Here is a 72,089-nt window from a genome sequence, read left to right as displayed (position 1 = left end):
GAGAGAGAGAAGCAGACTTCCCACTGAGCAGGGAGCACAATTCGGGGCTCAATCCCAGCACCCGGAGACCCTGACCTGAGCTGAAGGCAGACACTTAACCAACTGCGCCATCCAGGCACCCTGATTTTATTTATTTTAGAGAGCATGCAAGCAGGGGAGGAGCAGAGGGAGAGGGAGATAATCTCCAGCAGACTCCATGCTAAGCATGGAGCCCAACACTGGGCTCAATCTCAGGTTCCTGAGATGATGATAACCTAAAACCAAGAGTCAGATGCTTATCTGACTGAGATACCCAGGCACCCAAATCAGGCTTCTTTCCTGTAGTTACTCTTTCCCTTTTTCCATACGGCATTATTAGGGAGAATGTTACTAAGGGAAGATAACGCTTAGGGAGTGGGAGTTAGACTTCTACTTCTCAAGGATAGAGTATTCCATTATTTGGAATTCTTCAGCATAGGATATTTATCTTTTCTCCATTTATTTAATCACTTATCTATATCAGTGAGTAGTGATAAATCCTTTTGGAAAGATTAAAACTTATCAATTCCGTGGAAATGAAGGGTTCTTAGACTATTCTGGATAGAACACCATTTATGTAATGATACTTGTGTAAGGAAGGATGGGGGATAAAGAAATAACAGGGAAAACAGTTTAAGCAACATATTCCAAACACATTATAGATTAAATCCCGAAGTTTAATCCCACTTTCAACATCTCATTTTGAGGTCTCCAGAAGTCATAGCATATGCATGCCAGAATCTCTCTCCCAACATACTAATATACACAAAACTGAACATTAGAATGAAGTTCTAGCTGGTTGCTTTTCAATCTATGATCCTTTATTACACTTCAGATCTTCAAATTAGATTTTTTTTTGCCTTAGGTAAACCTAAAATGAAACATTAAATTGATGCATAACATGTCATTAATTTAAAAAATGATTTGGGGGGGCGCCTGGGTGGCTCAGTGGGTTAAGCCGCTGCCTTCGGCTCAGGTCATGATCTCAGGGTCCTGGGATCGAGTCCCGCATCGGGCTCTCTGCTCAGCAAGGAGCCTGCTTCCCTCTCTCTCTCTCTCTCTGTTCCTGCCTCTCTGTCTACTTGTGATCTCTCTCTGTCAAATAAATAAATAAAAATCTTTAAAAAAAAAAAAAAAAAATGATTTGGGTTGGGTTTTTTTTTTTTAAGAAAACCATGTAATTAACATCATATCTTACAGAAAACTGAGAGCTGTAAGTATATTACTAGCAAAGACTTTAGAAAAGTTATTATATGAGTTTACATATGATAAATGTCTCTATTGAACATCTGCTGAAACCTTAGAATTGAGTAGATTTGAGGATAGATATGGAGGTAAAGACCTAGAGGAATGACAAAGTGGGAAAATTCCCCTATAGAGATGTAGTTATTTCAAGCCCCAAACCGTGTATCACAACACAGTCTACATACTCTGACTTCTTCAGGGATTTTCATTTTTTTTTTTAAGATTTTTATTTATTTATTTGACAGACAGAGACCACAAGTAGACAGAAAGAGAGGAGGAAGCAGGCTCCCCACTGAGTAGAGAGCCCAATGTGGGGCTCGATCCCAGGACTCTGAGATCATGACCTGAGCCGAAGGCAGAGGCTTTAACCCACTGAGCCACCCAGGCGCTCCTCTTCAGGGATTTTCAGTTGAAGAATCAATACAAAGAGAAGAATGAAAATAAAGCAAAAATATAACATTAATGGCAGTCAACCTGGAGAAACACAGTATTGCATCATAAAAGATTAAAAAATGTGGGGCACCTGGATGGCTCAGTTGTTAAACATTTGCCTTTGGCTCAGGTCATGATCCCAGGGACCTGGGATTGAGCCTGGCATCAAGCTCTCTGCTCAGCAGGAAGTCTGCTTCTCCCTCTCCCACTCCCACTGCTTGTGTTCCCTCTCTCTCTGTCAAATAACTAAATAAAATCTTCAAAAAAAAAAAAAAGATTAGAAAATATTACCTAAAGACATAATTTACTGAATGTGAAAGATGGACAAAATTTGTTAAGTGTGTTTTCTTGCATTCCTCTTTAGAATATTTAGAGTAAGTAGCACATAAAATGTTTGCAGTACAGTGTAGTGTATACATAGAATATAGGTTTTATACTTCTAGTACAGATTTGTCATTTTACGGTAGTAAATTATATGTAATATATAGTACAATGTATTACAAGTAAAGATAGATGGTTAGATAGTACTGCTTTTTCCTTGTGATAGGACTTATTGCTTAGACAAACACTGAAGCTGATATGTGTATTCTTGCCATTTGGTATTGTTTCAAAGATTCATGGCCTTAAGTTAACTGTTGAGACATATGCTAAGAAAATAGGCACTGAATAAGATGTTACATTGCATCTCAAATGAGGAATACATTTAGGGAGTAAAACTTGAACGCATTTTTAAAATTGGCATTGTATACTACTGTTTCTTTTTCTCCTCTGAGGAAGTCATTAATCATGCTGTTTCCTCCTAGTAAACTTACGTTGACATTAACCATTCTGTTTTAGGCACATGTTCTGTGGATGCAGAGGAAGATTTAGGATGTGTACTAGTCAAGCAGCTCAGAAATTACTCTCTCACAGATGACTGAGCACCAATACAGATAGCTTAGTGATCAGCCTTACATTTCTATCGTAGTAGTTTGCCAAGGAGACAGTCCAGCATACTATTTTCTCTGTATATAGAAAAAAACAAGTATTCGTTTTTCTTAACTGGATTCAGTCTTCTTGCAATGACTGAAATTAAAAAAAAAAATCTCCACAGAAGCCAGTTATTACAGTTATAAATATATTGGTTCACAATGGGAAAATAAGATTCCATTTCAAATGCCCCACTCCCCAATACAAAGCATATTTCGATTCAAATTTGTTGAACTTAGATTTGGTTTACTTTAAGCGCAATGTGTATATGGATGTGTAAGTGTAATATGACACATGTATTCATCCATTCATTAAACTCACTGTTCGCATTGTTCAGGTATATAAAAGAATCAGAAAAGTAATCTCCTTGAAGGATAATTTTGTTTTATAAGAAGATGTTTGAGCTACAACTGGAAAATGTCGTGTCCCCAATGCAGCAATCAGAAAACACATTTGTAGACAGGACAGTAAAGAGTTGGATAGTGGAGTGACTGAGTAGAAATTAATGAGAAAACCACTGAAACATAATATCTATTTCTAGAAGAAAATAAAGAACATGGGAAGGATGAATGGATGGAAAGCTTGAGGAAAGCCCTGTGAACCAAAGAATGGGGAAGAATGACCTCCTTTACTATGTAGTAGACATTGAGAAATCAGATATCTATAGTTAATATCTATATTATATAGTTATATAAATATATAACTATATTATACAGTTAATATCTATATAGTTAATATCTATAGTTAATCCTTTACAAAAATTATATAGGCACAACTATGTTAAAACAGTATGCCTAATCTAACAAGACTAGTGTGATAGTTACATAGGAGTTGGGCATTTACAGTAAGATCAGTAGAACTATATTTAACAAATAAGTTACTATAAAGGGAGTAAAAATAGTGCTTATGAAGGAGTTTGTATAAATTATTTTATATTTAATTCCCTTTAGTGTGCATAATTTAGACTTCATGCCTCACTTTTAAGTTTTTTAAATGGATTTGACTATGTTGCATTTATAACACACTTTTGAATTATAAGTTATTACTGTCCTTATTTGAAAGTCAAGAGAGCTGAAATGTCAAGAGAACTGACCTAGTAACATGTTAACAGATTCCAACCAAAATCTGTCTTTTGGATTTTTAGGAGCATCTTGTTTCAGCTTAGAGTAGCAGCTGGAAAGAGTGTTGCTCCCATCTTTGTAGTTTATTCAGATTGTTTTTCTTTTTTATAAATTAATGACACTTCCAGGGGCACCTGGGTGGTTCAGTGGGTTAAGCCTCTGCCTTCGGCTCAGGTCATGGTCTCAGGGTCCTGGGATTGAGCCCAGCATCGGGCTCTCTGCTCGGCGGGGAACCTGCTTCCTCCTGCCTCTCTGCCTAGTTGTGATATCTGTCTATCAAATAAATAAAATCTTTAAAAAAAAATTAATGACACTTCCAAATAATTTTTTTCCATTTTTCTTTAAGATTACATTTAGGCTTTTTAGTTTGCGGGGTGTGTGTGTGTGTTATGCGGTGTGTATGTGTGCGCGCATGTGTCCTTTCAGAACTTAACAGAATTTATTTCAAGTTCTGTTATTGAAGATGCTTTTCTAGGTCATATTTAATGTAATAATTTTCCTAATCTTGATTTTGTAAAATATATTGAAACATTTGTGTATTGATTAGAAATGAATTTTCTTTCATGTTTTTCATAATCCTGGTTATGTAGTATATGCATATTAAATAACAGTAGATTTTTAAAAATTAATTATAATACACAAATATGTTTGACCACTCAAATGTTTATCATTGTACAGTGAGCTAATTGAATAGCTTTTTGTTTTGATGTTTTTAAAAGGATGTATTCATAAAATGTGAACCAAATATTTGGTTTTGCATTGAAGAGAGAAATAATAAGAATGTCAAGTTATTTTAGTTAGCATGACAGTATATAAATGAAATGTGAAGGATGATGGTAATAAGTAGATTTTCCACACAGCAAAACCACAGGCCTACAGCCTAACAAAGCTTTGTTTCTACTAGGCATCAGCATCTGAGTGTAGAAGAGGAGGAGGGACTGGGACAAAGCAGCACTGATCCTACCCATCCTGGGATGATATCAGCTCCTCTGCAGAGCCATCTGAATGTTTAGTATATATTGTTTCATCAGAAAGAACACACTATCACATTTAATTACGAGTACCAAGGCAAAAGTTAAGCATTGAACAGATTTTTCTTTCCATTTGTTAAACGATGTGGAATTTTATTTTACTAGTATATTGGAAATACATTTGTCATCTTTAGCTCTTTAATTTTCCATCGAGGCAAAGGTGCATTTGTCTATTACAGCTGACATCCAGATCAGTAAATCTTATCCCATCAAACCCATTACTTCTTATACAATATGTTCCCATTACTATCCTGAAGTGCAATTCATAAATGTCTCCTCCACACATAATTAAAATATGTATAATAACTTAATTGTAATATCTAAATATGTAATATAAAATAATTTAATTGCAATATCAAGTGGAAATAAAAGGAAAGTAATTTATAATTATTTGCATTTCAGTATCTAAATGCTTGGTCATAATCACACCAGAAGGCATAAAGAAGTAGGCTGACACATGTGTGGATGTATGTTTGTGATCACTACATATAGACGGCAGTAACGCAAACTCTTGTGACTTCGGAACATGGGAGCATTTCCACCAATGGTAAGAACTTTCCCACCCAAATGGTGGATCATGCTTAGTAAAGCTCCAAACAAAACAGTGTGCAATCTTTTGATTTACATTTTAGTTGCATGGTTGGACATTTCAATGACATGTTTAGTGAATATTCTCTTGACAGTCTTCTAGGCCTAAAGAATAAGCTCAAAATTGTTTCATTTAATTGAAGCTAACGTAGAAGCCTTTAGGATAAAAAAAAGTTTTAAGTGTTCCTTTAGAAGTTTAGTAGACATCTGGTAAGAAAGGTAACTTTTTTGCTTTTTAAAAATTTTTTTTATTTTATTCATTTATTTGTCAGAGAGAGAGAACACACAAGCAGGGAGAGCAGCAGGCAGAGGGAGAAGCAGGCTCCCCACTGAGCAGGGAGCCCAATGTGGGACTCAGTCCCAGGACCCTGAGATCATGATTTAAGCCAAAGGCAGACACTTAACCGACTGAGCCACCCAAGCTTTTTTGCTTTTTGAATTCACTCCCAAGGGCTAGCTTTTCAAGATAATGCTCTGAAAAGAAAATTAGAAAATTTCCATGTTTAGTTTAGTAAGCCCATTTTAAAGATATATATTTTTAAAAAATAAATAAAAAATAAAAAAATATATATTTAAAGGAAAAATTAACAAGGAAAATTAGAATTAAAGTACAAATATACTTTAAGTTCCTCTTTTGCCTTTTTATGTCATTCTGTTTCTGCCACGGGTAGGTTTTGTTCAACAAAATAATGTCTTATAGGAAAAGTATCTTCTCCGCATTTTGACACTCTATTTAGTGGCTGAGAGCTGACTCTACAGCCAGGATACTTGAATTTGCATCCCAGCACCTCCACTTGGCTGCCCTTGAGCAAGTCACTTACCTCTGTTTTTCTCCTATACAGCGGGTAACAATAATACCTACCTCTCTAGATTGCTTGAGACTTGAAGACCAAGTGAATTCATACACATGTAAAACACTGAGAACAGTTAAGTACTACTGTTACCTCATTTTAGTCAATTTTGAAAGCTCCTCTGATAGAAGTGGCACTTAAAAAAATAATGTATTTTTAGTTATGGGATAAAGCACTCTTAACTGTTCTCAATAAAAATTTTATAAGAAAAAGTTAATTTAACACAGGTTACTTGTTGCACCATGAGCTTTTGCAAAGAATTATTAGTGAGGCCTTTAATGACTTGCCTGTCACATTTTTTTCTAGTCATGGGGTCAACATGATTTCCAGATTTCATATTAAGAAATATTGAGCTCTCACTTTAATTTTAGGTTTTCCATCTTAGCAGAAATATTTTACTGGCTGTTGCAGATAAGTATATGGGGGTACATTTTTTGACCATTTGATTTTGTGGGAAACCCACATACCTTAGAAAATTTATCTTTTTTTAAGCTCTCAGTTTTCATCTTCATAGCTTTTCAGAGCAGCAGCAGGTTTTACAATCAGCCTGCTGCTTTCTCTTGTCTCTCTGCACTCAATAAAGCTGAGTCAGTGATCGAAGCAGAAGCTGCTTTTCCTAAGGGGGCTGCAAGCAAGCTTTCCCTGAGTGAATGTAACTGTGGTACAGAATAGTAGAAAGACTGCAATTTAGAAGTCACTCAGCCTGACTTGGAATCTTGACTGTATCGTTTACTACCTGTGTGACCCAGCACCAAGTTCTTAACTTCTCTGTCCCTATCTCCTCAACTAAAATGGGAACAACAATATTATTTACCTCGTAGAGTTGCTATGAAGAATAAATGAATTAATACATGTTAACTACCTGGAACAGTGCCTGAAACATAGAAAGCACTCAATAACTATAAGCCATTATTATAGATCAGTATTGCCCCTGCTGATCTCTGCCTTCAAGAATGGCCTTGAGAGGGGCGCCTGGGTGGCTCAGCGGGTTAAAGCCTCTGCCTTCGGCTCGGGTCATGATCCCAGGGTTCTGGGATGGAGCCCCGCATCGGGCTCTCTGCTCAGCGGGGAGCCTGCTTCCTCCTCTCTCTCTGCCTGCTTCTCTGCCTGCTTGTGATCTCTGTCTGTCAAATAAATAAATAAATTCTTAAAAAAAAAAAAAAAGAATGGCCTTGAGAAAAGGTGTTTTGTTTTCAGCGATGATTTTTGTAGGAATTGGGACATTTGTGTATACCCACAACCTGTGCACAACTGCCAACATGAGTTTTTAGGAGAATGGTTTTCAACTTTTTAAAAACCACCCAACATATCTGAAAAGCACATTCCCATCAGCAACAATGGGCTCTCCCACAGTTGTTTTCAAAGAAGTGTGTGTGTGTGTGTGTGTGTGTGTGTGTATAAATTAGACAGGGAAGAGAGTTAGAAAAAAACCTCCCAGATGAAAATCTCAGTTAAAAGCTTTTGGAACTATTTCAGTGCAGATGAAATGTTCTACAGCATTTGCATTTTATCCTAGCTTTTATTTTTTATTTTATTTTTATTTTATTTTTTTTTTGACAGATGAGAAGCAGGCAGAGAGAGAGGAGGAAGCAGGCTCCCTGCTGATCAGAGAGCCCAATGCGGGATCCTGGGATCATGGACCCTGGGATCATGACCTGAGCGGAAGGCAGAGGCTTTAACCCACTGAGCCACCCAGGCGCCCCTTATCCTAGCTTTTAAGAAGCTACCTACTAACTAAATTTATTAGGACTTATATAAGAAGTCCAACTAGATTATTTGTACCAAAATTGTGTGTAATAAAATAATCAGAATTCTTGCCAGACCACCTTGGGGGGGAACTTTATAAATCCAAAAAATCATAGTATAGAACAAGCTTTGTGTGATTGGAGTAATACAATTGTCATCTAACTCTTTAGTGGTGATTTTTAGACCTTCCTTGTAAATAACTTCTGCTAAACTAACTCCTGCTCTTTTTCTACCTTTATAGAAATTATATATTTATAAAAGAAATTTGGGGGCGCCTGGGCGGATCACTTGGTTAAGCGTCTGCCTTTGGCTCAGGTCATGATCCCAGGGTCCTGGGGATCATGGTCCTCATGTGGCTCACTGCTCAGCGGGGAGTCTGCATCTCCCTCCCTCTGCCTGCCACTACCCCTGCCTGTGTGTGCCATGCTCTGTCTCTCTCTCTCTGAAAAATAGATAAAATCTTTAAAAACATTAGTGTTCACTGCTTGCCTCCTATATATGAGGCTTTGCCTTAATGGTAGAAAGAATTTGAAAACAAGTAGGTTTCCTATCTTCAGAGACTGCAGGATCTGTTAGGGAATAGTAACTAGATTCACAACAGATTTTTAAAGTGTAATGTAATGAACCTTCTAAGAGACAAACCACATTCATTTGCAGCATATACAGTATATGATTACAAGGACCATCTCTTGTGTGGATTATGAAAACCCACTTATACACTATTTAACAATATGTGGTATGTATGTGCACCATAGCATTTCTGGGGAGAGAAATGCTATGTGTCCCCTTGAAGTAAGTTGTTCACGTCGCTTCCACTTCCTTGCCTACCTACCTTGCCTTGAGTTCCATCTCTCTTCAGTTACATACTCTCATTATTTGTCTGCTTGTAACCTTCTATGTAGGGCAGGGGGAGAAGGGGGCCTGCTCACTGACAAAAAAGCCTCCTAAGGAAGAAAATAACATTTAAAGTAATTTCTTTTCTTGAAGGGTGTAGGTCTGTGCTATCCAATAATGGGGCCACTAGCCACGTGTAGCTATTTAAATTTTAATTTTAATTAACTAAAATTTAAAATTCAGTCCCTTAGTCACATTAGCCACATTACAGGGGCTCAATAGTCACATGCGGAGAGTGGCTTCCATACTGGTCATCCTAGAATCCATTTCCATCGTGGAAGAAAGTTCTGTTGGACAGTGCTGGTATAGATCATCTGTTTTTTAAGGGCTATTCTACCAGAATTTGGGAATCATGGAGGCCTCAGTTATAGCAAATTTAAGTGACCTTCCACCTTCCTTTTAAAGATTATCTTTGGAAACTGGAATGTTGAACATGAGCCTTATTTTACTAATTAAGTCTTATCCTTGACAAAGAGACTTACACACTTTTAACTGGTCAATTCACTACACTTAGGGGAAAAAATTAACCTAAATAAAAAGATCCGAAATTATATTGAAACACTTCTGTTTAAAAAAAGGATTGTTGACAAAGCTTCCTGTACTTTACATTTTGTAAGAATTTCTTATATTGTTAAAATGACTTAATATTTGATACTGTCAATGTACGTAGCTTTTGTATCCTGGATAGATTTATAGTAGTGGTTCTCAACCAGGTAATGGTTTTGCGCTGCAGGGGACATTGGGCAATGTCTGGAAACATTTGTGGTTGTCACAGCTCATCGGACTGCTGGGATCTATTGGGTAGGGGCCATGGTTGCTGCTGTACTTCTTCCAGTGCACATGACAGCCCCCCACAATAAAGAATTATCAAGTCAAATATGTCAGTAGCATTGAGGTTGAGAAACCCTGATTAACAGTAATTCATTTACATTTTAATAATGTTTTTGAGAAGTTAGAATTCCCTGTTAGAAACTTGCTGAAATATGGTCAGTAATGATAATAAAACTTACGTAACACTTATTAGGTACCAAATTATCCTCTAAGAGCTTTACATGTATTAACTCATTTAATCTTAACAAAACCCCCTTTCTGTTATCAACTCCTTTTACAGCTGAAGAGACAGAGGCAGTTTCTGAGTAACCTGCTGCTAGGGACTGAATTGTGTCGCCTTCCCCAAATTCGTATGTTGAAGCCCTTAACTTCACTGTGATTGTATTTGGAGATAAGGCTTTAGGAGGTAATTAAGGTTAAATGGAAATAAGGGTGGCGCCCTAATGCAATAGGATCAGTAGCTTATAAGAAATGGGAGAAACTCCCCTGCCCCCACGCAGGCATTGAGAAAAGGCCGTGTGAGAACTCAACATGAAAGTGGTCATCTGCAGTCCAATGGGACCCCTCAGCAGTCACTGACCTTGCTGACTTCTTGATTGCAGACCTTCCAGTTCCCAGAACTGTGAGAAAATAAATTTCTGTTGTTGTTTTTTGTTTTTAAGATTTATTTATTTATTTTAGACAAAGAGAGTGAGAGAGCAGGGGAGGGGCAGAGGGTGAGGGAGAGAGTGAATCTCCAGTAGACTCCTTGCTGAGCCTGGAGCCTGAAGAGGGGAATGATCCCGACCCTGACATCATGACCTGAGCTGAAATCAAGAGTGGTGGCTTAACCAACTTGGTCACCCAGGCACCCCTAAATTTCTGTTGTTTAAGCCACCCAATTGATAGCATTTTGTTATGGCATCCTGAGCTAAGGCATCTGCCTAAGGTTATAAAACTAGGAAATAAGGTTATAAAACTAGGATTCTAGGAAACTAGAATCCATGTTCTTCACCACTGGTTTATACTGTATTAATAGAATACCTATTTGAACATATTTTCTTCCAAGATTACTTTTCTGAAGTTTGTCCACATATATGTTTATAGTTCTATAAGGCTACACTCAGACCTCTTCATTTATACTTGTATTTTAGAGCTGTATATTTTATGTTTTCAGCTATTGGCCAAGCCATTGCATTGTGTCCTATACCATTTCATTGTGTTCTAGCATACTACTATCATATATGACCTAAATTCAAACATTCATACACTGAAAGGGGAGTTTATCTTTGTTTTCAAAGAATAGACACATATGAAGAGATCATTGATAAAAAAATTAAAATGTCTGGTATATGTTTTCATAAATGCTAAAATAATATTGGAACAGGTTATTACTAGATTTATCTATTTTTTTAAATTTGGTTCCTAGAGTAGATAATATGGTAAAAAGTGTTAAGCCCCTTCTGCCTAAATAAAAGTATAGCTATGTTTCAATACTTGGAGTTCTAAGGAAAACCAATTACATCCTTAAAAAAGCTGGGCTCAAAAGGAAGATGTTAGTGCACAATACAAAGGGGTAATTCCATGTTTGGTATGATACCTTCTTTTAAACACTAGTGGATCAGCTGGCAGTTACATTTTTCTGCCAGTATCAGAAGACCAGGCTATACTGGCTTAATCAGATAGCGGTTTATTGTCTCATACAAGAAGTCTAGGGATAGGAAGATTAAGGTTAATACAGTGATAAGTAATGCCCTCGGGAGCCATGCTGTCTTCTTTCTGGTCTCAACATTTTCAGCATGAAGATTTGTTCTCATACCCTCTCTCTCACCGTCCCGAAATGGCTACTGTATTTTCGAGTCTCATATTCACCTTCTTGGGGAAAAGTGAGGGGCTTAAGGATTTTTTTTTTCTTTAGTGAGACTGACTTTTACTTGGGAAAGAGTGCCCTCGCTGGTGTCTTTAGTTTATACTTCATCAGCCAGAATTATGTTCCAGAGCCACTTCTAGATGCAAAAGAAATAAGAGGTGAATTATTTGGCTTTCCAGCTTTTATTTTATTTTTTAATTTTTTTGAAGGTGGGGGGAGAGGGAGAGAGAGAGAATCTTAAACAGGCTCCACACCCAGCACAGAGCTCGATCTCACAACCCTGAGACCTTGACCTGAGCCAAAAAATCAAGAGTTGGACATTTAACCAACTGAGCCACCCCAGCGCCCCTGGCTTTCCAGCCTTACACTAAGGGAAGAAAAGTGGAATAGTGATTGGGAATATGTGTTAAATTAGTCAATGTATATTATTGTTTACCATTAATATTAATGACTTGCTCAGCAATTAATATGTGGCGAGTTGCTGCTGTATGTACTTCCTTGTCATAAACTCTTAGAATTGGAAACGATCTTACAGATCATTTTATCTCCGAAACAACATCTTTGTGTCATTTTCTTTTCTTTTTTTTTTTTTTTCAAAGATTTTATTTATTTGACAGAGAGATAGCACAAGTAGGCAGAGCAGCAGGCAGAGAGAGAGGGAGAAGCAGACTACCCGCTGAGCAGGGAGCCTGATGCAGGGTTCCATCCCAGGCCCCCCTCGGATCTTGACCTGAACCTAAGGCAGCCGCTCAACCGACTGAGCCACCCAGGTGCCCTGTGTCTTCATTTTTTAATATGCTAACTTGTAAAGCAAAACTTTTCAATGAGCTTTTAGCATATGTTCATTGTGACACAAATTTGGATAGTCCTTGAATAAAATTATGTTTTAAGATATAACTCTATATGGAAAAAATACGATGTTATATAGACTGTGACACTACCTTTAGATATTTCCCCTAACCCTAATTTTACGCTGAAGTGAGTAATTGTTCTTGGTGTTCTGAAACAGAACTGAAATAGCACATGGAGGTTTTTACAGATAAAATGGTTGCTTCTACAATTGTCCTGGGAAATTTAAACTGTTTAGAAAGATCCAGATCTCATGCTTTTAGCCAGCTTATCTGATTTCTGCCATTGCTGCGTCAGTGTCTGCACAGCGTATAGCTTCTCTCCTAAAGAATGTGAGCCATCAACAGATAACTGCCGGATGAGGCCATATTCTCAACAAAAGCTTCAAAAGAGCTGGATAATGGGCAAAAGAATTGAAAAGATACTTCGCAAAAGAAGACCTACAAATAGGCAGTTAGAACATGAGAAGGAGCCTAGCCTAAAGTTTCTCATCAGAAAGGCAAGTTAAAATTACAACAAAATACCTCTACACACCCCCTAGAATAGCTCAAGTTAAAAAGACTTAACATCAAGTCTGGGTGAGGATGTGGAGGACCTGGAACTCTCATGCATTGCTGGTGGGAGTGAAAACTGGAACAGCCAAACAGTAAGGCAGTACCATAAAAAGCTAACTGTACTTCTACCCTATGACTCAGCAATTTTGTTTCTGCCCAAGATCAATGAAAATTTATATCCACAGAAAGATGTAGATGAGGGGCGCCTGGGTGGCTCAGTGGGTTAAGCCTCTGCCTTTGGCTAGGGTCATGGTCTCAGGGTCCTGGGATCAAGCCTCGCATCAGGCTCTCTGCTCAGTGGGAAGCCTGCTTCCCCTCCTCTCTCTGCCTGCCTCTCTGCCTACTTATGATCTCCATCTGTCAAATAAACAAATAAAATCTTTAAAAAAAAAGATGTAGATGAATATTCAAAGCTGCATTTTTTTAATGTATAATAACACAAACTGGAAATAACCCAAATGTCCATCAACCAGAAGAACATAGAATGGAATGCTACTCAGCAGTAAAAAACAAAACAAAACAAAACAAAAAAACTACTGATACATGCAACAACATGAATGAGTCTCAAAACATTATGTGGAACGAAAGAATCCAGACACAAAAGAGTACTTAGCTGTACAATTCCGTTTATATGAAGTTCAAGAATAGGTAAAATTAATCTACAGAAATCAGAGTGGTGACACCTGGGTGGCTCAGTTGGTTAAGCAGATGCCTTAGGCTTAGGTCATGATCCCAGCATCCTGAGATGGAGTCCTCCATCAGGCTCCTTGCTCAGCAGGGATCCTGCTTCTCTCTCTGCCTCTGCCTGCTGCTCTACCTACTTGTGCTCTCACGCTCTCTCTCTCTCTGACAAATAAAATAAGTAAATAAAATCTTAAAAAAAAAAAAAAGAAATCAGAGTGATTGCGTCTCACTGGGGATATTGACTGGAAAGGAGCACAAGAAAGCTTTCAGTGGCCATGGAAATGTTGCATATATTGATTTGGGTGATGGTTACATGAGTGCATACATTTGTCAAAGCTCATCGATCTGTATATTTTATTCATATAATTAATTTCATTCAGTAATTAAAATAAATTAAACTCATTCAATAATACATATTAAAATAAACCTGTATATATTTTTAAAAGACAGGTGGATATTATTATTTGAGACCACAACGAACACCCTTTCATATTTGCCACTAAATGGAAAATACAAGAAAATGCATTAATGGTTGTTCCATTTGTCTTACTGTTCAACTCCTCAAGAAAGCACTCAAATCAAAATAATTGTGTTTCTGATCTTGTTCTGGTCCCCTGTGGAGGTAATCTGAGAAAGCTCCTTGGAGTTCATTAGAAGTGTTTCATTTTCAAGAAGTTTATCAAAATGCAGAAGAAATCAGTAATGGAAGAGGTAATTTTTAAAAAGGAAAAATGTCTTATTCATCCCAGCTCTTTTCTAAAATATTTTTCAGGGTTTTACATGTACAAAGTCTTAGCGCTGCCATGAGTCATAAGATGGAGATTTTAGTGTACCCTGCAATTCCTCACTGAACTCTAAACACCTCACTGAACAACACCAACTCGGAATTTTTCTAACAATAGGCTTAGAACTTAAGGATAAAAGATATGGACTAGGATCATTTCCATACCTTCTGCTTTCAAAACCGCTTGACAGCCCTGAGCTGTAGTGCTAGGTTTCTGTCGGACAGATGGCCTGGAACTGAGGTCTTGTGAGTGGGTACACACAGACCTCTTGATAAAGCTTAGGGAGTGCTGGAGCCCTCCCACCACCACTGCAGCCCTGCTGTTAGGTCCTGGGTGGATGCAAAGTAAAAGGAATTGCCCTTGAAATCCTGGTGCAACCTCAAACCTGCATCTAACCACAAAAGTGCTCCAGATCCTTACAGCTCAGCTCAGACCTCCCCTCTGCAAGCTCCATGCACATGGACCAGGTGCGAGGGTGCCCAAGTACTCCCCATAAGACCTCCCACAACTCAGTGGTCAGGAAGGTCTAGTAGGCTCAGCTCCAGCATCCAGGCCAGCACCACTCCCTGCCTCAACTCTCAGGGCCTGGCCACCACTGTCGAGTTGCTGAACCATCAATCTCATCTGGCCCTTCATTCCTTGCTAAGTCTGAAAACACAAGAAACCCATACTTTCCAGGTCACTTCACATTCTCTCAAATCTAACCCCAAGTAGTTCTTTATGTCTCGTTTTATTCACTCCTCTCTGACTCCTCCCAAATTCTGAACTTCCTCTGTGCCTTCTGGTAGTTACCCCAACAAAATTTCCTCCATCCTCATCTTTGAAAGTTCCCTTCACTTTTTTTTTTTCAATTGAAGTTGACACACAATATGACATTAGTGTCAGGTGTACAACCTAGTTATTTGACAAGTCTCTACATTATGCTGTGCTCACAAGTGTAGCTAACATCTGTTGATAAGGAAAAACTACTCTAAGATGGCTGACCAAACCAGCAAGGGAATTCCAGTCCCTGTCCCAAAGCCCTTCCAGGTTCTTCTTTCCTACCCTCTTTCCTGCGCACGCCAAAAGTACCAAGTATGTGGAAGTAGATGGGTATAAATTCCCCTCCCTGCTTGTGCTCAGGGCTCAGACCTTTGGAGAATAATCTTGTCTGAGCCCACTGTTGTTAAATAAACCTCCGATCCTCCCACAGTCTCTGAGTGTCGCTTGGTTCTTCTGCCAGGATCCAGTCCAGGTTCCATAACATTGTCACCAAACAATGATATCATGGACTATATTCCCTATTTCATACCTTTTATCCCCATGATTTATTGATTTGATAATTGGAAGCCTGTATCTGCCACACCCCTTCACCCATTTTACCAATGCTCTACCCAGTCCCCTCCGGCCACCACTTGTTTGTTCTTTATATTTATAAGAGTTTGTTTCAGCCTTTTGTTTCTCTGTTTATTCATTCATTCTATTTTTTAAATTTCACATACAAGTGAAATCACATAGTATTTGTCCTTCTCTGTGTGACTTATTTCACTTAAGGTAATACTCTCTAGGTCTACCCATGTTGTCACAAATGGCAAGATCTCATTCCTTTCCGTGGTGAGGAATATTCTACTGTATATAAATACCACATCTTTATCCGTTTGTCTATTGGTGGACACTAGTTGTTTCCCTCTCTTGGCTATTATAAGTAATGCTGCAATAAACATTGGGGTACATGTATCTTTTTGAGTTAGTGTTTTCATTTTCCTTGGGTAAATACCCTGTTGTGGAATTATTGTCATAAGGTAATTCTGTTTTTAATTTTTTTGAGGACAGAAGGCTTGGAACTGAGGTCTTATGAGTGAGTATAGACAGACCCCTTGTTAAGTCAAGGGTCTATGTCATCCCAGTAGTTCATTTTTGCTTTTGCTTCCCTTGCTGAGAAGAGACATCTAGAAAATGTTGCTATGACTGATGTCAAAGAAATTACTGCCTGTGTTTTTTTCTAGGAGTTTTATGATTTCAGGTCTCACATTTAGGTCTGTAATCCATCTTCAGTTCATTTTTGAGGATGATGTAAGAAAGTGCTTCAGTTTCATTCTTTGGCATGTAGCTGTTCAGTTTTCCCAGTACCATTTATTGAAGAGACTGTCTTTTCCTAATTATATATTCCTAAAAAAATTTTTTTTATATATTTATTTGAGACAGAGAGCATGAGCAGGAAAGGGACAACTAGACTCACTGCTGAGCAAGGAGCCCAATGTGGGGCTCAATCTCAGGACCCCAAGATCATGACCTGAGCTGAAGTCAGACACTCAACCCACTGAACCACCCAGATACCCCCCTAATTGTATTTTCTTGCCTCCTTTGTCAAAGATTAATTGACCATATGATCATGGGGTCATTTCTGGGCTCTCTATTCCATTTCATTAATCCGTGTGTCTATTTTTGTGCCAACACCATACTGTTTTAATTATTGCAGCTTTGTAGAATACCTTGAAATCCAGCATTGTGATATCTCCAAGCTTTGTTCTTTCTCAAGATTGCTTTAGCTATTCATGGTCTTTTGTGTTTCCATACAAATTTTGCTATTATTTGTTCTAGTTTGTGAAGAATGCTTTTGGAAAAAAAATGCTTTTGATATTTTGATAGGGATTGCACTGAATCTGTGGGTTGCTTTGGGTAGTTATAGGCATTTTAGCAATATTAATTCTTCCAACCTATGAGCATGGTACATATTTCCATTCATTTGTGTTGTCTTCAATTTCTTTTACCAAAGGTTTATAGTTTTCAGAAAACCAGTCTTTCACCTCCTTGGTTAAGTTTATTCCTCGGTATTTCATCCTTTTTGGTGCAATTGTTAATTGAAGTATTTTCTTAATTTCTCTTTCTGCTACTTCACTATTAGTGTGTAGAAGCACAACTGATCTCTGTGTATTACTCTTGTGACCTGCTACTTTGCTGAATTCGTTTATGAGTTCTCATAGTTGCTTTGTGGCATCTTGAGGGTTTTCTATGTATATTATCATGTTCTCTGCAAATAGTGACAGTTTAACTTCTTCCTTACCAATATGCCAATATGGATGCTTTTTATTCCTTTTTTATTTTGTTCTGTTTTTTGTTTTTTGGTCTGATTGCTGTGGCTAGGGCCTTCAGTATTACGCTGAAAGTACGGAGAGTGGAATCCTTGTCTTGTTCCCAGTCTTAAAAGAAAAGCTCTCAGCTTCTCGCCATTGATGTTAGCTGTGTGTTTCTTATATTGCCTTTATTTTTTTTAAAGATTTTATTTATTTATTTGACAGACAGACAGAGATCACAGTAGGCAGAGAGGCAGGCAGAGAGAGAGAGGAGGAAGCAGGCCCCCTGTTGAGCAGAGAGCCCGACGCAGGGCTCGATCCCAGGACCCCAGGATCATGACCTGAGCCAAAGGCAGAGGCTTAACCCACTGAGCCACCCAGGCGCCCCTATATTGCCTTTATTATGTTGAGGTTCATTCCCTCTAAACCCAGTCTGTTGAGAGTTTTTATCATGAACCGATGTTGAATTTCTTCAAATGCTTTTCTGCATCTATTGAGATAATCATATGATTTTTATCCTTCATTTTGATAATGTGGTGTATCACGTTGATTGATTTGTGATTATTGAACTGTACTTGCGTCTCCAGAATAAATTCCACTTGATGGTGGTACATGATCTTTTCAATATATTATTAAACAAGGTTTGCTACTATTTTGAGGATTTTTGCATCTATGTTCATCAGGGATATTGGCTTATAATTTTCTTTTCTTTTTTTAGGGTATTTGTCTGGTTTGGGTATCAGGGTAATGCTGGCCTCACTAGAATGTATTTGGGAACTCTCCTTCCTCTTGTATTTTTTTGAATACCTTGAGGAGAAAAGGCATGGACTCTTCTTTTAGTATTTGGTTGAATTCACCTGTGAATCCATCTGGCTCTGGACTTTTGTTTGTTTGTCACTTTTTGATTACAGATTCAATTTTGTTATTACTGGTTGGTCTGTTCCGATTTTCTTTCTTCCTGATTCAGGTTTGGAAGATTGTGTGTTCCTAGAAGTTTATCTGTTTCTTCTTGTCCAGTTTGTTGGCGTATACTTTCTTATAGTAGCCTCTTATAAACCTTTGTATTTTTGTGGTGTCAGCTGTTCCTTCTGTTTCATTTCTGATTTTGTGTATATGGGTCCTCTCTCTCCTTTTTTTTTTTCTTGTTAAGTCTGGCTAAAGTTTACCTATTTTTGTTTATCTTTCCAAAGAACTAGCCCTTGGTTTCATCCAACACTTTCTTATTCTCACTGAAACCTGTCCCTCCCTTGAAGACCCTGCTTCTTCTGCAATTTTCCTGCTCCCTCATATTACTGAAGCTGGCAATGTGCAAGATACCTTCATTTCTTTCTGTTGCTGCTTCCCTCCCAGCTCTGACTCTCAGGTCATTAGACCACCACTCATCACAGTCTTCCCATGGCCCCAGTCACTCTCCTTTGTTCTTTGTAAATGCTAGCCCCGTTCTTTGTCAGTTTGTCCATCACTTCCCTTTGGGTAATTCTTGGTGATTTTAATCTTCACATAGATGATGCTTTGTACCCTTGTTTCTAAATTCCCTGACCTCTTCTCCTCCAGCGATCTGATCTTTCCCTCCCTACCTTGGCCACTGACTCCAGTGATCATACCCTTGAGCAAAATTCCTCAGAGGAGTAGCTTATACCAGCTGCCTCCAATTTACCTCCTTCCATTCTCTACTGAACTGACTAATAAAGGTTTCATCATACCATACCATTGAAACTGCTCTTGCCCAGCTCCCCAGTGACCTCCGAACTGCTAAATCTTTTTGAGTTTCAATATTTTATTAAAATAGCACATTTAACCAGTTAACCAAGACTACACTAACGATCTCTCCCTGGCAACCCCCCACCCCCAGAATATGCGGCACAACACTGGAGTCAGTTCAAATATCCTTGATCATGAGAACCCACAGAAATATAAACCATGTTAGGTGGCTAAACACTCTGAGGGCCTCCCCATGCTCTAAGCCAGAGACCAAATCCTTAAAAGGATGGTTTGATTCCTAGCTGTCCCTGTAGTCTCATTCATGGCACTCCACTGGTCTTTGACATTGAATGGGCTGCTCCTGCTTCTGGAAATGCTCCTTCCCTCCCTCCTTTTCCTTCAGAACAACATTCAGTGCCCCCTGAACTGGCTGGCCAATTCCCCTGTCTTGCATGGTCATGGTATCACATAAACCCTGCTGGATCACTTGACACACGTGGAGAATCACACATTTAATGTTGTCTTCCTTGCTAGATGACAAGTTCCATGAAGGCAGTGACCACATCTGCTTTGGCTCCCCACTGTGGCCAGAGCTCCAGCACAATGCCAGGCACATGGTTGATCCCAATAAAGACATGTCGAAGAGAAGAAGAAAGAAGGCAAATGGCTGGGCTCTCATCCATCATTGCACCTGTAGGACCTGGTTGTGCTCTCTGATACACAGCAGATGCTCACTCAGTGTTCTGAATGAATGACTACATGTGTGGGTAGTTTTCAGATAGCCTTTGGCCAGGGAGAAGTAGTAACATACCCAAGTTGTAAACAATTTTAGAATAAGCTAAATTGGGTTGGGTAATAAAGAAACGCTTACATGTCAAGGCTTAACACATACAGGTTTTTTTCTGGATAATAGATTATATTAAAAAATATTGGTAGTTGTGTTAAGGGTGATAATGGCAAGATCGTTATGCTGATCACTGGCCTATTTGTTCACAGATACTCTCTCTGACTTTGCCCTTTTCTGATCTGCATCCCCAGAGGGGGTCACCTCCCATCCTCCCTTGCTGTATTAGCCTGCTCCGGCTGCCATAACAAACTACCATAGACTGGGTGGCTTATAAACAACAGAAATTTACTTACAGTTCTGGAGGTTGGAAGTCCAAGGTCAGAGGGCCAGCAGAGTTGGGTTCTGAAGAGAGCACTCACTCCAGCACCCCCCCACACCCCCAACCCCCACATCGAGCTCTCTGCTCAGCAGGGAGCCTGCCTCCCCTTCTCTCTGCCTGCCTCTCTGCCTACTTGTGATCTCTCTCTGTGTGTCAAATAAATAAATAAAATCTTCAAAAAAAAAAAAAAAAAGATTCTCTTTCCTGCTCCTTCTGCCCCTCACCAACTCTCATGCTCTCTCTCTTAAAAAAAAATAAATAAAAATAAAAAGAACAAACAAAACAAGAGGGTGTTAGATGAAAGTGAAAGAAAATTGGCAAAATGCTAATAATGCCAATAATAAAATTGGGTGATGAGAATGAGAAAGTTCATTTTACTATTCTCTGTACCTATATGTATGTTTGAGATTTTCCATAGAAAAAATATCTCTTAAAATGCTGGATAAAATAGTGATTTTTATCTCCTATATGATTTTTATACTTAGTTCTCTGAAAATACCTTGTGTATCACTCCTTTCTAATTTCACTGAGAAAACTTCAGATGTCTCCAGAACTCTGCTGAAGAAAATCCAGCAGGACTACTCATTGGTCTTACTATTCAGTATTTCAACAGAAAAGACAACGTGCTTGAAAACTAATTTTTTTGTGAGAAAATTCTGTAACCGCAGTGAAACAGTAGTCTAAAATTTACTAACTCCCTCTGTTCTCTGTTTAGTATTCAACAAATTTTAACCAATAAGATATCCTTGACTTCTTCAGATCATTCAAATATAAAGCGTGCTCGGCTCTTGTTGGAAGGATAAAGACCCTTTTGCTTTTCCTTCCAGTAGAGGGCTTCTATTAAAAGAAAAAAGCAAAATCTTTTCTATGGAAAGATTTAAGTCAGAAGTTGAAGAATAATCTGGCTTTTTTGGATATCCTAATGCTAACTTACATTCGATGTACAAAGTATCTTGTTTCTGAGATCACATCATGTCAAGTTATATTATTTCATAATTCTCCATCCTCCAATACATGTGCTATTCAGCCATGCAGAAAACTGTGGATTGTAAAAGAGGGTCATGTTCTCTCTAGACACCTTGCTTCACTATTTTCCTTATCCTAGGATGTATTTTCAATGTTAAGAATCCTTAGAGAAACAAACCAAGCCTACCATATCACTAATTTAACCTAATTTTTTAATGTTCTTTGAGTTTCAAATGTCATATGACAGCAGAGCATTTTAAAATTTAAGAACATACACATCAGGGATGCCTGCATGGCTCAGATGGTTAAACATCTGCCTTCAGCTCAGGTCATGATCCCCGGGTTCTGAGATGGAGCCCGGTATCGGGATCCCTGTGCTCAGTGCAGAGCCTGGTTCTCTCCTCTCCCTCTGCCATTCCCCAACTTGTGCTCTCTGGCTCTATCTCTTTGTCAAATAAATAAAGTCTTAAAAAAAAAAGAAGAAGAACATACATATCAGAAGTAATGCTTTAAACCACATGCTGCAAAATGTAATGGAAGACGTGGGTAAAGAGCATTGTTTTTTCTTTATTATGACAAAATTAGTCGTAAAAGGTAGTAAAATACTTTCTTGTTTTCCCAATCATAAAAGTTTTTGTTTTTTTTTCAAAATGAAATATCTCCTCTTTCTACATGACAGAGTTTACTCTCTGTTTTTATGGCACAATGTCATAAATCATTTCATTGGAATAGTTTATCGTTAGAAGTTCTGCTATCGCTTACTTAACACATTTATTCTGTCTGTCTTCCAGCTGCACCAGACTCCACAACTTCCCAAGATGACGTGAAACCCTGAGTTGGCTGCTCTACACCAGGTGAGCATTTCACACAGAAGCCCACCTTCTTCCACATTGCTTAGGTCCCTACCTCCTACCTCCTCTCTGCATATCTACATATCTGCATATCTCCTACCTACCTCCTCTCTGCATATCAGAAAAGCATAATTTTAGATTAAGTCTTGATGATAGATTTGGCATTTAATACTCTAAAGAACCTACTTAAGAATCAACACTGATTATTTCTGTTTTCAGATAATGAGACCAAAGCTCAGAAAAGTTAAGTAACTTGCTGAAGATCACACAGCTAGGCCTCCCTAGAGCTGAGATTCAGCTCTCCCAAGGGAGGCTGGAGTTAGTGCTTGTAACCGTTGGGTCACATCTCCAATCCAGGTTTTCTTGTACTTTTCCCCATTGGCACAGGGTATCCTGAATGTACCCAGCCCTTGACTCTGCTTCTCAAGCTAAGGATACAATGCTGTTCTTTAATTGGATCTACAGTTACTGTTTCATCAAGGTGGGAAAAGCCCTGGACTCTAATTGTTAGTAATCATACAAAGTGTTCCATTTTATTTTTAAAATTTTTTAGATTTTTTAAAAATGTATTTATTTGACAGAGAGAGAGATATCACAAGTAGGCAGAGAGAAGGGAAAGCAGGCACCCTGCTGATCAGAGAGCCCCATGTGGGCCTTGATCCTAGGACCCTGGGATCATGACCTGAGCTGAAGGCAGAGGCTTAACCCCCTGAGCCACCCAGGCGCCCAAAGTGCTCCATTTTAAACAGACCTCTTTTTTTTTTTTTTTTTTCTGCAGGTGGGTAAGACTTAAAAATAATGATACTCTGTTTCAAATTGCCAGTAGGCAACATGTAGTTATTACATAATTTCTAAACTTGGTGTTCAAATATTATCTAAATTGTGTTCTCATCAGTCAGATAATTTTTAGTGAATAAGAGAGTAAAGGTTTGTTTTTTGTTTTTTGTTTTTTTTACACAGATGGTCTGTGGGATTACTGATTAGAAAACAAACAAACCTAAGAACAATTTCTCTTACTTAATGACAAAACTAGATAAGGAAGGATTAATTTTGTGCTGTCCAATAAGGTAGCCACAGGCCACATATGTCTGCTGAGCATTTGAAATGTAGATAATTTGAATTGAGATGTATATGTAGCTAAGTGTCAAATACAAACATATTTTAAAAACTCAGGACATAAAAAAGGGATGTAAAATATCTCATTAACAACTTTTATATCAATTACATGTTGAAATGATAATATTTTGCATATACTGGGCTAAATAAGAAATGGTTTTTAAGTTAGTTCCACTCATTTTTTTCTTTACCTTTTTTATTGTGGCTACTAGAAGACCTTAAATTCCACGTGTGATTTGCGTATTTCTATTGGACAGTGCTGGGTGAAGTGATGACTAGAGATAAAGTATTAGTCCAAGTGGAATCGAGCAGTTCATAGCATGCACGTTCGTCAGTAAAAAGTATTCTTTTTTCCCCCGGTGATAAGGTTAAATATTCATGTGATGACAGTTCTACCATTTTCTCAAAGTTCTGCCCTGTTAAATTGCCATTGTATTCATAAAAACCACAGGAAAAGGCATTTCCTCCTGAAGAGTGAAATCAGACTGATTTTTCACTACTCAGAAATGTGGCCCCAAGAACAAAAAAAAAGCACCAACATTTCTTGTGTGAGATTCAAAGCCGATGGTGTAGCCTCTTCTGAGCAGTGGTCCCTGGTGTGGCTGATCCATCTCTACCATAGGGGTGATGGCTTACAGCTCAGCAGTGCAAAGCCAAAGGGCACCCACGAGGTCATTACATAATTCTTGGTAGCGTGAGGCCAAGCGTGTATCTTCTCTGGGGAACGGTGGGCAGGCTCTGACAGGCAGACGGAGGCGGTCATGACGATGTTTTGACAAGAGTGTGTGCTAGAAGTTGTTTGTTTGGGAAAAGGCTGACTGGCTTTTTTTCCCCTCCTCTTTTCTCTCTCTTTCTCTTTTTCCCTTTTAAACTCTGGCATAATACTGAATGACTTTGTTTTTAAGCTGCCTTAGCCTTGCTTTGTGAAGAAAAAGCCCGAGTACTCTTTCCCTGTAGGACACAAGTGTTATTTTTGGAGCAGAGGTTCTTAGCCTGATCTCTGTCTAAACCAATTTCTGTTCTTTGTGAGGTCGTGGTCTGGGGCGGCTCTGAGTGATCTCTGTGAAGGGAAGCTTCCTGGCTTCGTGAGGGGGTGTTGGCAAAGATGTGGAGGGGCCACTCCTGAAAGCGACCAGCCCCGGCTCTCAGCCTCTCAGTGCAAGAGACTCCTTCGCATTCAGATTCTGCTCAGTAGACTGTGCCCTCAGGACGGTTGCAACCACAGGTGGTGAAGTCGTGTTCTCTTTCTGCTTATGTCACTTCATGGGATGTTTCAGGTCAAGATGACCGCCCCCTCTTCTCTTAGCCTAGTACTTGGGTCTCAGGCTCCTGGGAACGAGGAAAGCCATAACTGGACAATAGCTGCAGGCTGTTCAGCATGCAAGTGGCTGTGGGAAAGACACCACCCACTCGAGGGCCACAACGTGAGTCCCCGAGGGCCTCTGGGAACACGTCTCAGGACTCAAAATTTCAGAGCGTCCCCCCCTCCACCCCCCGGAACCTGCTCTGAGTCAGGCTGCTAGACAAGGAAGAAAACCTCTTCTGCTTCTCACTGTTCCTCTTCCTGACTTGGCTTGGTGCTGCTAAGCATTTACATAGCTTGAGCCTGGCAGGAGACATGTCAAATTAGAAACAGCTTAACAAAATAATGCTGTAAGCAACAAACAGCAGACCACCTGATGGGGACTCCTTTCCTTTGGAGAGTGGTAGCTGCCTATTCAGAGAGCAGAGGCGTCTGGAAAAGGCTCCCATGATGAACAAGTAGTCCCCACAGGTGTGTCAGGCTGCTTTCCTCTCAGGGACAGGAGCGTGACCTGTGGTGTGCCCTTCCCTGGCCAGCTATACATAGCCAGCAAAGCTTCTTACCAGAGAAACCTCCTTCTGTACCCTCCACCAGTCCCACCCACAGACTAGAGGGCTCTCGCTGTAAATCCTCTGGAAGCTACTGAACCTGGCAAGGAAACCAGCCAGCTGGCCCCCAGACGTGACTGGGTCCCCACCACTGCCTTCCAGCCTTCCTTTTCTTGTGCCGGGAGCGTACCCTGTGTTCAGTCATGGTCGACATGGGGGGCCTGGACAACCTGATCGCCAACACGGCCTACCTGCAAGCCCGGAAGTCCTCAGACGGAGACAGCAGGGAGCTGCAGCGGCGGCGCCGAAGTCTGGCGCTGCCCGGGCCGCAGAGCTGCACCCAGCTCCGCCAGTCCCTGCCTCAGGACTTCAACAGCCTGTGCGAGCAGCAACCCATTGGCCGTCGCCTCTTTCGGGACTTTCTAGCCACTGTGCCCCGGTACCAAGAGGCTGTGGCCTTCCTGGAGGAGGTGCAGAGCTGGGAGCTGGCTGAAGAGGGCCCTGTCAAGGGCAGCATGCTACAGGGGCTGCTGGCCACTTGTGGGGCTGCCCCTGCTCCAGGGCACCCACACCCCTTCTTCAGTCCAGCACTGGCTACCAAATGCCAAGCAGCCTCCACTGAGGAAGAACAGATAGCCCTGGTAGCACAGGCCAAGGCTGAGGTCATGGCCTTCTTGCAGGACCAGCCCTTCCAGGATTTCCTGGCCAGCCCCTTCTATGACAAGTTTCTGCAGTGGAAGGTCTTTGAGATGCAGCCGGTGTCAGAAAAGTATTTTGAGGAGTTCCGAGTCCTGGGGAAAGGTGGATTTGGGGAGGTAAGTATCTCAGAATGGCCAGACTGGAAGGTGAAGTACACAACATAAAAGGGGTTTGTTTTGCCTTTAAAAAAAAAAAAATCTTAAGAGAACTTACTTACAACTAATTTCAGTGCCACCTATGGAGAATTCCTAGCTTACTCTCACATCTTTTTTCTGGTCACCACAGGAAATAAAATGAGAGTGGCATAGGAAAGAAACAAAATGTGGAGTTGGCCAAGAATCTTTGCCAGGGGGTCTATACTAGAAGCACACTGAAGTGCCCCGGTCACTTTGGAGAATGATAGCATCACACAGACAGCGGGACCTCTCCCTTTCCCTTTAATTGTGGTACTGGATGTAATTTGAGAAAAACTTCAGATATCTGAGAAAACACTTATCTTGAAGTAAAGTCTAGAATCAGCTATATACCACTGCTGTGATCAGCCCTTTCTTTTTTTTTAAGTAGAAAAACATTTTCTAGTGTATGTGCTACCAAGGTGAGTCTGAGAAAGACATGTTTTGAGGTAAAATTCACATAACAAAATTAACCACCTACCATTTTAAAATATACAATTCAATGGCATTTAGTATGTTCATACTAATGCTGTGTAACCATCACCTCTACGGAGTTCCAAGACATTTTCATCACCCCTGTACCAGTTAACAGTTACTCCCCAACCCCTCCCACTGCCGCTGGCAATCCCTGGTCTGTCTTCTGTCTCCATGGTTTTGCCGACTCTGATGTTTCGTGTAAATGGAGTCACACCACACTTGACCTTCTGTGTCTGGCTTCTTTCACTAAGCATAGTGTCTAGAGGTTCATTCACGACATAGGTGTATCGGTATTTCATTTCTTTTTATAGCTGAATATTCTGTTGTGTGTATATACTATGTTTCACTTATTCATTCATCTGTTGATGGACGCTTGGGTTGTTTCCACCTTTTGGCTATTGTGAACAGTGCTGCTACGAACGTTCATGTACATGTATTTGAAGACCTGTTTTCATTGCTCTTGTAACTATGCCCAGGAATGGAATTGCTGGGTCATGTGGCAATTCCATGTTTAACTTTCAGAGGAACCACCAAAATCGTCCACATTTTAGGTTCCCACCGGTGATGCATGAGGGTTCCAATTTTTCCACACCCTGCTGACACTTGCTGTTTCCCCTTATTTTTCATTATGGCCCACCTAGTGGGAGGTATAGTGGTACCTCATGGGGGTCTCAGCTCTTTCTTGAAGAACCCCTATTACGTACAGCTTCTTTTTTCTCAGAAGCCTGCCATCTTTTTACCTCACCTGATTTCTGCCCTTCCACACCCCAAATCAATTTCGCTCCCTTTACTTCCCAGTGCTTCCTACCTCTACCTCATCTGGTCCCTTTCTTTCTCCCCTTAAGGTATGTGCTGTCCAGGTGAAAAACACTGGTAAGATGTATGCTTGCAAGAAACTGGACAAGAAGAGGCTAAAGAAGAAAAGTGGTGAGAAAATGGCTCTTTTAGAAAAGGAAATCTTGGAAAAAGTCAGCAGTCCTTTCATCGTCTCTCTAGCCTATGCCTTTGAGAGCAAGTCCCATCTCTGCCTGGTCATGAGCCTGATGAATGGAGGGGACCTCAAGTTCCACATCTACAATGTTGGCACACGGGGCCTGGCCATGAGCAGGGTGGTCTTCTACTCGGCCCAGATGACCTGTGGAATCCTGCACCTCCACTCCCTCGGCATTGTCTACCGGGACATGAAGCCAGAGAATGTGCTTCTGGACGACCTTGGCAACTGCAGGCTGTCTGACCTGGGGCTGGCTGTGCAGATCCAGGATGGCAAGCCTGTCACACAGAGGGTGAGTGGCTCTCCTCCATCCCAAGGGTGGGGCACAGAGTCTGAGAGAAGGGGAGAGGGCTAATCTGTTCCTCAGGCAAATAGAGCCTTGGGCATAATTCTTCTAATTTCCTTCTTCCTAAAGCCCTTATGTTGTCATCGTGCCTCAAGTGGAGTGATGTAAGAGGATTAGCTTAACGAGCTATTTGGGGGCTACTTTGCTCTCTTCTCCTGGCAAGCACAGGGAGCCTTCTTTGTGAGTTGGAGATGGTCTGTGCTTTCACAGTGAGATGGAAAGAGCTGAATCCATATCGGGTGTCTAGTGTGTTCCACTAATAACCACCGCCCCAGTGCCATGATCCTGAGTCAACAGAACCTTGGTTTCTTCCTCAGGAAAATTTTAGGGGCTGGGTCCTAAAATTCCAGGATCCTGGCAGGTAAACTTTAATAGGAGAAGAAAAAGAAGAAGAAAGAGAAGAAACCCCTAATTTAGCACATTAAAGTAAACATCTCCTTTCCCACTGAGTGCAGAGGGATGGGATGTTTTACTTTGGATAAAGGTAAAATTTTGAATGAGAATGTATAAAAGAGGACAAAGGCAACTGATATTTATTTTGATCAAATTGGTTCAAAGGGGTATGCAGAGAATTCTTTGATTAATTAAGCAATTCTGTTAAGTGAACAATGCAAACTCTCTGGGATTCTGGCAGTTCTTTACCACCGAGTTTCTGTGTGCATAGGTGGGAAAAAGCTCAGGAAGACAAGGGCCCAAGTCAGGCTCTTAAATATTCACTTGACACTGTTTTTGTACAATTTCCAAAAATTATAAGGCATAGAGGATAGCCAGGCAAGGAAGTGAGAAAAATCATGGCAAATTCGGGAAAGTGCAGGTGATTTTATGTGGCTGTAATCTAAGGGGGTGCTGATAAGATGTGTAGGGCTTGGATCACGAAAAGTCATTGGAGAGCTTTCGTGTGGGGGCCCAGGAGCCACTGAAGGCTTTCAGGAAGGGGAATGACATGAGTAGATTTGCATTTTTAAAAGACCAGTTTGGGTTGTAGATGGGAGGCAGAGGACCTGGTTAAGAGGCTAAAGCAGGGGCCCAGGAAGAGATGGTGAGTGCCTGTAGAAAATAGTAGGATTGAAGATGTGGGAGGAGATTGGTGTCATTAGAAAGAGACCTGCTAGGACATCAAGACTAGCTGGGTATGTAGGTGAGGAACAAAGAGGGAATCTCGCTCCAGTGGAAGGAATAGCAGAACTGTGGAAAAGCTAGCAAATTCAGCGATGATTGTGTTGTATATGAGACAGGTGCATAGAGATGTTCCCTGGGCATTTAGACCTGTTGGTCTGGTGCTCTGGAGGAATGTCTGGGCTAGTTATTGGGATTTGGATTCACTGTGACTTGGGAAGCTTCAGGCACCACTGAGTCATGTGGGAAACAATGAGGGAGGAGGACAGGAATGGAAGCTGGGGAATATTAATGTGCAGGGGTGTGGAAGAAGAACCTTAAAGAGGTTAAAGAAATAGGATGAGTGGTAGGAATGGCATAGTCATGGGAGCTGTATCAGTTAAGGGTTGATTTCAGCAGCATATCATAGAAAACCCAAAGAGCAGTGGATTAAACCAGACAGGAGTTTATTTTCCTTATGTAACAAGTCCTCTGGAGATTAGTGATGCTGGCATCAGTTCAGTAGCTGCAGGATGACAAGATCAATATCTCTGGCATTTTGGCCTTTTCCTTGTGCCATAGCCATCTGAATTTGGAAGAGAATCCTGAGCTCTAGGTAAGAATGCAGCCCAGCGGGTATCTTGACTTGGGTCTTGTAAGATCCTAACCAAAGAACCTTGCCATGCTGTGCCCAAATTTTGACCTACTGAACTGTGAACTAATAAAGGAAGGTAGCTGGGGGAATGATTTTTATATGATAGCATCAGAATTAATCAAAAGATAGCAAGATGCTAGACATTGTGAGAGGGACAATGTTTTCCTTTCCAACAGAGCTCAGAATGGACTTGATTCTTCCAAGTGACTAATTCTTCCCTAGGTAGGAGTTCGTTGTGTTGGAGGGGCACAGACCCTTTCAGGCTTTTGGGGGACACTAGGTGAAGCACTTTGGACATCACTCTATAGGCAATAGGGAGTCATTGATAGTTTTTCAACAAGAAAGTGGCATGACCAGAGTAATTGTTTTGGAAGATGATTTGGACACTGTGTAAGATAACATAAAGGAGAAAGAGGCTGGGAGTGGGGGACCCATAAGCAGCTACTGGAAGGATCTACACATGAGGTGATAAGGGTTGAGGAAAGGCCTTGGGCTCTGAACAGTCCTATGTCCACAGTTCAGGCCCCCTGGCCTATGCTCCATCAAGACCCATACCTAAAAAGAAAAGAAAAGAAAAAAAAAAAAAACCCACACCTGGACTTCCTTCTCTTAAAACACATCTTCCTCAGTGGAAGGAATGAGGAAAGCACAGAACCACTCCTTGAATGTGGTGACAGAAGGAGGAGGCACCTCAGAGAAGAAAGACACAGGTGGCTCTGTTCAGGTGTGAGAAAGATGGAGGCAGACACACCAGGAGAGGCCGGGATGCTTAAGCTTGCTAGCTAGGGGGGTGGAAAACCTGGGTCCCTATGCCAGCTGTGTCACAGACTTACTGTCTGCCATCCTAGGTAGGCCTGAAGGCCTCCTTCATCTCTAAGTTTTTTGTATCTATGAGATAGTCTTTGAATTCTTTGGAAGAAAAGACTTGTAAATTCAAAAGATTAACATATGGAATAAGTTACTATGATTTGCTAGACTATCTGGGTTCTTATGGGACAAAATGAAGTTACTTAAGAAATGAAATTAATGATTTTCATGCCTAAGAAGCTCATGGCTTGGCTTAATCTAGGTGCCTGAGCCGTGGATTCCCTGAGAATCTCTCCTCCTGTTTCCCTGCTCTGCTGTCCTCAACGTTAGCCTCACTCTCACTCAGGTGATTCCCACATAAAGGCCACCAATGTCTCCATACATATGCTACAACTGAGCAACCCTATGGAAAGAAAACACTTCCTTACAAACAGGTCTTTCACATTTCCCAGGGAAGACACTCAGTGGACACCTCAAGTCACATGCCCAACCACAACCAGTTCCACTGGCCAGGATGAGATCACTGATGTTCCCAGGAGCCAGAGAGAAGGTCTGTCCCATCTACATCTCAGGGACTGACAGCAGAAGAGTGTGTTCTCCAAAGGAAAATCAGGATGGAAAAGAATGAGAAATGGATGTCAGCTAGGCAAAAAAGAGTAGATATGCCTAATAACTGCTGTTACCTCCATGGCTTGAAAAGTTTGAAAGTTTTCTGACCCCTTACCAAGAGATGATAAGATCTAGATCCTTTATAAGAGGATTCTATGAGGTAGGAATATTATTAGCTCCATTTTACAGATGGAGAAATTGAGACTCAGAGAGATTAAGTTACCCACTCAAAGTTATAGTGCTAATATGTGATACGAATGCAGGTACATCAGATTCAAGGGCACTTACAGTTTTGACTCTACCCTGTTAAATTCACACAGAAAGCAGGACATGGCCTGTGGTTTTTAATGCTATAAAAAGCCTTTCTCTCAGTAGAGCTCAGAATGAGTACATGTGATGACATTAGCATATCTTCCTCAGGCTGGGCTGATATGAAAACCAACCACAAGTCCAGTTGAAGTTCTGACAGAGTTAAGACTTCAAAAAGGAGCACCCCCACCTACACAGGGAACGATGTGACTAATGTCACAGGGCCAGTCTCCCACACATAGGCACAAGATAAATAAACATAGTCCCAGCTACTGTCTGTGTTCACTTTTAATAAACGTGATAAGCACTCCTGCCTGTTCTCAGCTGACATCTACATGCATACAATAAAACTAATTCACATCACTTTTTTAGCAACTCCAGGAAAATAAAATAGGAACATTGGGTGTGGTGTTCATGCTGGGACTCATTGTAAGTGGAGAATAGTGCCCTTCAGATTTTATGGAACATGAATCCTTAAGACATGTTCTTTTGTCAGGAATGGGAATGAGTTAGAACCGTGAGCCCAAAGCTCATGACACGTTTGGTTACCCTGTCCTGCTCTGAAGCTTCTAACTCCTCATATTCAGAGGGACGATGGGTGACAGAGGTTGGGCATCACATTTATTCTGAATCTTCTATTGTCCTGAACATGATGCTAGACACACACTGAAGAAGTGATTTTTAAAAGATCTCAGAATGTGTTTCATCAAAATTCACACCTACATATTTCATGATCATTATGACCCTACTCCAAAATTCTTTCTCTTTGAGAATTCACTTCTGAGAAACAGTGGAAGAACCTTATAGGAGTGGAATTCTGGTTACTTCTTGGTCACACATGGTCTCCACCAAAACTATAACCACTATCATTAACTAAATTTAGTTCCTCATAATTTTTGACCACTACCAAAACTTCAAATCCATTTTCAAAGTGTTTATTACTATTAAGGGCATTCAAAAATATTCCTTAAAGCCTTAGGATTGTTTTTAACATTTCTTCATTCAAAAGGCAGTCATTCATTCACTCTCTCCTTCATTCACCACGTATGTAGTGAGCATTTCCCATATGCCAGGACTGTTCTAAACCTAGAGGATTGAACGATGAGCAAAAAATGGATGTGATTTTCTGCCCTCATGGAACTTAGTCTAGTGGGGAAGATAGAGTATAATAATCACTTGCAGGAATATAAAGCTTCAATTATGATAAATGCTGTAAAGATGTGGTACGGAGCTCTTCAAGGAGGATTTAATTTAATCTGTGAGGATCCGAGAGTTAACCATAAGGGAAATACAACCTAACTTGATATCAGAGGGATATCAGCAAAGTCCTTGGAGCAGTGTCTTAGGATGGCTTCCCTGGAAATAGACTTGAAGACACATTTCCATGTGGAAGACTTATTAGGGTACATTCTCGGGAGATCTATGTATGAGGAAGGCAGGACTGGGCAGAGGGAGAAGCTGATCCACAATGAAGTAGAACCAAGACCTCAGTCAATCCTTCAACAAGCTGTTGAGGTGGGCTGGCCCTTCAGAGTTGTCCCAAATAGGGGTCAGAGATTAGGTTTTTGTATGCCCTCATGGGCCAGTCGGTGACCTTGGCTGGCTGCTAACAGAGGGCAGCTTAGGCTAGGCAGTTGCCTGGGACAGAAAACGGTCCCAGGGTAAGGTGCAGCTGTTTGCCATCAGTATTTAGTGGTCCCAGCCAGGGCTGGCTACATAAATTTCCAGGCACCTCCTGAATTGCAAATGGGGGACACTCATTCAAAGACCAACCAAAAGCTCTCTCATTTCTTCTATGTTTAATCTTGTTGAAGTCTGGTGGTTTTTGATATTCAATGTCACATGCCCTTAGGCTTAGAGAGATAGGAGCAGGGGAAGACCCCCATAGGCATCTGGGCCCCACCCAACAGGTGAGCCCAAGGAAGCAGGTGTTGACCCCAACCCTGAGACCAACCCTGCACCTGAGTCCAGGCACCCGGGGGTGGGGGGCAGAGGGTCATAACAGTTGCTGAGCAGAGACAGTGGAGGAGAAAGCCAGGAGCCCATGGCTAGGAGGCCGAAATGTGGTGGGAGATAGGACTGTGTGTAAACCAGGCCCCACGCCCCAGGGGCATGCTCCAGGATCTCACTGGACTTAACTGACAAGATCCAAATTAAAAAATGTGTCAAGATAGCCTCCACACAGCATCGAATGCCCCATAGGGCTGCTACTGAGCACAGGACACTGTTCAGCTGCACAGAGGCTGGTCTGATAGTGATGTAGGCCACACCCACAGAGGGGATCTGGGCAGAGCACCTCAGTCTCCACTCCAGGTGGGAGAGCCAGTGCAGAGTACCTGTTGCTTTTAGGGGAAATGAAGGGAAGCCAAGAAAGGAAAGCACAAAGCAAAAGGAAAAGTGGATCCAATGAAGCTGGAGAGGTGGCAGGGGCCACCCCAAACTTGGCATTACAGGCCATGTTAAGAACTTTAGTTTTTTGCTTAAGAGCATCAGAAAGTCTTTTTTTTTTTTTTTTTTAAGATTTTACCTATTTATTTGACACACAGAGAGAGAGATCACAAGTAGACAGAGAGGCAGGCAGAGAGAGAGGGAGGAAGCAGGCTCCCTGCTGAGCAGAGAGCCCGATGTGGGGCTCCATCCCAGGACCCTGGGATCATGACCTGAGCCTAAGACAGAGGCTTTAACCCACTGAGCCACCCAGGCACCCCTTGCACATCAGAAAGTCTTTGAAAGGATTTCGCCAAGGGGGCAAAGTGCTTAGAACTCTGTTCTGAAAAAAATGTGTCTGAAGTGAGAGATCAGAGGGGATCTCAAGTGGATTATGGTCATTTGTAATCCAGGTGAGAGAAGGCAGCAGCTGAGACCACAGAGGAGGTGGTGGAGAGAGAGCACAATGGACAAACTGGGAAAAGATCTCAGCATGGATAGGCCTCAGTGATGGGTAAGGGAGTGAGAGAGGTGCAAGGGAAAGAGGGGCATCAGGGGTGATGTATTAGGGGTCATAGGTACAGACTTGGGCCCCAAGTACAGGGAACTAGGTGCACACGTGCTTGCCTTCAGAAGTGCTTGTCCCCAGGACAGGGAAGAGACTGACAAGTGAAAGGGCAGTGAAAATACATGTGACCAAAGCTGTCCACCTTGGGTGCACAGCAGGGGCACCCAGCCTGACGTAGGATCATGGGGTCAGGAAAGGCTTCCTGGAGGAAATGACAACCAAGTTGAGACGTACAAGGCGGACAGAAGCTAGGCAGGTAAGGAGGAAGTCAGGTAGGCAGAGGGGCTAGCGTAGGTCGTGGTCCTCAACCGAAGGCAGTTCTGGCCCCCAGGGGACTTCTGGCAATCTCTGCAGATGTTTTGGTTGTCGTGATGGGAGAAATGCTACTGGCATCTAGTGGGTAGAGGCCAGGGCTGCCGCCAACATCTTACAGCGCCCAGCACAGCTGCCACCACAAGGAACAATCCGGCCCACAATGTCCATCCTGTCACAGCTGAAAAATTCAGCCCAGCTAAAAGCCTGAAACGAGAGGCCTGGGGCTCAGGCACAGAACCAAGTGACTCTGCTGCTACTGAGAATGTGGAGTCACAGGGTGGGACGGGGGTGACAAAGGGGACAGCTGGAGAGCATAGCAGATGTCCCTAAGAGGCTAGAGAAGTCTGACAAGGGCATTCGAATTCAGCACCTGGGGTGTTGGGGAGCCACTGAAGGCTTTCGGGCAGGAAAATGAAAAACAACCTTGGAAGGACACTCAGGAGGAGGGAGTTGGATGACAGTGAACAGTAGGCAAACAGGAGGGAGTGAAGCAGAGGGCCTGGGACCTGGGGGGCTCTGGCGCTGCACTGTCTAGCGAATTATAGCAGCAAGGAGAGAGAGCCAGGAGGTCTCTAGGGCTGGCAGTTGGGGACTCTTCTGCAGGATGATATGATAAGGGACCAAAAAGTTGCATCATTATTGTTGACATGGACACATGTTGGAAGCTCAGAGCGTCCACCCAGATCAAGTGCATCTGATGAAAGATGGTCGGCAGGCCCAGCCAGAGGGAAGAAGTGAGTGTACCAGTCCTGGTTCTGCCACTTCCTGGGGCTGCTGGGCACAGATGGCACAGGCTGACCCCTCCCATGGGACGCCTGGCCATAGGGACACTGAGGACTGAGGGCCAACCCCTGCTCTACGCACCAAGCCCTGCAGAGTGCCTTCCTTTAATTGACACAGACAGGCCTCTTAGTCTGGCCTTAGCCCTGCACTTGACCCCAGGAAACTCACGCCTCTTCGATGAGCCTGGTTAATACCGCCTGCCCCTTAGGCTTGATGAGAAGATTAAGAAACAGGGCAGATCAAGGCCTCGCAGAGGGTCAAGCCCTATGATAGGCACTCAAGGAATGATTGCTCTGAATATTCCAGGAAGCCAAGGACCAGACCCCTCAGTCACAAGCCCTTTTGTTGCACTGTTTCTCCCTCACCTGTTGGCACTGTAGCTGCTCAGGTGGCCTTTGCACCTGTGCTTTGTTCTGGAGAGGCACAGGGAGCCAGCAGGTCCCAGGGTGCTTCAGGGTACAGGGAGCTGGGAGCGTGCCACTCCCCTCTAGACTGCCAAGCACACGCAGTTGCCCTGCTTCCTCACATCTTAGGGACACCATGAAAATATGCCTCCAGGGAACATGAAACCACCGAAGACCATACACCAGTGGAAGAATCACAACTATTGATCTCTGCCTATGTGCCAGGCCCTGCCTTTCAGTCTGATGGACTCTTAGAGGCTTTGGAGGTTTTCTTCTTGTGTAGCTGTCCTGCCTGGGACAACTGGAACCCAGGCTTGGTGACCATGTCTCTAATGCCTGTTGAGGGTGGGCTGTGTGCCAGGCTCTTGGGAGGTATTCAGTATGTTTTATTGCTTTAATCCTTATTATGGCCCTATGAAGTCAGAGCTGTGAGGCTCAGAGAGGTTGAGTAACTGGCTGGGGGTGACCAGCTAATAACTGGTAGAGCCACAGCAGAACGACACCAGGCTGCGTGGCTGTGGAAAGCAGGATTGCAGAAATCTCTCTTTTGGATTCCCTTCAGGGTCTCTCTGAAATGGATGTCCTCCCAGGGGTGTCAGAAAGGGCAGGAAGCTACGTGGGGCAAGGCTACCACTGCACCTAGGAAGTGGCTGGCAGAAAGTAGACAAGGAGCAAAAGCAGGCTCTCTGGAGACTGGACACTGCAGCCTGGGGCTGAGCACGCAGGCGGAGCCTCGGAGCTAAATCCCCTGGGGTCTCAGGCCGCATTCCTCTGAGGTCTGCAAAGGCCACCGCTTAAAGGCGCAGAGGAGCAGCTGGGAACAAGAACAAAGCGGCCAGGCCCCCCTCGGAGGAAGGAAGGAGTGAGCCCCAGGAAACAGCTGATAGCGCTAAGCTCAGCTTGTTTTTTTCCTCTGCTCAACAGTTCTCCTGCCACGGCAAACAAAAGATGTACATTCTGATTCCCTCTTCTGTTTGGATTGTACTGTCCAGTGGATCTGGTTTGTGATGAGCTGGGGGGAAGAGGCATCCGCGGGCAGTCTCTTGCTCCTCTGGCCAGTTTGCTGGGCCGCACGGACAAACACAGAGAGCTTCCTTTTCTGCATCTTTCTCCCCACCCAGGCATCAAATCCAGCTCAGCCTAGACACACCAGGAGCACGATGTTGGCATTTCTTCTAATGATTAAGCGTGCCACCTTTTCAGATTCAGTGGGAGCTGGAGGCTTACTGGTGACCTTGACCTTGAAAGACCTGCAACATACACATGCATGCATTCACACACACACTTTTTCATGGATATATAAAACTATTAAGAGGTGAATTGTGCCCTCTCAGTCCCATGGAAAGGCCCCTCACTGTTCTCGGCACTGCCAACGTCACAGTCCATTGCTGCCCAGAGTCACACTGGGACTGTTCAGAAGGCAGAATCCGCCCAGCCTGGCCTTGCCACTTGGCTCCTGTAGGCCTAGGGGTAAGAGTGACAACAGCTGCAGGGTCTGTGGAAGCCAGCATCCAAGAGCAAGAGCAATGTAAGGGGTGTTTACACCGGCCCAGACAGGCTGGCTCTGATCCTGATCCCACCCTAGGGTGCTCACCCTCCTCAGAGTTTCAACACCTGTAGGTGTCCGGTTGTCCTGATGGGCCTGAGCAATACACATGCGGTGACTATAGTAGATGGACTTCTTGCTGCCCCCTGGGGGGAAATATGGAAGGAGGTGTTATTACTGGCTTCCTAAACCCTGTGAGGTCTGATGCTTGATGCCCTGCAATGCTGGGTATACCTTGTTTTGCCTGACAAGATATTGACCACGTGGGTCCATCAAAAGGCACAAAACAAAATGAAGGAAACAAAACAAAAAAAACATATACAGAAACGTCCCCTAGGAGTTTTGTTGCTGCTGACACTTGGGTGATCCCTCTAGCTCTGGCAATGGCAGTTCTGGCCACAAGGGCTGAAAGTGACTATTTTGATGACATAGAGACGGATGTGTGAAGGCCCTTTGTAACTGCAGGAGTTAAATTGAGCTGTGAGAGGTCAGCGTGGTTGGACCCTGCCCCATGCTGCTTGGCCCGTTCTCTCCTCCCACCCCACTCTGAGGAGGCAGTTCACATGCAGAAGACAAATGGCATAAAGGGCAGGCAATTAATTTTTTCAGCTGGAGGCTGCGATGGAATTTGGGTGCTTAGAATCTGGCGTGCGCCTCTAATTCCATTCTTCTCTGTGAAATACCTCCACTCCTTAAGGAGGTGGTGCCCTTCAAAATTCCATCACTGACATTTTCTGTCTTTAGGGCCAAGAGGTCAATTTAGTCCTCAAAATTATTTGGAATGGATCTAAAGCTACCCTGCGTGCTTCAGATCTGTCTTGTGCTGTCTTGTGCTCCTTCCATTACACCAAGTGGCTGTAGTGCTGTAAAGATGGCAGGCTGATTCTTCGTTTATTTCTCTGGGGAGGGAGCAGGGTGGTCCTGGAGCATGGCTCGGGATCTGGTTCCCTCCTTCTAGCAACCTCTGTAGTGTGGAGCAGCCCAGCCAGCCGGATTAGCAGAGATACAGGCAAAGGATGCTGGGAAAAGGGGAAGAGAAGCAGCTTAAGCAGGAATGGACCAAGATGAGGTCTTGGTCCCCAGTAGATGGGGAGCTCGAAGGAGAGGACTCTAAAGAGAGAAAAGAAATACTGGAGGGAACTTGGAAGGGTAAGAAAAAGCCACATAACCTATTTTTGTAAGGCAGTATAATGTAGTGGTTTAAAGTACAGAGCTGTGTGTGAGTTTTGTGTGGGTAAACTTGGGCAAGATTTAAACCCTCTGTAGTTCAGTTTTCTAATCTATAAAATGGGAGATAAAATAGTTTCTATCTCATAGTTATCATAAAGATGAAACAAGATATTTACATAAAGCCATTAAGAAAATATTTAGCATGTGATAAGCACTGAATAAGTATTTTACATTATTATTTACAATTTTTCCCCTAGCCTGTGTCTCACATCCTTTGTTAAGGACAAGTCATATTCTCCACGCTCACCCTATACCTTCTACTGAGCAACTGATGTTTAACTGGTGTCCTAATTAACTATTTTAACCACTGAAGTCACTCGCCTCTGAAATCTGCTCAATGCAGGGGTGCCACACACAGAGCAAGCTCACAATCAGTGTTGCTATGTAGGATTTACCAATTACCACCATCTAAAGTGCAGTTGGATGTTGTTTGTAGTCTTTCTTCCTGCTTCTCCTCCGTTAGTGGAAGAGATTGAACAAGAGAGAAGCTGGACCCAGGAACATATTGTCCAGCTGAGAGTTGTAGAACGTGAAATATTATGTACAGTGGGGAGACTTCAGTCCCCTCCCCATCTTAGCTCCCAGAATGAGACCGAGCAGGCCAACCCCTCTCAAGTGGGGTATTGGAGCATCTCTCTCTCTCTCTCTCTGGAAAATGGAGTAGCCTAACATAAAAGGTCTGTGGACAGTCACAGGTGGGGTCCCCACTGAAATGGCTTGGCAAGATCACCCTACAGTGAAGCCCATTAGTTGACAAGCTTCTTGTCGGCTTTTTGGTGTTACTTTCTTAAATGTGAGTAGTGAAAGATCACTTGTTATTTGAAGGAACCCTCCAAAATGAAAGACTATGCAAAAACAAAGAGGAGAAAGAAGTTTACAAAAAGTAGGAACAATGCAGTGAGTAGAAGGGAACATTTTTAAAAAAATGTATAATTAATATCTTATGAGATTTAAGAGGAGATACTGCATCCATGAAGCAAGAAAAGATACTGGGGTTGAGGGGGGCTCCTGGATGGCTCAGTTGGTTAAGCGACTGCCTTCAGCTCAGGTCATGATCCTGGAGTCCTAAGATGGAGTCCTGCATCAGGCTTCCTGCTCATCGGGGAGTCTTCTTCTCCCTCTGACCCTCCTCCTTCTCATGCTCTCTCTCCTCATTCTGTCTCTTTCTCTCAAATAAATAAATAAAATCTTAAAAAAAAAAAAAGAATAGATACTAGAAAACAGGGAACATTAAGAGAAGAAAAGGATGCTTGGAAATAAAAAATTCACAAAAAAATTTGCAGAAGAATGTGGATAAATCTCAAAAACATTGTGTTTAAAAAGAAATCAGACACAAAAGAGTATCTATCATAAATTCCATTTACGTGAAATCCAAGAACAGAAAAAACTAACCTATAGTGAGAGAAATGAGAAAGTGGTTGCCTAGGAAGTGGGGAGGAAAATGGACTAGAAAGAGACACAAGGGAACTTTCTGGGTGGATGAAATATTCTATATCTTGTTTGCGTGGTATTTATGTGGGTATATTCAATTATCAAAATGTATTGAACTGAATATCTACAACCTGTACCCATTATTCTATGTTAATGATATTTTAATAAAAAGCATTTACAGAAGTGAAATTTCAGTAAGTCACTAAGTCACAGGAAATACAAAGAATAGAGGAAAATGTTAAATGACACCACAGGGATGCAGTCAGCAAAATCTGACCTGGGGCACTCTAGAATTTTTTTTTTTTTTAAAGATTTTATTTATTTATTTAACAGACAGAGATCACAAGTAGGCAGAGAGGCAGGCACAGAGAGAGAGAGGAGGAAGCAGGCTCCCTGCAGAGCAGAGAGCCCAACGTGGGGCTCCATCCCAGGATCCTGGGATCATGACCTGAGCCAAAGGCATAGGCTTTAACCCACTGAGCAACCCAGGCGCCCCGGCACTCTAGAATTTAACCAACTTTTCCAACAAAATCTTCCAGGGGACTGTGGAGGCAGACAGATGAGGAACTTATATATTCACAGAGATTTAAGAGACATACTATGACACTGTGTAAACTGTATTTAGATCCAAATTTAAGCAAACTATTTAGAGGACAATTTTATAGGACAACTGGAGAAGTGTGAACATGTCCAGATATTTGATAACATTAAAGAATTAGTGCTTTGGTTTTGTTTGTTTGCTTTTAAGTGTCTTTATCTTTTAGAGACTCATAGTGAAATACAAATGATATGATGTAGGAAAGTCTGGACCAGTGGGAGTTGGTAGGGGACACAGATGAAGCAAGACTGACCATTTGTTAATAATTGATGAAGCTGAGTGTAGCATATACTGGGTTTATTATTCTAGTCTCTCTTTTGTATATGTTTGAAATTTCCCATAATAAAATACTTAAAAAAAAAATAGAAGAGTTGGGGAAAAAATAGAGGAAGTCTCCTGGGGTCAGAGGAGGAAATCCTAGAAAAAGACAAAGAGATGGAAAATTGAGGCAAAAGATAAGAAGCACAGGAAATATGTTCAGGATTTCCAAAAACAGAAAGGAAAGAAAATGGAAGGGAGAAAATGATCAAAGAAACAATTTGGGAAAGTTTCTCAATTCTGACAGCCATTAGATCCCGGATTGAGTGGCCAGCCAGTAGCCAGCATCAGAAGTGAAAAAAACCCCACACCAAAGTACATCATTGAGAAATTTCATCAGAGGTGTACTGAGCCACAAACATCACACACCTCTGACAGTCCCTTTCTGCCTCTTCTCCCTCTTCTGGAGAGCACCCTGTTGGCTTCTCTTGTAGACCGAATTATGCCTGCTCTTTTAGAATTGGAGGAAATATCATACTGTGCAACATGAGTCCTGGTTTCTAGCAAGTGCTGAGGGTCTGGACGATACCTGGAAATACAGACAAGTTAGCTTTGTAATCCTTGACAAATGGAAATAGGAGATGGGAGGGAGCTGGGCAGATGGATTTTCCCCTTCTTCACTCTCCCTTGCAGTTCCTCTTTATGACCCTTCTAGAAGATTCTCTTGTGCCTGATGGACCAGCAGCTACCTGGTAATGCTTGGCATTGCATCCCCCTCCCTCACTCCTCTTTCCCTCTGCATTCTTTTCTTTTTTTTTTTTTTAAGATTTTATGTATTTATTTGAGAGAGAGCTCTGGAGAGCATGAGTGGGGGGAGGGGGCAGAGGGAGAGGGAAAAGCAGACTCCCCACTCAGTAGGGAGCCCACAAGGCAGGGCTGGATCTCAGGACCCTGGGATCATGACCTGAACCAAAGGCAGATGTTTAACAAAATGAGGCACCCAGGCACCCCCTTCCCTCTGCATTCTATTATAGAGACTTTCAAACATACAGGAGAGTTGAAAGAATTTCACAACAAGCACCTATATACCCATTACCTACCTGTTTACCACGAATATTTTGAGCAGCTTTATTGAGATATAATTTAAATTCCGTAAAATTGACCCATTTAAAGTATACAATTCAATGGGTGTTAGTATATTCATAGAGCAAAGCAAACATTATCACAATTTTAGAACCTTTTCTTCACCCCCAAAAAGAAACCCTCTACCCTTTAGCAGTCACTCCCAGTCCCCCTGTCCCAACCTTAAGCAACCACTAATCTACTTTCTGGCTCTATGGAATTGCCTATTTTGGACGTTATATATAAATGGAAACACAATATGTGGACTTTTGTGTTTGGCTTCTTTCACTTAGAATTAGATTTTCAGGGTTCATCCATGTTGTAGCACGCATCAGGACTTCATTCCTTTTTATAGCCAAACAGTATTCCGTTGTAAATAATTAATATTTTATTAGATTCACTTTATCACATGTCTCTCCATCTATCCATCCCTCTATTGATCCATTAATCTGTCTTGTATCTTTTATGTATTTCTATGTAGACTTACTTCCCTTCTTCCCCAACCCTCAGCACCTTTGCTTTGCACACCTCTCAAATAAAGCTTGTATCACATGGTCACCTTAGGTACAAAGGAGAGAGTGCCCAGAGAGACGGAGTGCCCAGCCTTCCGACCTCTCTGGTAGAGGGAAAAGGGAGACTGGGAATGGATTTTTGCTACTTTGGCATACAGTGTTTCTCAATCTCATCCACACCTCTTCCTCCATTGCATCCCACAGATCTTGTGTTCCAGAAATGCCAAATTCCTTAGAGCTCCCTGAACACCCACATTATTTCGGGCTCCATCTCTTGCAGGTGCTCATTAGCTGCCTAGCCTTCTCTGGGGGACAGAGTCTCCCTCATGGTTCAGCTCAGCTGTCACTCTTCAGTGGAGTATCTGCAGCACACAGACAGACAGACAGACACACACACACACACACACACACACACACACAAGCCCTCTGGCCTCCCTTTGCTTGTTTTATACTCCCATTATGGCATTTACCATACTCTATTGAATTAACCTTTTGAGCTGTCTCCACCAGCCTGTAAAACCTGAAGGGCAACGGCCAGGTATCATGTGTCTTGGTTTCCCTAGAACTCACTGTAGGGCATGGCTCAATAAATATTGGTTGGATAGTGAGTGGAAAACATCTAGTTACCATCTTCACTGTTGTTTATTCGACAAATGTTTTGTTGGGCATGCACCATGTGAGGCCGTACGGTGATTTTCTAGTTTGGATACAAGTTGAGTATCCTGGGTCTCGGGAGCCACAGGACATTTCTGTCTGGACAAATGCAAAACTAGACAGGATGCCAGGACAACAGATGTAAACTGGGACTGTCCCAGGCAAACCGGAACACATGGTCACCCAAATTATATATCAGCTTCTATGAAAACAGCAGTGCCATGCTGACTCATGCCTGGCCTGTCAGACCCAGTCACTTCCAGAGCAGGCCAATTACTTCTCGTTAGTGCTTGGGTCATATATGCTTTTCATTGTTGTTACCCATGTAGAAATTATCCATGAAATTTAATATTCCTAGGGCATTTTATATATATAGTGCATATAAACACATATACTTAAGCAATTAGAAAAAAAATCATCTGATAAAGAACTGAAAACACTTTCCAACCTTTTTTGATGTCCTGGAATGTATGTTTGTAATCAGTGTGTGAAATCCATTATATATAAAAAGTTGGTATTAACAATAGACTCTAGGGGCACCTGGGTGGCTCAGTGGGTTAAAGTCTTTGTCTTCAGCTCAGGTCATGATTCCAGGGTCCTGGGATCGAGCCCCACATAGGGCTCTCTGCTCAGCAGGGAGCCTGCTTCTTCCTCTCTCTCTGCCTGCCTCTCTGCCTATTTGTGATCTCTGTCTGTCAAATAAATAAATAAAATCTTTTTTAAAAAATGGACTCTAGTCTATTATGGGCATTTGGAGGTTTCCAGCTTGTGACCATTATGAATAATGGAACTATGAACATCTCAATGTGGATTCCTTTTTCTTTTGTATGAGGCATTATTTGGAGGTATATACTCCCAAGATGGAGTAACCTAGTTGAAGCAGGGGGAAAATTGATATATATTATTTTCTATGACTCAATATCTTACTGCTCTTCTAAAAGTCTTGGTCAATTTACAGAGCACATCTGTTTCTTACAACTCTGCCAATAATTTATATGATCATTTTTATGTACTAATAGAAGCTTATTGTCATGTAGGGTATTCTTTGGATTTTTCTTTTTTCTTTTTCTTTAAAGATTTTATTTATTTGAGAGAGAGAGAGAGAGAGAGAGAGAGCAAGAGAGAGAAAGCATGAGGGGGTGTGAGGGGCACAGGGAGAAGCAGACTCCCTGCTGAGCAGGGAGCCTGCCACAGGGCTCAATCGTAGGACCCCAGTATAATTACCTGAGCCAAAGGCACACACACAACCATCTGATCCACCCAGGTACCCCTGGTGTGATTTGAATTTTTAATTGCTACAGAGGTTATACTTATACTTTAACCAAAAACAAGTTAGTTTTTGGAAAACAGTGTGTATGTATGTGTGTATATGCGTATGTGTGTATGTATATTTGTGTCTTTTATAATTACAAGGTATGTTATAGATATTCATTAAATATTTATTGGGGGTACCTGGTGGTTCAGTCAGTTAAGTGTCCAATTCTTGGTTTTGGCTCAGGTCTCAGGGTTGTGGGATCAAGCCCCGTGTGGGGCTCTGTGCTGGGCCTGGAGTCTGCTTGAGATTCTTTCCTTCTCCCCCACCCTCTTCCTCTGCCCCTCCCCTTGTGCACACATGTACTCTTGTTCTCTCTCAAATAAATAAATAAATAAATTTTTAAAAAATTTGTTGAATTAATGAATATTAAAATAACACATTCACAAAAAGACAATAGCTGCATGATTCCACATACATGAGGAATAGACTACTAGAGTAGTCAGATCAGTAGAGACAGAAAGTAGAATGGTGGTTGCCAGGGCCTAGGGAGTGGAGACAATGGGGAGTTGTTGTTTAATGAGTATAGACTTTCAGTTTTGCAAGATGAAAAGAGTTCTGGAGATGGAAAGTGACTATGGTTGCACAACAATGTGAATGAACTTAAGACTCTTGAACTGTACATTTAAAAATTATTAAGGTGGTAAATTTTAAGTTAAATGTATAAATACATATTTTTGTAACTCAATGGTCATTTGGCATGTATCATCAGTAGAAATGGACCTACAAAATACAGTCATGCATGTTAAATGAAACTTCATGTGTGGGACTTTTTAGATTAAAATGACTGCTAATTTTTCAATGCAGGGACAGGCAGAGATGTGTGATATTAATATCATTATATAGCAAATAGAGTAGGAATCACAGACCAGATAATATATGAACATTCAAGGGCACCTGGGTGGCTCAGTGGGTTAAAGCCTCTGCCTTCAACTGAGGTCATGATTCCAGGGTCCTGGGATCGAGCCCCCACATCAGGCTCTCTGCTTAGCGGGGAGCCTGCTTCCTCCTCTCTCTCTGCCTGCCTCTCGGCCTACTTGTGATCTCTCTGTCAAATAAATAAATTAATTAAATCTTTAAAAATATATATATATGTATGAACATTCAATATTAACAGGAAAGTGTTCAACGTTTAAAAAACCATGCATCTAACTTTCTATTGTCTGTGGATAAAATACAGAGGCAGAGCTTAGGGGAATCATAGAGACATCCACTTGAACTTTTTACCTTAATGATGAAGCGAGGGGCTAAGTGACTTCCCTGTTTCAAGGACAGCCTCATCTGTCCCTTTTATTTTATTTATTTATTTATTTATTTATTTGGCTCATGCCTAGCATGGACTCACAACCCTGAGAAGACCTCTGCTGAGATCAAGAGTTAATTGTCTGAACCACCCAGGCACCCCTCATCTGTCCCTTTTATAATGCACTCCAGCTAAATCATCTTTATGACTTATTGGCAAGAATGGATGACATGGCCTACCCCAGCTCCCCCAGAGGATGCTAGGAAAGCAGAAACTAGAACAGATTAGACACATTGCCACCCCAAATACTTACAATTCCCTTAACAAAGAAAGAAAAGGAGAATGGATATTGGAAAGGCAATCAGCAGCATCTGTTACACTCACATTAGTGTTTTTGTTTTGTTTTCTTTCTTGTTTGGGGGGCTACAGGCTGGAACCAATGGTTATATGGCTCCTGAAATCCTAATGGAAAAAGTGAGTTATTCCTATCCTGTGGACTGGTTTGCAATGGGATGCAGTATATATGAAATGGTTGCTGGACGAACACCATTCAAAGATTACAAGGAAAAAGTCAGTAAAGAGGATTTAAAGCAAAGAACCCTGAAAGAAGAGGTCAGATTCCAACACGATAACTTCACAGAGGAAGCAAAAGATATTTGCAGACTCTTCTTGGCTAAGAAACCAGAGCAACGTTTAGGAAGCAGGTAAACTACCGTGTAATAGAGTTGATTAGCAATGTCAGCACTGTCCACAGGAATTTGGAAAATACTTGGGATTAGTGATGAAGACTTGGGGTTAAGTATTATTATTTTCCTGTTATTATTTGCATATTATATGGTTAAGTATTTCTGACACTTTCAAACACTGTGAGCACTTGATGTGGCACGATCTCTAAGACATATATATATATATATTTTTTAAAGATTTTATTTATTTATTTGACAGACAGAGATCATAAGTAGGCAGAGAGGCAGACAGAGGGAGAGGAAGCAGGCTCCCTGCTGAGCAGAGAGCCTGATTCGGGGCTCGATCCCAGGACCCTGGGATCATGACCTGAGCCGAAGGCAGAGGCTTTAGCCCACTGAGCCACCCAGGCGCCCCTCTAAGATATATTTTAAAGTAAAAAAGGTGCAAAACGGCATACATTTAAAAAAAAGAAGAGGAGGAAAGGGAAGGAAAAGAAAGGAAAGGAGAGAAGAGAAAATAAATCTATAATTCAAATAGTTACATAGATTTGTCTCTAACAAAAAAAAATTAGGGGCGGGTGACAGGGATACAAATGATTTTCACTCTATAACCCTATTATCTCTTTAATTTTGAATCATGAATAAATGATTCAAAATGAACAAAATTAAAACTTAAAACCATCAGTACTGGGGCTCCTGGGTGCCTCAGTTGGTTAAGCGTTTGCCTTTGGCTCAGTTCATGATTCCATGGTCTTGGGATCGAGCCTCACACCCCACATCTGGCTCCCTGCTCAATGGGGAAGTCTGCCTCTCCCTTTGTCTCTCACCCAGCTTGTGCTCTCTCTGGCTCTCTCTTATTTATTAAATAAATAAAATATTTAAAACAAACAAAACCCATCAGTACTGAGAGTTAGAGCTCTAGGAAATTCTGCCCCCCTTTTTTATTTTTGCAAAGATTTTATTTATTTATTTGACAGGAAGAAACAGCGAGAGAGGGAACACAAGCAGAGGGAGTGGGAGAGGAAGAAAGCAGAGGCTCCAACCCACTGAGCCACCCAGGCGCCCCAAAAAATCCCCTTTGTTTCAAGCCATGATGACTTTAAGATTTGCCTGTGATAGTGACACGGCCTATTCTGACCACATGAATGCAACAACAAGGGAATCTACACAGAAAAATCAGTTCCACGGTCTCCTTCACATAAATGTAGAATTTCCGTCAAATTTCAAAATACTCATTTATTAGTTTGGTATCTGTCATGCTTTGGAAGGAATTACAAATGGATTTTGTTTTTCTATTTAAAAAAAAAAAAAGGTCAAGAATTAAAAGCTAACCTCCATACTCAAATGTTTTGAGTATTCTAGAACAAGCAACCTTGTTCTAGAGCCTTCATCGACAGCTGCTTGGAAGACTGTTGGACAATCTTGTTGGACAGCTGCTTGGATGATCCGGTCTGGGGTAATAGTAAAAATCAGTCATATTACTTCATGTTGTAGCTTTCATATTTGTATATATTTTTAAATTTTGAAAATTCAATCTAAGAATTTAAGACATTCAAGCTCAAAGTTCAGTCATAATATTATCTGGTATCTCTCTTAGAACAAGTTAGTAATAATTGCTACCACTTATTGAATGAGTTATAACACACATTGTATCTAACTTTATATATGTTATAGCTAAACCTCAAAGTATCCCACTGTATTAGTCAGTGTTCTCTAGAGAAATAGAACCAGCCGGATGTTGAAAAGGTCCAGAATGTACCACAGTAACATAAAAATCATTTTGAAGGCATTTGTGAGTCAAAAGTTACAGGTTCTGAACTCCCCTCATCTGCCTAGAAGCAGACTCCGCCCCCCACCCCCAACTCAACTCATCAATCTTCTCTCTGGGAGTTTTAGAGCCGGGAAAGATTGACTCTTATCACCAGTGACAGAAGTCTGTACCACATCTAAACAGACATTGTCACAAATCTATCATATCTCCCATCTCTTCTCCTAAGGGCCCATTTATCTCTCCTTAGTCATTTGTTCTCCCACAAGTGCCTTTCCTCCCAGCAATTCTAAGAAATTATTTGTTTTCCTGCAAGTACCGTTCACCTCCTCCCCTTCCACTATTAAGATGGTCTATAATTCTAACTGATGATCCCAGTCACATTTTTCTGTGAAAGGGTCCATATACTCTTGTATATGTGCATAAATAAAAACCTGTCCTTTCTTGTACTAATCTGTGTTTTGTCAGTTTAGTTTGCAGGTCTCCAAAGGTAAGAGGGTAGAGAAGTTTTTCTCCCTGACAGTATGTGTGCATGTATATGAGAGAGACACAGAGAGAGGGAGAGAGAGTAAGAGAGAGATTTATTTTAAGGAATTGGCTTGCACAGTTGTGGAAGTTTGGCAAGTCCGAAGGCTGCAAGATAGGCTATCAAGATGGAGACCAGGGGAAGAGTTGCAGTTCAACTCTGAAGATGGTTTGCCAACAGAATTCCTTCTTCTCTCAGGAAGTCAGTTGTTTTCTGTGAAGGCCTTCAACTGACTGGGTGAGACCCATCCACATTACAAAGAAAAATCTCCTTTACTCAAAGCCTACTCATTTATATATTAAGCTTATCTAAAAAATACCTGCACAGAAACATCTAGAATAATTGATCAAATATCTGAGTATGGTGGCCTAGTCAAATTGTCATAAAATTAATCATTACACCCATAACTCCCCCATTTTAATACATGAGGACATTGCGACTCTGAGAAAATAACTCAATTGTTTCAGTTAAAATGACCTACATAGCTGGGATGAGAGTCTATGTCTGTGAATCTAAAGCCCTTGGTTTTTTCCTCTATATAACACAGTCACCCACTGCCAAGGGCCTTTTTCCAAGTCAGCTTTCACTTATTTTTTTTTCTTCTAAAATTAATCTTGATCTTATTATTCCCTGTAAGCAATGATACTCGACCTTCTTTAAAACTAACATCAACTGGGGGCGCCTGGGTGGCTCAGTGGGTAAAAGCCTATGCCTTCGGCTTGGGTCATAAAATCCTTTTTTTTTTTTTTTTTAAGATTTTATTTATTTGACAGACAGAGATCACAAGTAGGCAGAGAAGCAGACAGAGAGAGAGGAGGAAGCAGGCTCCTCGTTGAGCAGAGAGCCTGATGCGGGGCTCCATCCCACGACCCTGGGATCATGACCTGAGCTGAAGGCAGAGGCTTTAACCCACTGAGCCATCAAGGCATCCTGGGTCATAAAATCTTAAAAAAAAAGAAACCAAAAAACTAACATCAACTGTACTTAACATACCTAGCAATATTATATGCAGTCACTAAATATCTGTTGACCAATTGATATCTTGGAGAGACTTTTTTTTTAAGATTTTATTTATTTATTTGACAGAGAGAGAGGGAGAGATCACAAGTAGGCAGAGAGGCAGGCAGAGAGAGAGGGGGAAGCAGGCTCCCTGCTGAGCAGAGAGCCAATTTGGGGCTTTATCCCAAGACCCTAAGATCATGACCAGAGCCGAAGGCAGAAACTCAACCCACTGAGCCACCCAGGCACCCCTTAGAGAAACATTTAAAAGGAGCAGAATTGGGGCACCTGGGTGGTTCAGTCATTGGGCAGCTGCCTTTGGTTCAGGTCATGATCCCAGGGTCCTGGGATCGGGCCCTGCATCGGGCTCCCTGCTCGGCAGGGAGCCTGCTTCCCTTCCTCTCTCTGCCTGCCTCTCTGCCTACCTGTGATCTCTGTCAAATAAATAAAAAAATCTTAAAAAAAAAAAAAACAAAAAAAACAAAGGGGATTTTTTTCTCCCTCTCACAAAGTGAGTTACAGGTGCAGCAGCATTCCCTTTGGGTACCTCCCTTGGAGCAGAGACTCAGAGAGCCAGGCTGCATCCATCCCACAGCTCAGCTGGAACCTGTGGCTCACAGAGAAGAGAGCAGAGACAAGCTAGGGGAGCTTTCTACTGCCTCAGCCTGGGAGTGACTCAGTCCTGCATCACTTACACTCACTTAGGTTTGCCCTGTGCAAGGTTGAAGGGTCTGGCCAGTGTTGTCTTCCTGGTGCCCAAGGAAGAGGGGAGAACCAGAAAGGGTGACCCCAGACCATCTCTACCATCCGGGTTCTCAAGTGCAGGGAATCTACAAGGGCATACCAACAGTGGCGGAGGCAGCAAAGAAAGCCAACAGTCTCTTCAGATGACATTCCTGAAGGGAGCACCGCCTGTTTGGTGTGTTTGATCGAGAAATCTATCTTGATACTCTATAAACACACTTCGGGTATATAAAATGAAGTATTGACAACTTCTTCAGGAAAATGCCACCTTAAAGCATTGGATCATTGCCTGAAGCTGCTCCATCAAGCAAAACCTTTTTATAAAGCATCTGTTGTGGCTGTTTTGAATAAAACTGTTTACAACATTAGAGAAAAGGCATATAAAAATCAGCTGTTTGGTGAAAAAGAAAACCTTCCAACGTTTTCATTTCAACTCTCTGTATTTTTTCTCAATTCAAATGAGATGATGTTTGATTAATTTAGTGCTGTCCTTCAAAGGCAAGCAAATGCCTACACAACACATTACACAGCAGAGAGGTCAGGCAGGGCCCTCCCTCTTGCATTCACAAACATTTGAAATAAATTTTAAAACCCTTTTCCTTCTTTAGACACCACTGAAAGGAGCTCCTCCTTTGTCTTCGTAGGTCTGTGAATTATGTTTTGCAAAAAAGTTGAAAGCTTTAAAAAAAGAGGTTGGAAGCTTTTCTGAGCATCTCACAAGGACTATAGATAGGGTTTACAATGTTTTCTAATAAAATTAAAGCCGAAGACCACTTAAGTATTTTGCAGGTTTTCTTTTGGTCACTCAATGCAGCAGAAAAGAGCAATGAACCATGCGAGTCTCTGACTTAAGTGCTTCTCCAACACATCATCTTGCACCCATATGCACCGTTCTTGGCAGACCAAACCCCACAGTCGTCTTCATGTATGGTCAGGTGGTATCTTTTCTTTACTGACTGTTATAAGAAAATCCATTGTAATCTCTATGTAGGGTTCAGTAACACAAGAGCTCCTATAAATGTTCTGAAATAGAACCAACTCCAATCAGCAGCAGAAGTCTTCCTGCAGCTGCCAGGTTGGCTAGTGCAAAAGATGTAGCCTCCGTCAATAGCCTCTCCTATTTTTCCAAAGTGCACTGCCTAAGGATGGGCCAAAAGATCCCTGCATGAAGCTGCCGGGCAAGATTCAAGAGTAAAATAACATCCATCCTATTTCTAGTGCAGAACTGAGGTTGAGAGTCATTAGTGCAAAAGATAAAGTGGTAAGATCTGCAGTGGTCCAGACACTAAGTAAAAGGAATAGGGGTTGGAAAGCCTAGTCTTTTGTTATTACCATAAGCAACCACAGACACTTGAGAAAGGGCACAAAGGATGGGCCTGCCCTGCCCAGGGTCAACTAGTCAGGGTGCTAATGAACATAAAGAAAACCTTTAGTGGCCTATTGTTCCCTTTCCTTTGTGACTAGTTCCAAAAGGGCTGAAGTGGCCATCCCTGATGGGTGAACCAAAGCTATCTGGGCCTGTGGCTTGAGGTGTTCCTTGAGAATATCCTGTCATGACTGGCTTGGCAAGTTTTCAAGGCCACTGAGCCCCTGGGCATTCTTTGTTTATCCAAGTTAAAGTTGTTCAGAGTGACTTTAAGGTGCTTTCTTGACCTGTGGGATGGTGAGTTCATGCCTGCTGGTGGCCATCAAGGGTGGGACAGGCTCCTTCCTCATGGTACCTGGTCCCATTCCAGCTCCTTTGATTTCTTTGAGACACAGAGTCTTGGGACTCATTCCTGGTTTACATAGATGGAATTCTAGCTCGATCCTTGTTCTGCCACGTTTAAATTCTTTTTTTTTTAAGATTTTATTTATTTATTGGAGAGAGAGAGAGACAGAAATAGAGAGAGAGAGAGCAGGAGCAGGGAGGAGAGGGAGAAGCAGGCTCCTGTTGAGCAGAGAGCCCAATGTGGGTCTTGATCCCAGGACCCTGGGATCATGACCTGAGCCAAAGACAGACACTTAACCGACTGAGCCACCCAGGCGCCCCTCTATCCTTGTTCTGCCACATTTAAATTTTATTTGCTACCCTCCCCACCACCAAAATTTGATACCTTAAGATGGTGAAATGTTGCTGTGTAAGTTATACCTCAAGAAATTTAATTTAAGGGGCGCCTGGGTGGCTCAGTGGGTTAAAGCCTCTGCCTTTGGCTCAGGTCATGATCTCAGGGTCCTGGGATCGAGCCCCGCGTCGGGCTCTCTGCTCAGCGGGGAGCCTGCTTTCTCTTCTCTCTCTCTGCCTGCCTCTCTGCCTACTTGTGATCTCTGTCTGTCAAATAAATCAATTAAAAAAAAAAAAAGAAACTTAATTTAAGAGAAAAATCCATCTTTGAAACTTTGAAGCTATCTCAGTAACCCTCCCTCAAGGCTCTAACTCTACAGGATGTAAACCACACAGACACTGGTCAGTAGCTTTGAGTAGATGGCAAGCCTGCATTTTCCTTCCTTTCAACCAATGGAGGCTTGGTGGCTTTGGGAAAAAAAGAGGCACCTTGTAGTATCTCACGATACAGTTCTCCATACCTGTTTTTCACTTGGGTCATAATGAGATAAGTCCAAGGAATCCTGCATCAGCCTTTCTGGAAGGGGCTAGGCCTGAACCACAGAACAACCCAGGGAATGGCTGGACATCAGATGCCTACAGCATCTTTGTTGTTGTTGTTGTTGTTGCTGTTGTTTGTTTTTTTGTTTTTTCTTTCAAATATTTTATATTCCACTTCCTTAATTTGCTATTGGTTTACTTGTAGAATAATAGACAATAAACTGTAAATTCTTTATTTTGACGCATAATTCACATAAATCTGTTTTCCCCAGAGCTCTAGGAGGTACAAAACTGTCCCAGGGTCCACTGTGTCAGTTGAGGATCTAAGGAGTGGGTGGGGCTCTGAGTTCCTGCTTCACCCAGATCTGGTTGAAGGCATTCAATGCAAGAAATAACTACCCCTTCCCCCTTTTAAGGCTAAATGACTTTATTGTTAATGATCGTGCTCATAATAATAAAACAACTTTGTGTTTGAATCCATTCTCCTCAAACGGCTCCAACAAAATTTAACAAAAACCTGTTACTCCTATAATTTCATTAGAAAAATGAGGATAAGTATTACGCCCATTTTTCAGATGAAGTAACAGAAAACAAAACAAAACAAGAGTTATTTTCTTCCACAATAAGTAACATTTTTCAGGGTAGCATCCAGGTCTCTTACCCATATTTTAACCACTAGTCTATTGCCAAGAGTAATAAAACCAACTGAACATTCGTATTGTATTTTTTGGATTTTCTGGATTTCTCTTTTCCATAATAATATTTGATTACAATTTTCCTTCGAAAAACTCACCTATGTTTGATTTTTTCAGATGCACAGCTATATATGAATGCAGAACCAAATGAAGAGGTTAAAAATACAATGAAAAGACAGGCATTGTTGTGATGGTTAAATGTGATAACATAAGCACAGAGCTTAATTTTGTGTTAGCTGAATAGGTTCTGGATAAATGCCAGTTATTCTCACTACTGTTATTAGTAATGTCATTATTGTGTTTAGAACCTGTTAGATAGAGTCTGCTGTAGTAATTATCTGACATAGTAGGGAATCTGTAAGGGGGTATATGGGAGAAATCCTCAATCCTTTTCCTAAAAGCTTTTTAATAACTGAAATAAAAGTAAAAGGAAACCTATGAATGTGATTAATTTTTATGAAGGTTGATTTATGACAGAAATTGATTTTTCCCTAAGGAAAGACATTTCTGGTTTTTATTTATTTATTTTTTAGATTTTTAAATTTATTTTAGAGAGAGAGAGAATATACAGGGGAAGGGGCAGAGAGAGGGGGAGAGAGAGAGACTCTCAAGCAAACTCGTGCTGAGTGCAGAGCTCAAGGTGAGGTTCAGTTCCACAACACCAAGATCATGACCTATGCCAAATCAAGAGTCAGGCACTTAACCAAATAAAAGCCAGGTGTAAAGTTAAAAGGTAGCTTTGTGAAGAGGCTCACATTGTGAGCAATGGAGACCTGCCAATAACCATGTGAGTGAGCTTGGAAGCAGATTTCCTCCCCTAGTCCCAGTTGAACCTTCAGATGAGACCACAGTGCTGATGAACCACCTCATGAAAGACCTTGAGCCAGAGGCACCCAGTTAAGCCTTTTCTAGATTCTTTTTTTTTTTTTAAGATTTTATTTATTTATTTGACAGAGAGAGAAATCACAAGTAGACAGAGAGGCAGGCAGAGAGAGAGGGGGAAGCAGGCTCCCCGCCGAGCAGAGAGCCTGATGCGGGGCCCAATCCCAGGACCCTGAGATCATGACCTGAGCCGAAGGCAGAGGCTCAACCCACTGAGCCACCAGGTGCCCCAGCCTTTTCTAGATTCTTGACCCACAGAAGCTGAGATAATAAATGTTTATTGTTTTAAGTGGCTGAATATTGGAGCAGTTTGTTATACAGCATATGTAACTAATAGATAAGCAATAGATAACTAATACAAGAGGTTACACAATTGGGAACATACATTTTTCCACCTTATTCTAAGGCAAATACTGGCATAATTTCTAGCACATTTCTAGTCTTGAGCATTGAATGTATGTTCATTCATGCTACTAAATATTACTAATGGATTTTTAAAAATTCTTTAAAAATATTGTGGCAGTTGGGGGAGGTAGGTAAAAATCATGTCACATGAAGATTGAGATGCTATGGGTGCTGTTTTTTAGGGTGTGAGTGGAGTTGTGTGGGAATAGACATGCTTTCCTTGTTCTATGTGACCCTGAAGAGTAGAGCAAAATGCAATGACTGGAAGTTGCAGGCAAGCAGGTCCTGGCCCCACTGAATTTTGCTTATATTTCAATAAAACACTAAGAATAAAAGTCATGTCAACTGCTTGTCTCCAAAAATTAAATCTACATATGAAGGTTATCTGCAAACAATGAAAAGTTCTACTGTCTGTGTAAGATGGAATTGTGGGTGACTTTTTAAAATTGTGGATGATTTCTAAAGTTATTATTTTTCCACATTATTCTTTATGTCATTATATTGTCTTTGCAATTAAAATGAAATGTATTACAGGAAAGGAATGCTAGACACTGTGTATTGTTAGAATATTTCCTGTTTTGATTTGTTACTGTGTCTCCGGCTGACCATGTCATTTCTTCACAGAGAAATGTCTGATGATCCCAGGCAACACCCTTTCTTCAAAACCATCAATTTTGCTCGCCTGGAAGCTGGCCTAGTTGAGCCCCCATTTGTGCCAGACCCTTCAGTGGTTTATGCCAAAGACATCGATGAAATAGAAGATTTCTCTGAGGTTCGGGGAATCGAATTTGATGATAAAGATAAGAAGTTCTTCCAAAGATTTGCAACAGGTGCTGTCCCTATAGCATGGCAGGAAGAGATTATAGAAACGGGACTATTTGAAGAATTGAATGACCCCAACAGGCCTACAGATTGTGGGGATGGTAATTCATCCAAGTCTGGTGTGTGTTTGTTATTGTAAGTTGTTCTCTCCACCAGATGGGCAGCAGGAATCTCAGCTGACATAATCCCCCCAAATGTTCCTAACACATGAAAATCTGTTGATGAGGACTGATCAGTCAGGAGGGGCATTTCAACCACAGAACAGTTCAAAGGACAGGTGAGCTCACTGCTAGGACACATTTTTCTCCCCTCTTCTCCCCCTCCCTTCCTGCCTTTTCCCTGCTCTCCCCTCTCTCCTTCCCTTCCTTTTCTCTCCTATCTTCTCCTCTCCTCTCCTTCTCTCCTTTCTTCTTTCTCTCTCTCTCTCTCTCTCTTTCCCCCCCCACTTCTTTCTTCTTTCTCTCTTTTTTCATAAAGATGAGTAAAGTCTCAGTTTTCATGAGGCCTGGGAAAAGGAACACTCAGGTTTATTTTGATAAACTAAAAGCATGAGCCCTCCACCATCATGTCCCTGAAAATTACACAAAGTCCTAGGAATAGAGAATGGAACGTTGTGGTATACCCAGAAAATGAGCATTTGCAATTCTTGGTAAATAACCATTGTAGTTTTTCTTTGTTTATATCCTTTTCCCCTTCATCTTTCAGTATTTCTTCTGCTTCTGTACTTATAAAGGATTTGGAAGCTGGAAATAAATGTTCCTCATATTCTCCCCCCTAAAAAGAAGTGGATTGTAATATTTTGGCAATATTTTAAATTACAGAATAATTTTTAATTTACTGAGAGTCTCTTTTTCATATTTTTGAAATATTTTACCATTATAATGTTGAAGCATTTTAAATGGAAACATTCATGAGATCTGTGAATTAAGGTGTTCTATAAGTTGAGTCTGCTTACATACATTTTTCCACATGCCATTGGTTCCCAAACTTGCTGAACTTTAGAATCACCTACGGATCTTTTAAAAATACCAATGTCTGACTCCTACCCCCATATTTTAATTGATCTGGGATGCAGCCCCGGCATCTAGATTTTCAAAAGCTCCCCGGATACTAGTGATGTGTGTGGCACATTTGAGAACTAGAGCCATGTAAGCAGAAACACTGTTATGTATGGGTTCTTGTTCTGGTCGCTCAAAGTTTCAGTTATACATTTGACAGCAACTTTTCAAATAACCCCCAAATCATGTAATTTTGGCAATTGCAGTATATATGAAACTGAACATCATTTGTATTCATCTTGTAGACTTTCCTGTCCTTGTACGCTTTAGTTATTCACACATACCTTGTGAAGTAGACACTTGGCTATTTCAAGACCTGAAGGAGAAATACAGCCTTCAGCAGCTGATTTAAACAAATGGTAGCTGTCAGTTCAAGTGGCTGCCCACTATAGAATTAGCACTTCTCAAGACCACAACCAAAGTGAAAATTCTAAGGGTACCAAAAAATATTTTGGGCACAATTATAAATCCTGAGGTGATTATACTTAAAGAAAAAAAAGGGAGGCACGTTACTGGCTCATCTGGTAGAGCATGTGACCCTTGATCACAGGGTCATGAGTTCAAGCTCCATGTTGGGCATTGAGCTTACTAAAAAAAATAATAATAATAAAATACAAAAATAAAAAGAATAATAAAACGAAATTTTAAGAAAGGATAAAAAGGATCTATGTGTGCGTACGGAAATCTCACTTGTGCCATTGGTGACAAACCTGGCTGAAATCATTTTAAAAGTTTTATCTCTTGAGTACAGGAGCCAAGAGTTGCAAAAACACCAGTCAAAAAGTAGTTGGTTAACTGGAACTCAGCCAACAGTAATCCTCAACTACAAGACAGCATTAGCCCTATCCTGCACAGTAAGTAAGAAGCAAGAAATCCTCTCGGGCTTGAGTCATGGGTTCGTGCATCTACTACTCACCCTCCTGCTCATTCTCTATCCTCAGCAACTCTTGATGCTCCAGATCCTGCCCTGGAGATACTGCAGAGTCCCGGGTCATCAAAGCAGATAAAAGTGTGTCCTGCAGATTCTTTTTCCTAAGGCAAGAAAGTAGATTAAAATTTTATAAAATTTATAACAAGTCTATTTTAACAAAAAACCAAATTCACCATTAACAGAGATCCAACTAACCAGAGCATTCCAAGAGTAAGAGGTCTTAGTATTTAGCTTGTAATTAGACATTTAAAAGTAATGTCTTACTGCATTGGTTCCGTAAAGTGAATGTCTACTGCTCTTGCTAAACTTTAATACAAATCTGTGTTTCATTTCTTAGAACTAACTCAGGAAAGTAAATTGAGTAAGATAACTGTATTCAAACAATCACCAAGTAAATATGTATTGAGCTAAATTACACATTGAGCCCCATCCTGGGCATTTAGGGGACACGACAGAGAAATAAGACAGTTGTCTAAGAGAGGCCATATGGTATAGGGTAGAATGCAGACTCCTGTCATTGTTATTACTCACATTTTAAATGAGAAACTGGGGCACCTTGGTGGCTCAGTGTACTGAGCATCTGGCTTTTGATTTTTAACTCAGGTCATGATCTCAAGGTCATGGGATCGAGCCCGGAGTCAGGCTCTGCAGTCAGTGGGGAGTCTGCTTGGGATTCTCTCTCTCTCTCTCCCTCTGATCTCCTCCCCTGCTTTCTCTCTCTCTGAAATAAATCAATCTTCTTAAATGAGAAACTGAAGCTCAGAGATGTTCTGTAGTTTGTCCAAGATCACACAGCTTTTCAGGGGTGTAGCAAAGACTAGAAATAATGGATATGAAACACATAGCACATGAGTTGCATATAGTAGGGCATAACAAATTGAAGACTGTGGTCAATAGGTAGCAGCAGGTCAAATGATTCTAGATCAGGGAACAAACTAGTATGAGCTAAACTTGGCCACCTTAATTAAAAATTCCAAAGGAGGTGAGAGAAGGAAGAGAGCTGGGTCCCGGGGAGCAGTTTAAAAGGAAAGTTTTTATACACAATGGAAGAAAAATCTAATTAGAATAAATGGAGACATTGGAGTCCATCCCAGGCCCCATCCTTATCACATGCCAGGTACAGGACCCACCTGGGGCACAGCAGAGGGAAGGAGGCTTCTGGCTACAAGGGTGGGTTATGTGAGGGACAGACCTGATCAGGGAGATTAAATATCAGATATGGAGAGAAATAAGTGAATGCAGAACCATCTGCTCAGGTCGTGGGTGGAATTCAACTAAAGACTTAAATAAGACGAAACCAGATGTCTCACCAAAGGAAGAAAGTGATTTTTGAAAGGGGTGATGCTTGCTTATTTTCCAAAAGTGAAAATGAGCTTAGTTTTTTATAGAAAGTTTCATAAACATAATGAAACATCAGGGAAAGCAAATACATATATGAGTGAGGTATTCGACAAAGAAGAACCAGAGTGAAGTCATCTTTATTATTCCAGTTTGTCAGGGGTTATCTGGAATGTTTGTTTTCTACAGGAGGAGATGGGTTTAAAGGAGATGGAGAAGCTATGGGAAGGGACATAGAGGCAAAAGGTACGCATGAGGTTTTCATAGAAAACAGTGATGAATTATTGAGTTTAAGATTGTGTCCCATGAAGAGATGAAAAATATTCTCAATTGTTTATTTTCAATATCAGATTGAAGATGTTTCTCATTTAGGTGACCAGGCATGGAGGTGAAAATTCAATTAATTGGGCTTCTTAGGAACTGCGTGTCTTGAAATCATGAGAGTCTATCAGATCAATTTTTTAAGGTTATTATATTGTATGTATCATGAAGGCAGTTTAATAATAAGACTTGATTTATGTAAATTGGCCATGAAAACTAGTGAAAATGCATAATCCTTGCTTCTTAAAGAGTTGTCCTGGACAGTTTTAAATCTTAAGAATTTTTTTTAATGACATGAGGGAAAAAAAACAGATGCAAGAATGGAGGAGGGGGTAGGATGCCAGAAAGACCATATTAGCCATTTTGATGATCAAAAAATTTTTCAAAGACTTACTGATCATCTAGACTAGTCATCAAGACTTTCTTGGACCATCTAGGAAAAAAAATTGCAGTTATTTCGGTTTAGTTATTTGTTCAATACATATTGTTACCTGCGTGTGCCAGGCTCCATTTTGGTTTAGGGAGAGATGCTTGGTTTTCTCCCTTTAGGATTTTTAGATTGGAAAGTGCTTTTGTTGCCCCTGTGTGTCAGTAAACCTTTGTATCTCTCTGGGTGGAGATGAGTTTTTTTTTTTGTTTTTTTTTTTTTAAAGATTTTATTTATTTATTTGACAGACAGAGATCACAAGTAGGCAGAGAGGCAGGCAGAGAGAGAGGAAGGGAAGCAGGCTCCCTGCTGAGCAGAGAGCCCGATGTGGGACTCGATCCCAGGACCATGGGATCATGACCTGAGCCGAAGGCAGCGGCTTAACCCACTGAGCCACCCAGGCGCCCTGGAGATGAGTTTTGTTCCTCTCACTTCTTCTCAGGTTTTCTGTACTGACCACATTTTTATTTTAAAAATCAGGAAAAAGTATATCATTTAAAGCAAAGCAAGGCCAGTCACAGCTGGACCCCTTTCTGGCTGACGGGTATCAGCCTGGATCCTGGGAGTAAAGACCTGACTCCTGGTCCAAGCCAGCAGAATCTCCTTGGACAGAGCCAGCAATTGGTGCCCAAGGTTAGGCCAGATTATTGGTTCCACAATCTAGACCATGAACTGTGGTGGCTCGTGGTGAGGTTTTACTAAATCTCAGGGAAATGAAAGCAAGTACAATGCAGCAAAGTTTCTCATGCACTATTTACTTCAAAATATCTTTTTATGCAGCAGCTCTTTCTGCCACGGGCCTACCCCCATGCTTTAATAAAATCACCTTTTTGCACACACACACACACACACACACACACACACACACATAAAAATCTTTTTATGAAGAAGTTGGTATTTGGGACGCCTGGGTGGCTCAGTTGGTTGGGCTGCTGCCTTCAGCTTAGGTCATGATCCCGGGATCCTGGGATGGAGTCCCACATCCAGCTCCTTGTCCAGCAGGGAGCCTGCTTCTCTTTCTGCCTCTGCCTGCCACTGTGGCTAATTGTGCTCTCTTTATGACAAATAAATAAATAAATAAAATTTTTTTTAAAAAGCTGATATTTGATAAAAGTAAAATTGGAGACCCTCTGGAGCCCCTCCCTCAAATTTTTTTTGAAATTTTACGGACCTGTGAGATCTCAAAATCTGGGAACCCTTGGACCAAATGACCTTGAACGCTCTGTAAGGAAACATTCGTGCTTCCCTAGAAAACTGATGCATTGCCTGGAGGAGGATATGCAAACTTTTTCTGTAAAAGACCAGAGTGTAAATATTTTAGACTTTGCAAAGGGCAACTACTTATCTCTTCCTTTGTAATAGGAAGGCAGCCACAGATAATGCACCGAGAAATAAGTATGGCGGTGTGCCACAAAGTTTTATTTATTAAAAAAAAAACCAGGTAGTAGGACTACATTTGGCCCACAAACTGTAATTTACTGATCCTAGTCATAAATTATCTTACTACTAAACTGAAGAGGTTATCTGACTCTAAAGGAGCTATTTTACAACTCTATAAACTACATAACTAATGAGAATGCAAAATAAATCTTGTCTATAGATATGCAAATAATACTGTGGCCCCACCCGCCCCTTAGTTGGTCAGAGCTGAGATAACAAAGTATTGCAGACTCAGTGGCTTGAAAATCAGAAATTTATTATCTCACAGTTCTGGAAGCTCCAAGTGCAAGATCAAAGTGTCAGTGGGGTTGATTTCTTTTGAGGCCTCTCTCCTTGACTTCTACAACACTACTTTCTCCTGTCTGTTCATGATCTTCCTGCTGTGGGTCTCTGTGGCCTAATTTCTTCTTAGAAGGACAGCAGTCACACTGGATTAGGGCCCATCCTAGTGGCCTCGTTTTAACTTAATCACCTCTTTTAAAGACCCTATCTTCAAATACAGTCACTGTCTGAGGTACCTGGGGGTTAGGACTTTAACATAGGAATTTTGAGAGATACGACTCAGCCCCAAACTAGTTTATGTATTTGCTCATTCATTTCAACATTCCTTTACTGCATAGAGATTATGGGTTTTTATTACTTTTTTTCAACTGGTTGTAACACCAGTTTCCTCATGAATGAGTTAAATAAAAATCTTTAACATGTATTCATTTTATTTCTGTATGACAGTCATTCATGATTTTACCCTTTTTTTTTTTTTGGAGGATTATGCATTGACACAGCTCAGAATGTCATAATGCCATCAAAGAACCTGAGACATATTTTTGAAATTCTGCTTCCATTAACAGAAGTTCTCACCAAGAGCCATTTCTCTTTTTTTTCCTCTTATGAAACACACAGCAGAAAGAAGAGCCCCTAAACAGAGGGCTGGTGGGAGTGGTGGCATGCCCAGAAAGCAGCTAGCGTTTCCTCAGCAGTCTGGTTGAGGTGCGTGGGGCCAGCTGACTAGTATGTATTTTTAAACCAATTCTCCTCACCCTGCCTCTCCCATCTGCACTGCCAGTTGTCAAGTACATTCCTGCCGTGCCCATACTTCCTGCATGCCACAGGAAACGCTGTTGGGGAAAGAGAGGCAGAGAGGAGAAATCTGGGTGCCAGAAGAACCAAGAACAGCTTCAGAGGTTCACCTGCTAGTGAAGAGTGTGCCAAGCCCCCAAGCCCTCAAGGCCATCGCTGCAAACAGGCATTCCACTGACACACCCAGCCGAGGGCACCATTTTCAAGTCCCTGTACCAAACACTCCCCTGCAGGGTTTTCCAGGGCAAATGCAGGATGTCCAGTTACATTTGAGTTGCAGAGAACAAATTAATTTTTCTTCTAGCATCATTAGATCCCCAATGTTGCACTGGACATACTTACACTAAAAAATTATCTATTGTCCATGAGTATAGATAATCAAGTAAGAATAGTCTGTGGCCAGGATGAGAGAAAATACAGGAAAACTGACCCAGGTCCTGGCTCACAGTCAGAGCTCCACCTGGGTTAGCCTGAATCTATCAATTCTGTCCTCCAGTACAGCTTCTGCAAATTTTTTTTGGCTGGTCCACATGTGTGCTCGCTCCCACTCGAGGAGTTGGCCAGGTGGTGTTGCCAGCATCGCATCACCAGTGCTGCTGCCAATAAGAATGCTGCAATAAAAGTTTCCATTTACTGAGCACCTACTATGTGCCCACTATGCCCACTATGTACTTGGCACTTTTGTGTATTACTCCCAAGGCTCACAGTCATCCTGTGAAGTAGGTATTATTTTCTGTATTTTATTGATGAAGAAAAGAAAGCTCCAGAAGTTAATAAGCTTCTCCAAGTACACAGTTAAGTTCTGAGTAAACCCAGGGCCACCTGACAACTCTTGGCTTTGAGGTCACTGGTTTCCCCAGGCAGGAAATGCCTCTGTCCCTAGTCCCTGAAATGTCTCCTGTGGGGCTCAGAGCAGACTTAGTGGACCCAACCCAAGGAAGAAATCATCTTTCTTTCTTCTTTTCTTTTTCTTTCTTCCTTTCTTTCCTTTCTTTCTTTCTTTCTTTCTCTCTCTCTCTTTCTTTCTTTTTAAGATTTTATTTATTTTTTTGGTCAGAGAGAGGCACAGTGAGGGACGGAACACAAGCGGGGCAGAGGGAGAGGGAGAAGCAGGCTTCCTGCTGAGTAGGGAGCCCGATGCAGGATTCTATCCCAGGACCCCGGGATCATGACCTGAGCCAAAGGCAGATGCTTAACGACTGAGCCACCCAGGTGCTCCACGGAAGAAATAATTTCTAAGAAACATTCTGTAGGCCCTAGGTGGAGTGGCGGGGCTGGGACTAGAGTGAGGTGAGCAAGGCGCCTGGGACACAAGATTGAAGGCCACGTTCAGTCTCTGGGGCACACAAGTGCAACATGGAATGTGCACAAAAACTGAAAGTGAATGCTCCAGTCATGCACCTTGGACCTTGCATTTCACTCGCCCAGCTTCTGGTCTTGTGGGCTAATGGCTCAGGTGCAGATACTTAGAAAAATCCTTTTGAAACTACATTTCTTTATTTCTTTGTCTCCTCAGAAATAATCCTGTACATTCATTCATTCAAGAAATACTAATTCAGGGTTTACCATGTACTAGGCCTTGTCGTAGGGGACGGGAATTGAGCCCAAGACAGACCATGCCCATCCTGAATTTTCCCCCCCTCATTTGTCCCCATGAGCCAATGTGGATCAGTAATTTTTCCTGCTTCCCTTTAGTTGATGCCAAGGACCAAGAAGCATAATGCCTAAGGGGAATTGAAGAACCAGAATCCAGTTTTCCCTCTTCTTTTCCTCTTTATAAGAATTTCTTCCAAGTTTATGCTTTAAAATCCTTGTTCTTAAAAAGCTGTGCAATTAAGACTTGTAAACTCCTTATAACATCTCCCTTAAAGTGGAAAGTTACAGGCAGGCTAAAAGACACATCCAAACTGGATCTCGGTGAATGTTTTTTTTAACAAATGCCAGTGGAATGAAGGGGAGAAGGCTGCTTGGGCACATGTCATAACTGGTAACAAGGCAGACAATGGTGAAATAGCAACTCAACCAAACAAACATTCGGATGCCCTTGTCCGCGCCCTGCTTCCTGGGGAGTGGTGTGCCCTCCGGCCCTCGCCTTTGCTTGGTTATGTTCTGGGCTTGGCCCATAAAACAGAAGAACAGATACTGCAAGGCAGAACTTTGCCCAGGCATGTGGAATTTTCACTGTTTTTATTACCTTATGTGTCTTCACTGGCAACATTTCATAGTCCAGCGTTTGATCAGTTCCTTCACTTAGTTCTGACATGCAGTGTGTGGACCGGTCAGACATCTTGCCTCTCCCTCCCACAGTCCACTCTGGTCACTTTATCACTCGCCCTGCCCTACCCCACCATGTGTGGGGATGCAGAAAGGAAGTGAAATAAATCCCTCCATTTGATTTCGGAAGAGGAGTTAAGAAGAAGAAAGAAACCATCAGCCTACATCTGGATTCTCTGAGAATTTATATGACCTCCTGTATCTGCTCACCTTCTCCCACCAGCCATCCCCCTCTTTTTTTTTCCTGTAGTGGAGAAAACTCAGCTAATTCGTCTCAGATGTTACATTAAGTTGAAAATTTTCTTGTGTGTAACACTGGAGACACAGAAGGAGCCAATTGCTTTTCACCTCTACTGCCCATTGACCGTCTTGCCCAGTAAAAAGGACTACAGGCCAACATTACTCCACACAAGGAAGAAGGAACAGTGGAGAAGACAATGAGCAAAATGCAATTCTAACTCAAAGTTAACTTTCAGTTATACTCCCATGCCAAAGACTGACTTGGGGAGAATGTGTGTGAAGTCCCCTTTGGAAAAAATTCCAGAAGGAATGTTGGACTAGTTCTTCCCTGTTTAAAGGTAGCAATATTGTGTCATGAGGACAGACCTGCCCTTGGCCCTGCAGTGTACTGGAATGATGGTGCATACATCTTCTTGGGGGACCTCACCTTGGTAGCTTGAATTAGGCCAGGGTGGGTAGATCTGCAACCCAAAAAACAGCAAAGCCCACAATTCAGGGTTTGTTTTCCTGGAGAGTGGATTGTTAAGCATTTATCAGCCCTTCACTGACTTGCCCCCAAAATGAACTGTGGTTGGTTAGTTATGACTCTGTCCAGAATCTGGCAAGGTCTACCCCAAGCTTGGTTCCATTTTTAGGAGGTAGACAAGGTCGTAGGGGAGAAACCAACTAGAGCGACAAGTCATAGCCCATGGAAGACATTCACCAGACAGAAAGGCTAAGAAATGTCAGGGAAAGCTGGATACAAAGCTACCAATATCTAAAAGATGAGAGTAAGAGAACATGAAAGCCAGGGGAAAGGACAAGAACCAAAACAACAACTGAAAAAAAGAAAACAAAACAAAACAAATACAGAGATAGGAAAACAGACTGCATGGTCTCTAAACTCACTGCAGAGATTTTACCTAATGTCCTGATAGCTTGAATCATCACTCCACGGTGCGGGTTCAGTAAAAACGTGATGAAGTTCATGTTGGCATGTGATTCATTTGAGTAAAGTTACTTCACATTAACGGGATCTGCCACCTTTTCCATATGCACTGACTTTAAGCAAACATGGTCCATTTACCTGCAAAAGTATAAAACAGAGTTACAAGAGTCCCCCATAGGCTCCTGAGAAAGACTTCCTTCTAATGAGAATGCTGTCCTTCAGGCATAAACACCACCCCAAGCCCCTGCCACACACCTAAGCCTTAGACCCCAAACCTTCAATTATGAGATGCTGGGCTGCTGAACATCACTGAGAAGACCTTGAAACTCCCTCCTGCCCTGAAGTTTCCCCTTCTAAAAGATCTGAGATTGGAGGATCAGGTATAGCAACATGTGGTAGGCTGAGTAACAGCCCAGAAAGATATTCGTGTCCGAGTTCCCTATAAATGCTATATGGCAAAAGGGGCTTTGTAGATGTGATTAATTTAAGGACCTTGAGATAAAGAGATGATCCTTCATCAATAATCACAACTCTCCTTCTAAGAGGGATACAGGAGGCAGTCAGAGAAAGCTGAGCCACACAGAGAAGCTGAGGTCATTGGTGGAGTCATGCACACTGAAGAAAAAGGGCCACAGGCCAAGGAATAAAGGAAGTCACTAGAGACTAAATAAAGCAAGGAAATGGATTCTTCCCAGATCCTTGAGAAGGAACTAGCTCACAGTCAACACCTTGAATTTTAAGCCCAGTGAAACCCTTGGCTTTGGGATTTCTGGCCTCCAGAACTATAAGAGAATAAATTTGTTTTATTAATTTTGTGGTAATTTATTACAGCAGCCATAGGAAACTAATACAGGGGTGTAGCATATTTTTCCCAGCCTTGGAATTAAAGAATTTTCTGAGGCCTTAGGAGAGTTAAGAAAACATAAGGCAAAATTATTCTACAAAAGGGTAACTATGAATTTCACTAATGAGCAGACCATGTCCCCTGTTCCCTAACCCTGACCTTCACCCTGCCCCAGGTCTTCTACTTTTTGGGCTTTTTAGAGGAAAGATATGAGAGGAAGAAGAAAGGGGTTATATATCAGTCTTCCCCAAAACTCTCTCTCCTTCTTCCTTGCACACAGATGCCAAATATTCCTTTTTTTTTTTTTAAGATTTTATTTATTTATTTCACAGAGAGAGATCACAAGTAGGCAGAGAGGTAGGCAGAGAGAGAGACAGAGGAGGAAGCAGGTTCTCCACTGAGCAGAGAGCCCGATGCGGGACTCGATCCCAGGACCCTGAGATCAAGACCTGAGCCGAAGGCAGAGGCTTAACCCACTGAGCCACCCAGGTGCCCCTCAGATGCCAAATATTTCTGAGGGAAGCCACATGCCCTTACCTAGAGGATGGATTTTGATTGGTCTTTTTGCCAGTAATTGGTCTAGGCATGGTCATGTGACCTCGCCCCGACCAATGAAAGTAAACAGCTGTTTGTTGGGCTGTTGTCAGACGGATTTTCTTGGCTGAAATGAGAGAGAGCCATGTAAAAAAAAAAGCCATTTCTGACCCCTTCCTTTTTTAATGTTTGTTGTGTTATAAAAGGACAATGATGCCTTGCCCTGAGGCAGCCATCTGCAACCACAGGGCATGGGCTTGAAAAGAAGAGCTACCACAAGGAGGCAGAGCGGCAAGATGGAAGGACCTGGGTTCTTGATAACATCACTGAGCTGTGACACCTACTGAGTGGCTGGCCTTCTTTCAGACATCTTAGGAAGTTTGTAACCTCTTTAGTGTTTAGATTTGCACTCACTGTCAAGTTTCTGATTACTAGCTGCCAGGTACATTTAAAGAATAAAAGAGGGAAGGAAAGAGGAAAGGAAAGCCAGAGGAATGCATGTCAGCCTTTGCAGAAGTGAGCTGTCAAGTCTCCAGCTGTTGCCAAAACTGAGAGTCCCAGAAGTGGACCGGAGGACTTCCTGTGGGGGCAGGGGGCTCCCAACACACGTTTGGCTGGTGAAATGACGTTTGTGCACTGCCTGCTTGCCTCAAATCCCTTCTCAAACCCTGGGGCCAGTTATCCAAATGACTGACAGACGGTGTTACTTAGCGCACCAGCACCAAAACCATGAGAAAATCATGTGATAGCAAATACCACAGTAATCATAAGAGAAATTCATTTTGCCTTAACTTCCTTACCCTAATACAGAATTTGATGTGATTTGGATTTGGATTACATATGGTAAGAGGCACCATATTTTTGGTGCTCCAACTCTCAAGCAGTGAAATCAGAGAGTCATTAATTGTACCAGCCTTAGGGCCAGGCTGCTTAGGTTTGAATCCTTGTTCTGTTATTCACTGGTTGTCCAACCGTGGGCAAGTTGCTTGGGTGCTTTTGGTCTCAATTTCCCCATCTCTAAAAAGGTAATGATGCTAGTAAGAGCACCTTCCTCTTAGGGTTTTTCTGAGGCTGAATTTCATACTTATATATAACATTTAGATAGGGCTTGGCACAGAGCAGATGCTATATGTTTATAAGTTGCTGCTGTTATAATTATTGTTAGTGTTAGAAACTCTCAATAGCTCAGCATGGTCCCCTTGGTCACAGGGAAATGACTAGAGTCAAGGTCCATCAGACAGAGACCTCCCCTGGTTGTATGACTGAGAGCTGCGGGACCCGTCCCTCTCTCAATGAGAGGCTTGCGCTGACACGCCTGGGATTCAGGTCAGCGGCCTGAGAGTGATAAGCCCAAGGCCCTAGGGACACTCTGCATCCATCAGCCACCTTTACCTCTGTCTGCACTCCAGGGGGGATCACAAGAGCCAACGGTTCCCCACATTCACTTGTCAGAGGTGGGTTGCCGACACTTGCACCAGAAGCTAGTCTTGACTGAGACATTTGCCTGATGAAGTTCTGGCCTAGGTCTGCGCAGAATTGCTCTTATTTGCTCCTGATGTGATTAAAAATGGCAAGGCTTTGGACCACTACCAATATTGAACTAGTTTTCTTATTATCTGGCCGGTAGTTGGAGTGCAATGAAAAATAATTCCTCTTATACAGTCTTGAAAAAAATTTTAAGTCATTTTTTCCTATTAAAAATACAAGATGAAACAAAATTGGTCATAAGCTAATAATTGCTGATGTCGTTGGGCACGTGGCCACAGTGGGAATGGGGGTGGGGTAGCTATCACAGTTCTTTCTCTTTTTAATTTCTCCAAAACAAACAGTTCAGAAAAAAGTACATGTTTATTGTATAAAATTGATTTAAAAAGAAAAGGAAAATACCAATCACTATCTTGAGATTAGCACTATTTATATTTTGGTGGCTATATTTAGTGGACTGGTAATAGATTTGGTTCATTTGGTGGATTTTTGGTGGATCAGTCTACCTATCTAACATCTATGTACGTCTATATTCATTTTTAACCCTTCTGGGATCATGATGTATATATATTGTTTGATAATCTGTTTTTTCACTTAACAATATGTTGTAAGCATCTTGCCATGTCAAAAAAAATTCCTTGTTAATCATATTTAGTACTGCATTTCATTTCGGGGATACACCATAATTTGTCTACCCAATCCTGTTTTTATCATCAATATTTTCCAGTTTTTCCTATTATAAACAATCCTGTAATGAACATCCTTGTGGCTAACTTGCAACATCCTTTACTATTTATCATTGTCCTAGTATAAACTCCTAGAAGTGAAATGTTGAGGTATAAATACTTCTAAGGCTTTTGAAAAATATTGCCAGATGATCTGCAGAAAGGTTATGCCAGGTTGTACTCCCAGGAGCCCCAGGTTGTGATCTTCTGATAAGATAATAGAAGACTAGCGGCACCAGAGACTGGTGGGCAGCCACCTCCTCAGCCTGTCTTTGCTGGGTTGCCTTGTGTCAAGGACAGGTACTACTTGTAGGCCTCAATTCTTCCATTAAGAAAACGTGAAGAATGTTATTCGAGGCTTTGAAAATCAGTTTGGACCTTATCTGGACAAAGCCCTCATTTCATAGATAGGAAAATTCAGCCCCAAGATTGCACAGCTAATTAAAAACTTTCTGGAATTTCTGTGCTACAGAAGAGCTATTGTGATGTTGTAGCCCTGATGACAATAATAGCTAACATCTGTGGAGCCCTTACTCCGCTTTCCATGAATTAATCATTTGATCCCTCCCCAGCCCCATGGTGTTGGTACCACTATATGCTCATTTTACATTTAAGTTAAGGGGACACTAACAGGGGAAGTAACTAGACAAAGGACACATCACAACTACTTTGAGAATCCCAGGTTCAAATCCAGGTAAACAATGTCCAAAACCCAAATGTAACCACAGATTGTGAGCACATCTGTTAGTTTGGATCATGGAAGGGAAATTTAATCTATAGTCCCTTTCAAGCCAGGCTGGTCCCCACCCAGTTTTCCAAGTGCACACATGTGACTGTAATCTTGTCCCTATAATACACCCCACCTACCCTCATGCCTGTCACTGCTCACCTCCTCACAATGGAAGCATTTTTTTTTCTTACCAAACTGCATTTTTGTAAACTTCTTTTCTGATCAATGATAGAAACTACTATTCTTTTTTTTAAAAGATTCATTTGTTTTAGAGAGAGAGAGCAAGCGAGAGCATAAGTGGGAGGGGCAGAAGGAAAGGGAGAGAGAATGAGAGAATCTCAAGCAGATGCCGCACTGAGATCAGAGCCTGACACGGGGCTTGATCCCACGACTCTGACATCATGACTTGAGCCAAAACCAAGAGTCGGACACTTAACTGACTGAGCCACCCAGGTGCCCCAAGAGACTGTTATGCTTAAGCCAACCCTTTCTGGGTACAATTTTTGCGATTTCCTTCTCCTTAATCTGGTCAGAGTTGGATGTCCAAATTTTAGCTCCTCAGTAGTATTGGAAATGTCAAACGCCTACCAATTGTAAGTTGTGAATAGTTACTAATTGACAGTTCTTCCTGGGGTCTTCCTGCCAGAAGAAAAGAGTCCTGGCTGCACCTGGACTATTATTTGCTTAAAACAATGAAAGTACTCACAATAGCAATGAGGGAAAAGTTACTGGGCTGGAAAATAACGTAACCCACAAATAATCCCCAGGTCTCTTTGGAGCAAACCAAGGCAGAATTTTAAAAGCTCTCTCTTTCTCGAGTCTTCCAAGGCAGCAAACATAATGAATTGTACTGCCTGGACAGGAGCAACCATGACTCAGCTGCAGAGCCGGTCTGCAGCCCTCACAGGAGCAAAAAGAACTACTTAATTAAAAGTCCTTCATTTCAACTTTTCCCCCCTTTCCAGCCCTAACCTACACTTAGAATTCTGAAAGAGAACGTTGTCATTAAAGAACAGGACAGCCGCTAGCAGATTACAATCTTATAATATTGTTATTTTTGCCAGAAAGGAGTACCCCACCTCATGAATCATCCAACCACTATTCTTTGTTTGGCTTTTTCTCAGCTCATTTCCTTACTTCTATCAGTTGCCTTTTTTTTTTTTTTCCTGCTTGAGGAAAAACCTCACTTCGGGTTAATCCCCTGTCCCTGGTGCCAAAGCCTGCCAGCCCCACAACCCAGGTGAAGTAGGCTACATCATAATTATCTGTGGCAGGAAGGAGCAATGGCGGACAGGTTCCGTGGTGTCTGGGGGCTGTGAGCTGGGGGAAGAGAGCCTGGACACCCTTCCTTTGCTCCAGGGTGTCAGCAAAGCCAGCCACACACTCACTTGCCACAGGGTAGTCAAACCAGATACCTAGCTGTGTGTTCTGGTGGGCTGTTCTGGCAGAACTCAAAGGTTAATAGTGAATTGTTATTATTTCTGTCGGTGTGCACAGTGCCATCTGCAGCACCCAACATCACAGAACGTTGCGCCTGTCCCAGGATTACAGCTCCTCGATTCTTCTGCCGGGTCAGGCCAGCAGCTCGAAGGCTCTGAATCATTCCCAGGTTCTCTTCACTTTTCTCTCAATCTTTACCTCATCTCAGCGTTTCATTTCCATTCCTGCCTGTTGCCTTGCTCTTCAGTGGTTTCATTAGGATTTCTCAAAGTTCCTAAACCTGGGTCAGCCACTTTTTGTACTTTTTAAAACTCCCAAAACTTAGAACAAGTAAATAAACATTCAGAAACACCTTTCAGAGATACAGGTGACCCTCAGGAACATTCCACAGGCTGCACTGAATTCAAAGTAGATGAGGAGAGTTTGACTTTGAGAAGGGTGGATTCTAGGCTGAATTTCAAAGAGATAAAG

The 72,089-nt window shown here is 41.8% G+C and overlaps 1 protein-coding gene across 1 annotated transcript; it reads left to right on the top strand.

The window, feature by feature from the left end:
• The first annotated feature begins 25,354 nt into the window (after window positions 1-25,354).
• LOC111151154 (G protein-coupled receptor kinase 7) lies at window positions 25,355-56,116 on the top strand. The gene is made up of 4 exons (XM_022508951.1): window positions 25,355-25,966; window positions 27,346-27,783; window positions 46,145-46,419; window positions 55,629-56,116. Exons 1-4 carry the CDS (start codon window positions 25,355-25,357, stop codon window positions 55,963-55,965), a joined length of 1,662 nt encoding a protein of 553 aa, XP_022364659.1. The 3' UTR covers window positions 55,966-56,116.
• The last annotated feature ends 15,973 nt before the right edge of the window (window positions 56,117-72,089 follow it).

This window comes from Enhydra lutris, unplaced genomic scaffold, assembly GCF_002288905.1.
Source record: "Enhydra lutris kenyoni isolate GAN:26980312 unplaced genomic scaffold, ASM228890v2 scaffoldscaffold2, whole genome shotgun sequence".
Taxonomy (NCBI): domain Eukaryota; kingdom Metazoa; phylum Chordata; class Mammalia; order Carnivora; family Mustelidae; genus Enhydra; species Enhydra lutris.
This window is presented reverse-complemented; position numbering and strand designations above follow the sequence as displayed.

Excerpts from the sequence above, each read along its gene's own strand:
- LOC111151154 (XM_022508951.1), top strand. The coding sequence starts at position 25,355 with ATGGTCGACATGGGGGGCCTGGACAACCTGATCGCCAACACGGCCTAC. Across the intron at positions 27,784-46,144 it reads GCAAGCCTGTCACACAGAGG|GCTGGAACCAATGGTTATAT; the intron begins GTGAGTGGCTCT and ends GGGGGGCTACAG. Across the intron at positions 46,420-55,628 it reads GAGCAACGTTTAGGAAGCAG|AGAAATGTCTGATGATCCCA; the intron begins GTAAACTACCGT and ends ATTTCTTCACAG.